General features: G+C 41.8%; 2 long non-coding RNA genes across 3 annotated transcripts; both read right to left on the bottom strand.

The window, feature by feature from the left end:
* Nucleotides 1-8,514: 8,514 nt before the first annotated feature.
* Nucleotides 8,515-14,760, bottom strand: LOC143387736 (uncharacterized). Of its 2 annotated transcripts, none has more exons than XR_013154904.1 (4): nucleotides 14,533-14,760; nucleotides 11,633-11,762; nucleotides 9,749-9,902; nucleotides 8,515-9,270 (listed from the first exon to the last, which is right to left on the bottom strand). It is a non-coding gene; the product is annotated as an uncharacterized LOC143387736 (long non-coding RNA). The 2 variants fall into 2 exon arrangements; XR_013154905.1 differs by having other exon boundaries at nucleotides 9,766-9,902.
* A 33,112-nt stretch (nucleotides 14,761-47,872) lies between these two features.
* LOC143640251 (uncharacterized) lies at nucleotides 47,873-70,507 on the bottom strand. The gene is made up of 3 exons (XR_013154903.1): nucleotides 70,423-70,507; nucleotides 48,277-48,358; nucleotides 47,873-48,135 (listed from the first exon to the last, which is right to left on the bottom strand). It is a non-coding gene; the product is annotated as an uncharacterized LOC143640251 (long non-coding RNA).
* Nucleotides 70,508-72,089: the final 1,582 nt, after the last annotated feature.

Genomic DNA, 72,089 nt, shown 5'->3' with positions numbered 1-72,089 from the left:
CAGCACTTAAGAAATGAATATACCACCAGGTGCAGTGGTGCACATAGAATCCCAGGGACTTGGGATTCTGAGGCTGAAGGATAGTAAGTTCAAGGCCAGTCTCAATAACTTAGCAAGGCCCTCAACAATTTAGTGACACCCTATCTCAAAAAAAAATATATAGCAAGGATTAGGGATGCAGCTTTGGTGGTAAAGCACACCTGGGTTCAATCCCTAGTACCAGAAGAAATAAATTAATGTCAGAGTATTAAAAAGTTGCCGAATTTTTAAATTTAGAGAAAGAATGTTTGATTAGATATACATCATGCATAGGAAATATTGACTGTATATAAGGTATACAAAATGCTTAAGGAATGATAATAAATTTCTAAGAACTGAGCAGTAAATTTGAATACCTTTCTCTCCCCACATGGAACCCTATCACACACAACTAGAATCCAACAGCTCTGAGGCACCCAGACCAGCCTCTCCCACTGGCTCCACACCTGGGGCTTCTGCTCCAATTGTGTGTGTCAAACACCCTCACACTCCACAGGACCAAAATCCAGTGGCATCTTCTTCTTGCCCCATCTTCTGACCAACTTCCTGCTGCCTCTCCTTCTTCCCCTTATCCTGGGGGATCAGGGCACCAGGCCTCTCTCTGTTCCTTTCTCTCTTTCCTTCTATCCCCAAATGTTGATTCTATGTTTGTGGCTTCACTCATTGATTCACATGTCTTCTCTTTGTGTGCTGGGGATTGAAGAATTCAGGGCCTTGCACATGCTAAGCACACACTCTACCACTGAGATGCACCCCCATCAGAAATATTTCAGGACATCAAAAATGCTTCTGTCCAACCAGGCATGGTGGCACACACCTGTAACACCAGTGACTTGGGACACTGAGGCAGGTTTGAGACCAGCCTCAGCAAATTAGTGAGACCCTGATTTACAATAAAAAGTAGCAGGGACTGGGGATGTAGCTCAGTGGTAAAGTGCCCCAGGGTTCATTACCGAGTAGCAAAAAAATAAAACCCAGTCACTGCACTGGGGATGGAAAGCACCCTGCAAACAGCATGGCCAGCCTACTTTCAGTGGTGAGGGCAGCTGCAACCCGAGGCCCTGTGCACATGGGGAGTGGCCAGGGTAGAGCAGTGAGAGGATATCATGGGAACCATGTAGGCAACCCAGCTCACAGCACCCAGGTACGTGAAGAGGAGAAGCCCAGAGAGTTAAGTGCTGAGACAGCTACTTCTGGTTTCAAAGGTTGTGTCCAGTCCTGAAAGAGTAGTCTGAAGATATCTTCTGGCTTTGGCCATTAATGAGAGCATCATCCTGACAGCAAGGGCTGGGCGAATCTGGGCAAGGAAGTGAAGGGTGAGCTAGTGAACAAGGTCTTTCAGGAAATAAGGCCCAGAAGGTACAACAGGTGGAGTGGAGGCCTGGGATGTTAAGGGGGGGATTTGTATGGCTTTTAAGAAGAGGCACAGACATGTGTAGATGACCACGGGAAGGAATGGCAGTAATAGTAACAGCAGCACATAGGGCCCTTCTTGGTACCAGCCACTGTTCTATGTGGTTTACATGAATTAACCCACAATTTTCTCTTTTACAGCTAGGGAAACTGAGTGACCAGGGGATAAGGAGCACACCCAAGGTCTCCCTGCTGGTCAGTTCTACAGCTGGGATTTGAACTTATGGGGTCTTTGCCACAGTCTTTGCCACCAACCACCAAATAAGTGACTCTAGTAGGAGTTGCAGTCAGGGAATGGAGTATGGTGGGAGTAAAAGTTGGAGCATGGGATCAGTGCCTGGAATGGGTGCTGCAGGCAATGGAAAGGAGCCCTGTCTGAAGAATCCCAGAGTGCAGACCACATTTAGGTTCCTTGAGACTTGGGGACCCTGGACTTGGAGGGCCTCACTCTGAGCAGATGAGGAAGGGCAATGGCGAATGGCCTAACCTGGGGCTAAGAGAACCACAGGATGGGGGAAGGGTAAAATCTGCCAGGCAAACTCAATGGTGATACTAGAAGCTGGAGAGAGGAGAAGACAGGCAGACCACAGGGCTGAGAAATAAGGTCCAAGCACAGGAGTCACAGGTGGGAGGGAACCACATATGGCACTGGTGGGTTGGTGACTAAACAGATGGGAGGTGATGAGAAGACAGGCCCCTCTGTTGTTCAGCTGTCTCCGGGTCTTCAGCTTCCCCTCCCCCACTGATGCTGCCCACCAGTCTTCCTGAAAGAGCCTTTAGTCAAGTGATTGCCATACTAAAGGGATCCCATGGCAGAGATGGCCACTCCTATCATTCCTAGTCAAAGCTCAAAGAAAACCAATAAAGACACACAGATGGGGAAGAAAGCAATGAAACTTTCCCTCACACAGGACATGAGGTTCCATTAAGAGTGAACAACAACGAATGCTGGGGAAGAAGTGCAGTGGTCCAGCACCCTGTCTCAATCCCCAGTGCTGGAAAAACAGCAACACTAAGGACTCCTGCTCTTTGGAAGATGCTATGAAGTAAATGAAATGATAAGGCATGAATTGCAAGAAAAGATTTGCAAAATGTAGATCTGAATCCAGTATACAGAACTCCTGAAACCCAATAAGAAAACAACACTTTGTTTTTAAATGGGCAAAAGATTGGAGCAAAGAGTTCACCAACAATATACCCATGGCTAAGAAGACATGAAAATATGCTGAACATCATTAGTTATTAGGAAAATACAGACTGGAGCCCTAGTAAGGTACCATTACTTATTTATTAGGCTACAATTTGAAAACAAAGAATAGTAACAAATGACAGTGTCAAAAGCTAGTGAGGTTGTGGAGCAACTGTAATTCTCATTCATTGCTGGTAGAAAGTAGAAATGGTGCAGTTGTTTCCTTAAAAGTCCCACATATGTTTACCTTATGACTCAGCAATGCCACCCTTAACAATTTATCCAACAGAAATGAAAACTTATGTCCACATGTCTGTGCACCAATGGTTATTGGAGCAGCTTTATTTGTAACTCCCCAAAACTGGCTGGGCACAGTGGCCCCTGCATATACTCTCAGTGCCTTGGGAGGCAAAGGCAAGAGGGTGGCAAGCTCAAAGCATCAGAAACTTAGTAACTTAGTAACTTAACAAGGTCTTAAGCAACTTAGTAAGACCCTTTCTCAAAATTTTAAAAATTTTTCAAAAAGAAAACATAAGGGTGCGGGGGGTGCGGGACTGAGGGGGTCTGGGAATGTTGCTCAGTGGTTAAGCACATCTGGGTTCAATCATTGTTACAAAAATAAAACAAAATAGACCAACAAAAACACTGCCAAAAACTAGATGCAAAGTAAAAATCCTTCAATTGGTGAATGCATAAATAATCTGTAGGGAAATACAATACTACACAGAAACAAAAGACAATAAACTACTGATATGAGCAACTACATAGATAAATATCAAATGTGTTGTGCTCAGTGAATGAAGCCACACTAGAAAGCCCACAACACCATTTATGCATGACTCTGGAAAGAGAAACACCACAAGGACTCAGGGACAGAACTTGACAAGAGATGAAAGGATTTTCTGGGGTAATGAAACTGGTTAACCTTGATCTTGGTGGAGAGTACACAATGTCATTTGTCAAAATTGATAACTAGAGACTAAAAAGTGTGAATTTTACTGTTTGTAATTACCCTCAATAAATCACATTTTTACAAAAATTTGACCATGGCTCCAAGGTTTCCACTACTTGAAAAACTACATTCCACACTTGACATTCTGGGTCTTTCTAATCTTGACCCCCCTTGGGGTCAATGTCATGCCATCTTTTGCTTGAACTAGATCCATTTCTTCATCATTCTGTTAACATTCTACTTTCAGGTTTCTGGGCCTTTCTGTAAAATTGTACCTCTCTAAAAGCACACAGGACACAGAGAGTGGAATGTTCTACTCTACAGCATGGGCTTCACCAAACTCCCAGTCTCTTCCAGTCTGTTACACCACTCAGGACTGATCCCTCTTTTCACAGTGTTCCTGGGTGTCTCCCGGTGTTATTCTGATTGCAGGTTTCTGATCAACACAAGTGCATGACACACTTACTCATCTCTACACCCAAATAACTGCCACCTAGCACACAGTAGGCTTTCAATGCAATGCACCCAGGAGGGAGAATGGCCACCAAGTTCCAGGGTATAGAGATATCTGAGTTGCATTCTCAGAGGTGGGTCAGGAAGGACTCATGAAACAACATCAGTGCCAAGGGCAGTGGAGAAAGCACACAAAGTGCCTAATTGCAGTGGTATAAGACACCTCCACACAGTCAAGGACACACACACGGCCACTCCCTTGATGAACAACTACAGGATGAGGGGGAGCAGGAGGGCTCCAGCAGGTACAGCCACTAGGATGCTGTGCACAGGCTAAGAAGTGAAGCCATGGAATAGCTCTTCCCTGGCCCCTTTTTCTACCCAACTCCTCTCTCCCTCCCTCCCACCCCAGCTATCACTACCCATACACTCTCCCTCCCTGGACTGGACAGTTAGTCCAGTGATAAAACCGGAAATTCATATGTAGCAAAATGAAATTAAACCTCTCTCACCCTGCACAAAATCAACTCAAAGTGGATCAAAGACTTAGGCACTAGTGCAGAGACCCTGTACCTAATAGAAGAAAAAATAGACCCAAATCTTCACCATGTCAGCCTACAATCTGACTTCCTTAATAAGACTCCTATGTGCAAGAAGTAAAATCAAGAATCAATAAATGGGATGAATTCAAATTAAAAACTTCTTCTCAGCAAAGAGACAATTAATAATGTAAGGAGAGAGCCTACAGATTAGGAGAAAATCTTTACCACATGCACCTCCGATAAATCATTAACCTCTAGGATATAAAAGAACTGAAAAAACTTACTACCAAAAAAAATAACCCAATCAATAAATGGGCTAAGGAGCTGAACAGACACTTCACAGAAGAAATATAATTGATCACCAAATTTATAAAAAAGTGTTCAACATCTCTAGCAATTAGAGAAATGCAAATCAAAACTACTCTATGGTTTCATCTTACTCCTGTCAGAATGGCAATCATCAAAAATACAGGCAACAATAAATGTTGGTGAGGATGTGGGGGGAAAGATACACTCATACATTGCTGGAAGGATGGCAAATTGGTGCAATCACTATGGAAAGCAGTATGGAGATTCCTAGGATAATTGGGAATGGAACCACCATTTGACCCAGCTCTCCCACTCCTTGGTTTATACCCAAAGGATTTAAAATCAACATACTATAGTGACACAGCCACATCAATGTTTATGGCAGCTCAATTCACAATAGCTAGACTATGGAACCAATATAGGTGTCCCTCAATAGGTGAATAGATATAGAAAATGTGGTATCTATACTCAATGCAATATTATTGAGGTTTAAAAAGGAGTGAAATTATGGCATTTGCCAGTAATTGGTTGGAGTTGGAGAATATCATGCTAAATGAAATAAGCCAATCCCACAAAACCAAAGGCCAAATTTTTTCTCTAATATGCAGATGCTGGTTCACAATAGGCCAAAGCTCTAGGAAAGAATAGCATTACCTTAGATTAGGTAGTGGAAAGTGATGGAAGGAAAGGGGAGGGGATGTGAAGATAGGAAATATAAAAGAATGAAACAGACATTATTACTGTATGTATATATATAACCAACATGATTCCGCAACCTATACACTCAGAAAGATGAGAAATTATATGTCATCTATGTATGATATATCAAAGTGCATAAGTACATTCTACTGTCATGTATAACTAATTTAAACAAAAAATATTAAAAATGCAATGGGAGTTATTCTTAAAGGGCAAGAGTGCTGATATTAATTAGAGAAAATAGAGTAAGGGAATTATGGCAACAGATTCATTGATTCTACTAAGTGTTAAGTGTTTAAAAAAAAAAAAAAAAAAAAGCCATGGTTCAGGGGCTGAGGTTGTAGCTCAGTGGTAGAGAACTTATCTACCACATGCGAGGCCCTGGGTTCAATACTGAGCAACACATAAAAATGAATAAATTAATTAATTAAAGATATTGTGTCCAGTTACAACTAAAAATAATTTAAAAAATAAAAGCAATGGTTCAAATTCTCTTTTAGATAATTAATACAGGCAACAATGAAGAAATGCTGTCCTATTAGAGAAATAATCTTGCAGGACCTTTCCTACGACTATCCCATGTTCAGACACTGATGTTCACAGCAGGTTGTGTGAAAACATAAAAATGTTTATGTCAGTTTCATAGATCAATGATATAACAATATATTAAAGTAATATTTTATATTTAATTTTTATTAATTTAGGTTTTAAAACTTATACCAGTAAAATACCATCAGAATATTATACATTAAAATATAAATTTTATATTAATTATTATATATAAATATACAATCATATTGTTATGAAAAATAAAATATTTATCATTTAACAATACCAAAATATGATGACATAAAGTGCTATAAAATAATTTTATATTATATTATTAAAAATTGTATGATAAAAATAATTTATACAGAATGATTTCTCCTTACTTTGAAAAAGTCTGGCAGTCAATTTTTCCCTATATTTAAAGACAGGGAAGGGAATGGGTTCTTGCTTTAATGGACTTCAGTCTATTGTGACGGGACAAAGACAAGGCTTAGAAGAGGAAAAAAAAAAAAAACTTCAGGAAAGTCTAGGAAAAAATCCAAGGCACCATCTTACTGGATCAGGGTGCTCCTCTAGTAGTAGGCCAAAGGCTTCTGGAGAATCGCTGGCACAGCCTGCTTTGGAAGACAGAAGAAGCAAGAGTCCAACATTCAATCACAGCAGCAATCAGGAAGGAACTGTTCAAGAGGAATCCGCTTGCATCTGCTGCTGCTTTGCTTGTTCTTCCAACTTTTATTCTATCCAAGCCATCATCTTATTGGATGGTGCTGCCCATGCTTAGGGAGGGTCTTTGTTTCCATTGGCTATCCCACAATCCAATCATGTCCAGACACACCCTCACTGACACACCCATGAGCCCCTTGATCCTCTGCATCTCTTCATCTCATCAAGTTGGCCATTGGAAAAGACCATTACACCCTGGTACAGTGAATAAATAAATAAAAAAAGTAATGAATTAATTACTATCCCAGGCTTCTGAAAACTCCCTGGGAAATCCCTGGCAGAGTCCACTTTGCAGGAGTGAAGAAGCAAGAGTCAGATATCCTCAAGTGATGGCAGCAGCCATCAAGAAGAGAAGCACTGGCATCTGCTGCTGCTTCCTTGCTCTTTCAACATTTATTCCAAGCAAGCCACCATCCTATTGGATGATGCTGCCCAACTTTAGGGAGGGTCTGCACTTCAGTTGCTATCCCACATGCCAATGATTACTAGACACACCCAGAAGGGTCTTAATCATTGGCATGTCCAAATCCCTTCAAGTTGAATGAATGCTAACAGTAAAGAGGGCTACCAACACTGAATCAACAAGAACACCTGAACATATCTACAACTTGATTGCCATTAAATCAGGAAGCAAACACACAAGGTGAGGCTGGGGATAGAGGTGAGTGGTTTAGAGCATTTGTCTGAGGCCCCGCCTGGGTTACATGTTTATCACTGAAGGGGGTGGGAAGGGCGGGTGGAAGAAACACTAATAAGTAAAAGTTCTGGGCATAGCAGTTTCATCAGTGAATTCTATGAAATATTAAAAGAAGCATGGCTGTCTCCTCTCAATCTTCTTTCAAAATGTTGAAGAGGAACGGGGAAAAACCTGCAGACCTCTACTCCTAATTGTATTAGTGACAGTTCAAAAGTTGGGTTTAGAGAACTGCCGGTGTGTGAATTCAAGGGATATTTCAATTGCAGCAAAATTTCATATTTCACCAAAATTTCAATATTGTACTTTGCAATTGATGCCGTTAAAGTTGTGCATGAAATAAAGTATTAAATTTGGGACTGTCCTTCACTTCTGGTTCTTCCTGGTTGTGTTTGTAGTGTTCAACTCTTAAAAAATAAATAAATAAAATTGTTTTAAAAACCCAAAGCTGAAAATTGAAGGACTTCCTGGAAGGCATATGCGAATGTCTACAACTGATCTGATCTGGGTCATCAGTTTCTCAGGGAACATACTTTGCTTAGCATGTTTTGCCTTTCCTGAAAATATTCCTTTTGAATCTGAGAAAGTAAAACGTCTGCCTGTGGTGAGTCAAAGGTGTAAAAGTAAGACTTCTGCAGTTCACTATAGGAAATGGAGGGAAGGGGTCCAAAAGTTCAGAAAACTCTGGGATTAAGTCCAGTGAATGTTTGGCCCCAGAACAATGACAGAAGTGAAACGAGCTGAAGAATTCTTGTAATGAACATTCACCATACATGATACTGGGCAGGATGAACAGGCAAGGGAGAACCCTGTGTGGACCTGTGCAAAGGGGACCCCAGCATCCATCCCTTTTCCCGCAAAGAAAAGACACCTGCACAGGGCCCATGCTGGCATCCAGCCAACCCACCTTTCATTTCCCAATCTCCAAATCAAGCATACTAGTGGAAAACGATTGTTTCCATGATTTTATTATACAAGGGACAGAAAATTTCATGAAAATCCAAGAAGGCATCAACTTCTCCCTCGACTGCTAATCTGAGAATTTTCTATTTGAACATGTTTCTTCTCAGAGGATCATCCATTGCAGCAAGTTCACGGAGACGCTGGTGCTCTCCAGCCAAAGGCATCAGCCAGAAGTCCAGAGCCTTAAAATGTAAAGCCTCTGCATGGGAGTGGAAACCTCAGGCAGAGGCTCCTGGCACCAGTACAGCAAGATGTTGGAAAGAGTATGGGCAATCTCGGGATCCCTTGCTCCAATGGGGCAGCCTGGGCACCGGTCTTCCTGGTTTCTTAGAGGTGTCCCACTCTCCTGGTGGGGCCGGTGGATCCTGCTGGGTCTGAGGCTTTGGGCCAGGGCAGGCAGGCAGGCAGCTCTGGGCCTCTTCTCAAAGTGCTGTGCAATCCGGATCCGTGGATGGGGCAGTCACAGCTGAGAAACCCACAGGGTCTTAAAAGTGTTTCACGGTTGAAGTCCTGGTGATCCCCAGAAAGGAAGCCCAGCCTGGGATACAAAGGCAGAGGCCAGGGCCCAGCATCTGCTTCCTGGATGGCTGGCAGTGCCTGGGGCCCTGGAGCATCTTCTCCACAATCCCAGGCCTCCCTCACACAGCAGGGAAAATGCTTCTCCATAGCTGCAGACTCTCAGAGAGGGAAAAGTCATCAGAGACTGCTTGCAAGACAATTTCTACACTCCAGGGCTCCTCTTGACCTGAAACACAGGGTGTGGAACTTATGGAGACAGGATCTCATGGGTACATTTCTGCTGAAGGGCAAATTCAATCATCTTAGATGTCCGTGTTGGATTGAATCGATGTTGTTGAGAGATAGGTTTCAAACCACTTTCTAAAATCCCAGGATCCCCATCACTGGTGGCCATGACCCACACCTGACTACCCTGGTCTCCAAGGAGGGAAAGTGAGAGAAGAGGGAGAAATAGAGAGGGAGAAATGGAGAGAGACTATGAGTTCGCCTTGGAGGAGGCTGAGGCTGGAGGATTGCAAGTTCAAAGCCAGCCTCAGCAATTGAGCTAGATCAGAAGGATTTGAGGAGACGTTGCCTGAAAAAAGGAAGAAAAAATGCTGAGGGTGTGGCTCAGTGGTTAAGCAGTTTGGGCTCAATCCCTCTGCATTAGGGTTCTGGAGAGGAACAGAATCAACAGGAAGTTTGATTATGAAAAGGAGACTCACTGGTTTGACTTATGCACCAGAAGCTGGATAGTCCAAAATGGCAGTCTGTAGGCTGGAGAGCTGGAAGAACAAGCAGATAAATGCCCAGAACAAGAGAGATCAGGGTGCTCCTCTAGTAGTAGGCCAAAGGCTTCTGGAGAATCGCTGGCACAGCCTGTTTTAGAAGAGAGAGGAAGCAAGCGTCAACATTCAATCACAGCAGCAATCAGGAACTGTTCAAGAGGATTCTGCTTGCATCTGCTGCTGCTTTGCTTGTTCTTCCAACTTTTATTCTATCCAAGCCATCATCTTATTGGATGGTGCTGCCCATGCTTAGGGAGGGTCTTTGTTTCCATTGGCTATCCCACATGCCCATCAATTCCAGACATACCCTCACTGACACACCCATGAGCCTCTTGATCCTCTGTATCTCTTAATCTCAGCAAGTTGGGCATTGGAAAGGACCATTACACCCTAGTACAGTGAATAAATAAATAAATAAGTAATGAATTAATTACTATCTCAGGCTTCTGGAAACTCCCTGGACGATCCCTGGCAGAGTCCACTTTGCAGGAGTGAAGAAGCAAGAGTCAGATATCCTGAAGTGAAGGCAGCAGCCATCAAGAAGAGAAGCACTGGCATCTGCTGTTGCTTCCTTTTCTTCCAACATTTATTCCATGCAAGCCACCATTCTATTGGATGATGCTACCCAACTTTAGGGATGGGCTGCACTTCAGTTTCCATCCCACATTCCAATGATTCCTAGACACACCCAGAAGGCTCTTAATCATTGACATGTCCAAATCCCATTAAGTTGAATGAAAGCTAACATTAACAAGGGTTACCCAGACTGAATCAACAAGAACACCAGAACAAATCTTCAGTTTGATTGGGAATAAATCCATAAGCAAACACAAGGTGAGTCTTGGGATAGAAGTAAACAGTAGTAACAATACTAAACCCACTCTATCCTCTTCATGATGACAATGTGTAGATTGCCCTACTAAATGAGGATAAATTATTAAAACAAAGAAGAATATATTCTAAATCTTTTCTTGGTTAATATTTTTTAGAAATCCAATTTTTTTAAACCATTGGTTTTTTAAAATATCTTTTTTGTAATGTTTTTGAGGATGGAAACCAGAGCCCCACACATGCTAGGTGAGTGCAGTACTGCTTGAGTCACATTCCCAACCCCTTGGTTTTATACTTTTAAATAGATTTCATGCGTACCTCTTTCAAACTATAAAATTATGTCCGAGGAAAGACCTATTTAGTTATAGAGAGAGTAAATCATGTACAGTTTTTCCTCAATATTTGTAAATCTGTTCTTTATCATGTGAGGTTTTTTTTTTTTTTTTTTTTTTTTTGGTAAGATTTCTTTTCTTTCCTTTTCCAAGCATTCTAAATTCTAAAGAAAGGTTGCACCTAATTGACCACTGTGTTCACTGCTAAGTAGACTTTCTTTAGATTGACAGAATTTAGATCATTTGGTGACCTTCAGATTATATCAGAATGTGGAATGCACGTCCTAAGTTTTCACTTCTGTGCATCAGTTAACACAAATCATGTAAATTGCTGTGAGATTTAACTTGCAGACAAGTAATCAGTCTGGCTAAAGAAATGTATGAACTATTCCTAGGAAGTTCAGGTTGGTTGGAATGTTCTGAGGAGGGAAAACTATAAAGCAGACAGATGCCCTGGATGAAGATCATCCCCATCACACTATCTTCCTGCCCATTGCTTGCTACACATCATTTTCCTCACTTTTCAAGCACATTCATGCACCTGATTTCCCTGAGGTGGCCTTTCTGGGAATGATGTCTGCACCCCAGCTTCTCAGAGTGCCAACCCTTGAGTAAACCTGATTGTTTTTGAACTCTTGATTCCCAAGTACTTACTTACAGGGGTGAGTACATGGACTTGGATCCAGTAATAGATTCAGCTTTTAACAATTTGAGTTCACTGGGTACCTGTATCTGCATCCTTCTCATGTTGTACACTCACTTCTGAATGGCCTGTCCCGTCCTTTGTCCTGAAATACCAAGCAGGAGAGTAAATCTATTTCCCTCAGTTTAAAGGGATTTTGTTTCATATCACCTTCTATGTATGCATTCCCCTTTCTAGGGGGAATGATGTCTGCATTCACTGTCCTCAGTACATGTTTCTCAGGCAAGTTCACTAAGACTCACTCCACAGCTTGCTGACAGAAGAAATTCTCACTAGGTTCTTAGTGGTTCACATTAATGCCTAACATTCATGGACTCAGGGTGCCTTGTGTAATCTGAACTCAACTCAGCCCAGGTTCATGCTGTCCCCATGCACTGGTGCTTTCCTTTCACAGGAGAGACACACAGTTTTATCCCAGAGTTGAGTGTGCTCCTGGATTCAGTAACTGAATACAGTCCTAGATTATTAGAAACAACTGTACCCAAAATAAAAGTAGCACCAGGAAGGGGACACTATGTGGAAGAATTAGGAAAAAAATCTTTCATAAATGTATTGTGAGTGCTACTCAGGAAGCTCCTGTTCACCCTGCAGGAACTAGAGAATCAGGGTACTTAAAATCCATCCATCTCTTCTAGAGAGCATCTCAAAGCAAAGTCCTTTGAGCTGCAATAAGGGTGAAAAATTGACACTAAATGGCCAGAGGGAAGGGTGAATTTTCAATCCAGGAGACCTATGGAAAATGCTCTCTTTTTGACTGGTGAATAAGATGCACATTGGAGTTCTCTGTTGAGACAAGAGGCAAAAAGGATCGTGAACTTTCTATCTCAATGTTACTGACCCTGGGGAATGTTCTCTTTTACTTGCTGCTCATTGGTCGCCATGGTCTTTTTCTTCACCTGAAATACCAGGCCCAGGGGTGATCACTGTTACCTCAGTATTGAGCCTCAAATTCACATTTGAAAGAAGGAGATGAAGATCCTTGCTATGGTTTGAATGTATCCCTGAAAGCTTATTCACAGGAATCTAAATCCCCCCATGCAACAGTATCGGAAGATGGGGCCTGAAAAATGTGATTAGGCCAGCAGGGCTCTGCCTCCATGAATGGCTTCAGTGCCCTTTACAAAAGGGCTTTCAGTAGTGGGCCCTTGCACACAAGTTCCTGTGCCTTTCCGTTATAGGAAAAGGTAGCACAAAGGCCCTTGTCAGTTGCCTGCACCATGTTTTTTGACCTCACTAACTCCAAAACCCATAGAAAATGTGTTTATTTTCTTAATAAATTGCCTGGTTCCTGAGATTCTGTTATAGTGACAGGGACCAAATTAATACAATTGTTACAATTAGGAGTTTTCCTAATGAAGGGGATTATGAAAGGTCAGGATATGCCAGCCTCAATATATGCCATTTTGGCCTAAGGATTATTTTGAACTAAAAGCATTTGAGTTACTGAAATCTCTCTTTATACCTAAAATAACTTGATCATCGTTAGTACTCACCCCAGGAACAATTACATCCCCCTCTGATAAGAGAATTTGCAACCACACTCAAACAGACATTCTCTACAAACTATCTTAATTCCCTATTAAGGGGATTGTAAATTCTCCAATTTTACCACTCCTTTGGAGGAATTAGATCTTTGTGTGATGCATCCATACACACAAAACTTAAAATTCATAAATCGGTTATGCCTTTGGTCCTGTTCAGCTGTTTCCAAATTATTTCAGTCCCAAACAAGGCCATTGAATCTACCAAGGCAGAGGAAAATCTTTTCTTTGTTTTCCTAGAAAACATAAACATGTATTATTACTATCTCTCTAAGACATTACTGCATAGCTTCTGAGCCGTGTCCACACTTCCCACAAGGCTCACCTGTGCACACTGCTGTGGTTCCAAACTTCCTTTCTGCATTTTTGCTTCAAATGTTAGAGAATGTCTGTTGTGTATCACCTTCTTTCAGTCAATGGGATCCTAACAAGTCTTGTTATTGTGCTGCATTTCTTGGTTTCGAAAAGCTTTACTTAATGACATTTTACAGACATATCTTTGTTTACACTTTGTTTCCTCTTTCCAATGACAAACAAGGGCAGACGCTGTGAAAGGCTCCAAATCACATGTTTTTCTGTGCCCCACAATTGGCCCTGGGGTGTTGAAACCATGGCCTGGCACTGATACACCTGACATTGCCAGCCTGCCCAGAATGTAGCCATTTCAGACTGCAAAAGACTTAGCGTCTCCTCGTGAGGAATATGCCCTTCCCATGACCAGTGTCTGGCCATTCTCACAGGTGCACACCACACTGGAATTAGACTGAATTTGAAGGCTGAAGTAGCTCTGATGCACACTCTTTCAAGGGAGTAACTCCTACCAAACTCCTCTTTAGATTCCTAAACTGGAGTTGGTCACCCTTACCACTAGGGGTGCTAATTCTAATATTTCTGCTAAGATGCAAGGCTAGGGTGGAGGGAAAGAGTTGGGGGTTTAGCTCAGTGATATAGCACTTGCCCAGCAAACCTCAAGTAACTGGGTTCAATCTGCAGTACTTCAAAGTGTGAAAGAAGGAAGGAAGGAAGGAAGGAAGGGGTGGATGAGTGGGAGATAGGACTGATGGGCCCCCAGTTTTTCTTTAAACAGTTCTCTTCCCTGGCCTCTTGATCCTGATAATGTGGCTGTAACTTTTCCTATGGGGACAAGGCACTTCTTCCTTCATTCTGCAGATCCACAGCAAAGGAGGCAATTGGAGATGCTTCAAGTACAAGATAGGGTTTTGGCTAGGGGAGGAAATGGTAAGATAGTGGGGGAAGACTGTAGTAGTCCGCTTGAGAGTAGGTGAGATAAGGGTCCAAATGGGGTCCACTTACCTCTCTGGGGCACCTGTCCCCTGATGCAAACAGCCGAGGTTCATCTGGGAAAAGGATGGAATTGATTTTTTTAATGAGAGCCAGAGGAGTGTGGGAGATCTTAAGGGCTGCTGGAGATGCACATGGTAGAGTCTGCAGTCTCTGTGGGGCATCCCTTCCAGTAGTGCAGATCTTTGGGGGAAGCATAAAAAGTCATGGGACAGAGCAATTTTCTCCTGTGCAGTGGCAACCCCATATTTTGTAGAAAAAAAGTAATTCAGAGGCTTCAGTCTTACTTGAAAAGTGAGTGGAAAGGGAGGATTCAAGTGCTTGAAACTTTGCCACCATTGCAACATCTCAAGACAGAGAAGCCTTAAATGACTCATTTAAAAAGTTAATTTACAGAAGAACCCCAGCAAAGTAATTAGGGAGGACTAGTTTGAAGGTTCGGGGCAGAGTTTCCTATCACAAAAGGACATGTTTCTCTGACTTGCCTTAAAAGCACTGAGGTATCTATAAAAGGAGAGGGGTCCCAGACCAAGACGGAGGGGTGGCATGCAAGGAGGACCTATCACTGCTTTTTGCTAGCAGAGCTGTTGGTGTTCCTGAGGCCTTACTTTTCCCTTAGACCAGCCTGATTGGTGCCCACCTTGGGTGCTACTCAGCCTGCTCTCACCACGTGCAGCCCTCTGGGTCAGTTGCTGGAGGCTTTGGTAATCCAGAACCCTGACTTTGCCAGGAAAAAGAAAGGTTTTGTTATGTCAAAATCGTGAGTTTGGGGACAGCCAGTGGGAGTGGAAATCTCACTAGCTTCATTGACTCACTGACATTGCCGCTGCCTTCTCAGAGCTGGCATAGATTTACCTGCTGCACTGCTGATGGAGCCAGTTGAGATGCCTTTGACCTTGGGAAAGCCATAAGCTGGGTTTGGCTTTTGCAGGGTCCAGTGATGCCAGCAACTGGAATAACAGTTCACTAGCGCCACACCCAAAAGGAAAAGAGTCTGCTTTTCTCCTTAGTACTGCCATTAGTTGTGGCATGGAGAGAATGTTTCTCTCCACCCTGGGCGGTCCCTTTCTCCCTCTATCCTAGGAGGATTAGTGCAGTCTTTCCCAGTTGCCTTTCCTGGAGTTCCCATTCGCTCTCTGACCAGCAGTGCGATCCCAACAGTTTCCAGTCATAGCACATATTTGTACCAAGCCTGGGTGGCAGTAAGGCTCCTTTCTTTGTATCACCAGATTCTAGGTAACAGCACCGTGGTTGGCGCCAAAGTGAAAGTTTGTCGCTGGCAGCAAGGCTAGCTGAGGTCCTTTGCAGAATCCCAGAGCACCATTCACTCCCGCCCACTTTCTCCTGGTCTGGGCTCAACTAGTTGTGCTGTGCGCGCGTTTTTCGGTGGCACCCCCGACTACACAGCTCTGATGGGTTCTAACGTGCAGTTTCTGCTGTTGCCTGGAACAGAATTCCTTAGTGGCAGCCCGGCTGGCAGGGCCATGGCGCCTATGCCACTGAGCCCTTCAGCTATCTTTCAGGCGCCCTCCTCTCCTTCACCACCAAAGATCCAAGTTTTTTGTTTTTTTTTTTGTGGCAGCGGCACCTCTGTCTCAGGATCCCTGGCCTCCCTGCGCCTTGCATTTATTGGCTTAGCAAGCTTCAATTTAGAGATGCTTGTGATTCCCCATTCCTTGTCCACCCAAGTACCAGAAGTGTCCTGATTGGAGGCAAAGCTAGAAGCCTAATCGTGTCCTGGGGTCTTGCCCTGGGTTTCCTGGTCCTTGGAGTCCCCGTTTGTCCATGGCCAGTTAGGACTTAACACCAGAGGGTGATCTATTCCTCCCAGCAAGTCCGGGATTGGCCATTTCTTAGCGTTTATTCCAGCCTCAGGTGTTTAGTCCTAAGAACTCGGGTTTAGCAGCAGCGCCTGCCATTTAAGTGGAAGCAAGTTCCCAATTCCTGAGAGCAAACTCCATTTCAGCTTTGTGGGTGATGGTTAAGTCGGGTACAAACGTGGGTACAGGAGAATACCATTTTTCTAAAAGGCCAGTTCAACAATTGCCACTTTAGCACTATCCGCAGTTTCTTTTTTCCTAACAAATTTGGTTTAGCAGTGGAGAGTTCCGCTTTGACTATGTTTGGGGGTTTGGACCTCCCAGGGAAATTCAATGTGGCCACCAAAGCCATTTCTGGGTGGCGCCAGTTCCCCTATCTCCATATCCATCCTCGACATGCAGCCACCTGTGATTTTTTTACTCACATAGAACTCAGGGAACCCTGGCAATTGGGACTTGTAGGTTTTGCCAATAACGGTGTCTTTTTAATCTTAGGAAATATAGGTTTAGGCAGAAAAGATCTCAGTTACATCCCACGGGGATATCACAGTCCAAGATCACACCTTGCAACAAACCATGGTTTGCAGTTTCCTTGTAGGGCTCTCTCTGTTTTGTTCATTTTGAAGAAATTTTTCTTTTGGTAATTTTGCTGTGCATTTTGTAGTGTTTTTGTTTTGGCTTTTAATAATTTTATTACTTGTTTGTACTTACATAAATATTATGCTTTCCCTAGGGATTCCCTTAGTGTGCCCCAGAGCTTTCTCCTCCTGACTTCCTCCAGGAGCCAGTATTATGGTTTAGGTGTGGTGTGCCTCAAAAGCTCAGGTGTGAGATAATGCAAGGTTTGGAGGAGAAAGAATTGAGTTTAATTAGCCTGGATTTAATGGGTGAATGGATCCCTGAAGGGACTGGGTGGTAACTGGAGGCCAGTGGGATGTGGCCTGAGGAAGCCATTCCCTGGGGACGTCGCTGTGGGTTACATATTCCTATCTGGAGGGTGGAGTACCCCCCCACACCAGACTACAAGGTGAGCTGCTTCTGTCTGCTACTGGGAAGTTCTGCCTCACCCAAAGCCCAGAGGAATGAGGCCAGCCTTCCATGGACCAAGACCTCTGAAACTGTGAGGCCTTAAATAAACTCTTCCTCTTCTATAATTTTGCTGGTTGACTTTTTTTAGTCACAGTAGCAAAACAGCAGGGAAATAGAGCTGGGTCTCTGCACACAGCAGGTGCCCACATAACTCCTAGCCCTACAGGGAAAGGTGCTTCTCACCAGCCCTTGGGGCAGAAGCACCCAGCGGATTTCCAGGTTGTAGCTTTGCTCTGCTCTAAGCACCCCCCAAACTGTGTCTCCCTCTTGAGACCTGGTGGTTCCCTGTGCAGGTGCTTTCTTGTTCCTAGAACTGCTATTTTCCCAGGTCTACTTTTCTTCCAGGAGGTGTTCACTGAGAGTGCTGAGCCTCGGTTTTTCTGTCACAGGTTGTGTTTTCACTGCCTGTGAGTTTTCAAGGCAGAAGGGTAACCGAACCCCAAGTGATCACCCCCTCGGTGACTGCAAAGCCAATCGGCACAGGCAGAAGGCCTAGGAAAAGTGTACTACTTGTAGTAAGCAAGGGGAACACTGGGGCCGGTGTCCGGTGTCCCCCAAACAAGGAAGGCAGGGGGAACACTTACTGGGAAGGTCCTCGTGCCTATTCTTGCTGGTAAGACTTGTGACAAGTAGCAGGTGGACAGCTTCCTGCGCATGCTCAGTTGAGACTCTTAGGAAAGTCTGTTCAAAGATCTGGGCTGTAAGATGCTAGGGCTCCTCCTAGCCTGAAACTTTGTGCAATTGAGTAAACCCCTGTGGGTGCTGAAACAAAGTAGATTTGGGGATCATCATGGACTCTAAGCTATAATGCCACAACTTGAGCTCCTTTTGCAACTGTTTTTTGATGCAGTTTGAAGTCCAATTCATTATGGCATAAATCACAGATCATATCAGTAAAATGGACATTCCTCATTTAAGTAGTCTAGAAAATAAAGGTAATGCCCTAGTGGAGCCAGGAGAATAATCTGGTGAATCAGTCATTTATTCCCAGGTGCTTCTGTGGATATTTGTTAAAGCCTAGATGCCTGTTTTGAATCTTTTCAAGGTGCTTTTGGATTTCACAAGTGTTAATATTAATGCAGTGAGAAGTATATTGGCAATAGAAAATATCCTTCTTGCTTGGCTGGAATATAACCAAAAGAAATTTTGTTATGGCACACTGATTTTCCTAAGAATTCTATACCTTTTTGCTGGGTGCAAAATGGCCCAGGAGATTTCATTAGTTGTACTTTTTCAGGGTGAAAGACTTGTCATCACATGTAAAAACACAGAAACAAGCTGGCACTTTCCTGAGCATGTTAAGTTCAGATCATGCTTCTTCATACCTATGTTCACAGGTGGCAGAGGGAACCCCTCCAGGGTGAAAAATTCTGCATTATAAAGAATTTGAAGCCAGTGGTTTCCAGATTCCTGATGAAGGGGTGTTTTCAGACAGCTTGGAGAATGGTAGCCAGCTAGGTGTAGCTGAGCCCTCTTCCTGCATTGCTTGGAACTGCTAATTCTAGTCTCAGGAGTCCCACTCATTCATCCCTGAGGACCAAAGCACCTGAGGTGCCAACTTGGGATGCTGGGTCTTGTGTGAACTAGGGTCAAATCATGTGTTGGTATGTGTCTTCCTCCTCTTTGGAGAGTCTCTTTTGCTTCCTAAAAACAAGAAAGGATCCAGCCAACAAGGATTTGTAGTAGACCAGTGGTATCCCAAGTTTCTGACTCAGGGATTCCAGGCTGAGAGAGTACAAAGCACACCTGCCCAGTTTCCATCCCACACAGTCTTCACCACCACTAAGCATCCACCTCTCACGTGAAGACTTCCAGTTTAACAAGGTCCCCTACCAGAACTCTAGCAAAACTTCTTTAAAGTCCCTGTGTTGAGAGTGATGAAGCAATAATGGATAGTTGCCCAGCTTTAAGTGGCCAATCCACTGCAGCTCCATGGGATGCAAATCTTGAAGACTCTATACTTGTATATGTGTACTTCTGCTGAATAAAACAAGACAGTGTCCTGTAACCAATCACTCCTATGCATATACATGTAAGCTGGGATTTTAAAAACAATAGCCTCAACTTATCCTCAACAGATTTGGCTACCAAATGAGCTTCACAGTCAAAAGTATACTCCAAACATTAGGTTTAAGTGTTTTTGGATTATTTTATTACTAATGAACAATCATTGAACTGTACTCCAAATTCTTCCTTGCATGAGAGCCTATCGGAAGGAACTGGGCGCCATGGTGCATGCCTGTAATCCCAGTGGCTCAGGAGGCTGAGGCAGGAGGATCAAGGGTTTAAAGCCAGCCTCAGCAACTTAGACAAGCACTAAGCAACTCAGTGAGGCCCTGTCTCTAAATAAAATATAAAAAAAATGGTGGAGGGGGCGTCACTGGGGATGTGGCTAAGTGCCCCCGAGTTCAATCCCCTGTACCAAACAAAAAGAGACTGCCTATGGGTGCCTGTCATTCTCTTGGTGAAAGCAAAGAATATTACATAAATTTTTCACCTTCCAATGAGAGGTCTTATTGATGTCAATACCAAAAATAGTTGAGGAGGAAAGGGAGAAATAATTTTGAGGAAATAATTCCTTTCCAATGCTTACTGATAATCTTTCCTATCAGTACCTTCTGAGAAATAAGGTGCAAAAAAGTAAATTAAAGTCTTTAAATAATGGCATTTCAGTGTCCCCAATATACAACTGTGTCATCACTTTCTAGCCTAGGTCTACTTTGGACAAACTCACTAAAATATTTCCTGGAATACTGAAAACATAAAGTTATTCTTCAATGAAGTGCAACACATGGAGAAAAGTAATACTTTGTAATTCACAACAGGGATGTGTACGGTTCTTCAGTAATGGAATCCACATCAACAGAGGCAACACAACTGCGAATGGAGAACAGGATGTGCTGGAGACTGGGGTCTATCTGATGCCCTGACATTTTGCAGCAGCCGCAAAGGAAGGATAATCATCTCTGTAATTTCCACTTCCTGATATCTTTGATATTGTGGTGATCATCCATTTTATGTCAGTATTCTCCTTGCTTCTCAGAATGCAGTGGGTGCTCTCAATTTCATTCCCTATTGACCCTATTGAGAGGAAATTCCAAGCAAGACCCTGTCTCAAAAAAATAATAAGGGCTGCGGACCGGTGGTAATTCAGTGTCATAGCACTCCTGATTTCAGTCCCCACTACCAGGAGGAGGTGGGGGAAATTGTACTCTTGTGATCTGATGGCAGGTTGCTCTCCTTTCAGGCTTTTTATGGTTTAGATAGTAGTTCCCCTCAACCAAGCTCATATGTGAAACAATGCAAGAAAGTTTGGAGGTGAAATTATTGGGTTATGCAGATCTTAACCTAATCAATGCATCAGTCCTCTGATAGGTATTAACTGGGGGGGGTGTAAATATAGGCAGCTAGTGTGTGGATGGAGGAGGTGGGTCCCTGGGAGCTGCCTTTGGTATATGTTTTGTCCTTGTTAAGTGGAGCTGGGATGTGGCTCAGTGGTCCAGTGCCCCTGAGTAAATCTCTGGTACCAAAAAAAAAAAAAAAAAAAATGGGGCCAGACTGCCACAACTGTCTACCTCAGCCCTTTTTCCACAGGTAAGCTGGATTGGTAAAGCAGGATTCCCAGACTGGGAACTCAGAATAGAAAGGACATTTTGTCGTGGAAATTTGCATCTCAGGGAGGCAGACACTATAGGTCTCCAGAAGCCAATGGTTGGAGGTGTGTTTGGAGAGGAGAGATGCTGGAGGTCTCAGAGCAACTTGAGGCTCACATGAGGCCCCCTGAGACAGATTCAGAGGGAAGACTAACTTCCCTGGGTAGACGCCTGTCTGCCAGATAGGACAAATGTGTGTAAATAACAGGATATCTATTGCCCCTGGCCATCCCCTTCTAAGGAGGCACAAGCCACCACCCGCCCCATGCCTAGTAGAGCAGAGCGAGAGAGGGTCCTGCACCCTCTCTCATTACAGTATAAGACATCAATTTTTAAGTACCATCAAATAGCATAAAATTAAATAAATACAAAGATCTAAGTACTGTGATCAGTCAGGCCTTATTAAGTCAACAGTGATGTATATGTAAATCCATTGATTCCTTTACAGTAGTAGGTTTGACTCAGATGAAGCTGTATTACACTTCCAACATGGAAATGATAAGAAAAGGAAAAGAAAGAAAGGAAGAAAGGAAGGAAAAAACCCCACAGACCGAACCTATAAAAGAAGGGTTCATTTTATTTTTGTTCCCATTAAGTTCTTCTTTCAATTCATGATAGAGTCAGTCAGTTATTACCATATTGGTGAAATTGGAACAAGTCACTTCCATCATGGGTCTGCTGCTCATCATTCACTTTTACCACCAAAGAGTATTCAAGAAACCTCCTTGACAAAGTGAGAGCTGACTTGGCCTCCATTTCAGAGAAGGTTGAAATAAAGACTGCAGAAGTTTGAGAACTCAGTGAGGGTCACTCATTTAGAAGCTATGCAACTGCTCTGTGACTCAGTTTGAGACTTTAGCTTCTTACAGTTGCACACTTGTACACCAATTCTGAAATCCTTTTAATTTAGCAATCTGGCACTAGAACACTAAACTGGGAAAGTGAAAGACCACAGCAAAACTGATTGAGTGCCCCTGCCCTGCTCTTCAACATCCTAAGTCAGGATTCACACATTTCCCTTCTAGACTTTCTCTGTTCAAAGAACAGGGTTCAAGACTGTGCTCCAAAACTACCAATGTGATTTGGTGCAATAGTGAACCAGCTGCCCCCAAACAGGTTCCCTCTCACAATCCGGTGGGGATTTTTCTTTCAAAACCTTATGAAAATCTCCTCTCAACACCCATAATATCATCCAGGAGGATAAAATTCTGTGTGAATATCATTAATTCTGTTTTATTAGGTAATTTGCTCCAAAGACTACACTCCCCACCCAGATTTACAGAATCAGATAGGACTGCCCAGGCGATCAGAAGCGAATACTCAGACAGGTGCTCGTGATTTCTGACATCCATTCCCTGCCACAATCTGTGTAACCTGGTGTGAAACGGACAGGTCAGAGAGCAGTATGGGGCTGCAGGCAGTGGTCCTGGGGGTTCAACAGACCAGGCAGAAGAACTTCTGGGCTCAATATACTGTAGAACCTGGCCACCTGCTTTCTCTCTGGACCTGGGTGATCTGCTCTGGGTCTGCCAGGAGTTTCACTGGAACCTGATTTCCAACACCACAGTCCCTGCCATCCCCTCAACTCCACACCCACAGCCCCTTGCCTAGAGCTTTTTCCCTGGGACCACTGTGGAAACCACTACTTTCCTCCCATCTACTTCATGGCTCTGTTGTTGCACAAATGTTACTAAGGAAACTTGAAGCCATGTGCCTGACACTCAAATCAGCAGAAAAAGAAGGCATTTAAATAAAAAGAAAGAAAATAAGTCGTGAAAAACATTTCTGCTGTGCAATTAGGAAACAATACAAACCAAACACATCCATCCAGGGCCAAAGTCTGCAAAAGAAAATTTAAAAAGCAAAACATCCTGGCAAGCATCTCCACAAAGTGAAGCTGCAAACTTGGGGCAAGGACTGTGGGTTGAACTCAGTGTAGCATGCTTCAAGCCCTGGATTCAATACTCCCACACCAAAACCAAAAACCAAAAACAACACCCAGTGCAGTCTGGGCTGTATTGATTTTCCATGTAGCATACTAAGCCTGTGTTGTTGCTAAGTGGGGCTGCTGGGTAGGCTAAATTAAAAGGATTTCAGAACTTGTGTACACTTGTGCAACTGTGACTGTTGCAAACTGAGGCTTCATGCTACCAAGAAATCCTTGGCAGGGGGTAAGAGGAAGCTGGCAATGCCTACAGTCATCCACCAATCGGATATTAGGTGCGATTAAGAAGTCTGAAGCATACTTGGCTAATACTGGTTTCCTTCCACTAAGTTCTGACCTGAAAACGCAACCTTGGGAGGCGCTTCAAATCTCAAGCATTGCTAGCTGGATTTGACTTCCTACTCTTAAAAAATAAAAAATAAAAAAAAAAAATTATTTCACCAGAACTTGCTCAGAAAAAGAAAATTTCAAAGCACGACTAAGAAATCACAGGCAAGGAATAAACATTCCGCTTAATTCATTCACATTGGAGGCTACACTATACCTGTTGGAGGTGGAAAATTCTGAGACAAGGCTGAATTGGACCTCAGGGGCCTACCTGCACTTCCCTGGGCAAAGAAATCTCAGATATGGCATAGGAGTCCTGATACACTTAAGTAATGGTAGCACTCACCTTCTTTGCTAAACCGTGCCTTCCACAGCAAACCTAAGTGGAAAGACTGCTAGACATGCAAATCAGTAAGAATCTTTTCAAACTGGTGATCTGTGCACTTGTCCAGTGTGCGCAATCACCTGCTCCTACCACCAGAAATAGTAAGATGGATAACTCTTGGTGGGACTTTTGACAGAATCAAATTTACTGAGTGTGAAACGCAATGAAAAGCCATCCTTAAAAAACAAAGGAAGGGGGCTGGGGATGTGGCTCAAGTGGTAGCACGCTCGCCTGGCATGCTGCAGCCTGGGTTCGATCCTCAGCACCACATACAAACAAAGATGTTGTGTCCGCCAAAAACTAAAAAATAAATATTAAAAAAAAAAAAAAGGAAGGCGTGAGAATAGAAATAAAATGAACTGGGGCTGAAACAAAATGACAAAAATATACACAATACATAAATATGTAAACCAACTCAGTATTTAAAAACGGGTTACAGCCTGGCATGGTGGTGCATGCCTACTGTAATCCCAGCGACTCGGAAGGCTGGGGCAAGAGGATCACAAGTTCGAAGCCAGCCTCAGCAACTTAGTGAGCCCTGTCTCCCAAGCAACTGAGGAGAGGATGTCTAAAAAAATAAATAAATAATATTTTAAAAACACCAAAGGGATATGAAATTAAATGAGAAAAGCCACAGCGTATTTATATTGCAAATCGCGCTAAGTAACAAAACTTAATGAGTATTAAATATTAAGTAGTAAAATCGAGAAACCAATTCCTTCTTTAAACCTACAAAATTGTGATAGTGATTGTAAAAATCGTACATGTCGTTTCTAAAAGTTGAAGTGGATAAAAGTCTAAAGTTATGGAAGGGAATGTGTAATAAGACCAATACAAATGTTTGAAACAGAAGAAAACCACAAGTAATAGGCGACCTGAAACGCTACAGAGAATCGTCAGGGGAAAGAGAATTTTCAAAAATTGACAAGAAACAACTAAAGGCAAATCTCAGTGCGTTTTAATTTCCCACGCGAAGCCATTTTGTAATCGAGGATCTTTTCACAGAGTAAGATCAGAGAGGCTCCTTCTCTGATCTAAGGCAGCCTTGCTGCCAGAGAAGGATGGGCAGCACCACCAAGGCATTGAGAACCCGGGCGAATCCACGACAGGAGGCCTGAGGAAACCAGGTGCGGATTCCACCAGTTGGAGGAGACAGGTCGGGGGCACTGGGAGAGACACTGGTTCGCAGAGGTCTTGGTGTCCAGCGGCTTGTCACCGGGGTAGGGGGCTGGGGGGCTGCGTCCTTGGCCATGAACTCTGCTACACCTTGGCTGCCTTGGGTTCTTCCGCAGGCTTCTCCCATCTGCCCGAGCCTCCAGTTTCTCGCGTCGCAGCTTCCCGGACTCGGTTAGATCCCAGGAGCTCTGCACTCCCGCGGAATCCGTTTTGCTGTGGACGCGGCGTCCCCGCCAACAGGACTGGAGAGCCGCTCCCAGTGGACGTGGCAGTTGTCAAGGGAGAACTCTCCTAGGACAGGGTAGCAAGGTCCAGGTCCACCGGCTTCTAAGCTCAGCACAAGAGGAGGCCGCGGCTCTGGCGCCACCTCCGCGGAATCCCAAGCCTGCTTCACAGGGCCCAGAAAATGCTACTCCATCTGGTGAGCCTCAGACAGCAGGACAGAAGCCTGTCCTGCGCTGATGGAGAGATGAGGCAGAGCCATCCCCATATTTATCCATCCATCGCCATCCCCAGTATTTATGGTCTTCCAGGCGGAGGGCGGAGACAAGCCAGAGAGGCTAAAACGCAGTGATAGCAAACTCAGGAGCTCAGTAGGCGAAAACAATACGATAAAAATTTAGATCTTACATAAAACCGAAACGATTAGACGTGATGGGAAAACGTGGCCGAATAACAAACCGAAATAAACGGAGCTGAAGGGGACCTGAACCTAAGAAATCCAGAGCCGGCTCTGCGGGCCTGCATTACTATGTAGTCTTTGCACAGATTGCCTCCTGCCCAATTTATGCGGTATCGCGCCGAGGTTTGCACCCGGCTGCTGTGCCTGCTCTGACTCTCTTAGTAACACAAGAGTGCCCTGTTACTGGCACCAGCTTCCTATCTAGCCATGGAATTTCTCCTAGCTGGGTCTATGGATGGAGCTGCTGCACCCTCTCCCCAAGCTCCTTGCTTCTCTGTGACCGCCCGACTAAATGACTAAAGGCAGCTCAAAGAGGCATTCTTTTGACAACAGCAATGTTCTTCTAAAGCCCTAGAGTCTCCTGTGCTCCTGCGATCTTGTTCCCAGGCCAATAGGTGCAGCGCCTTGGGGCTCAGTGTTTCATGGGGCAGCAAGGCTCATTGCCAGGAGACCTAGGGGCCAGGCAGCGATCACAGCCCTTTGTAGGTTCAGTACCCCTTCAGCTCTCTTTATTTCCTTTTGTTATTCAACTACGATTTCCTGTTGCCTTTAATCCTTTCGGTTTTATGTAGGAGAGTCCACCTGCCAGATAGAGATGTATATCCCACAGCCACGCCCCCAGAAAATCCTTCCTGAGACCACACCCCACTGGCTCCAGTTACCACTCAGTCAATCCCATCAGGGATCCATTCACTCATTAAATCAAGGCTAATTAAGCCCAATCATTTCTCCGCCAAACTTTGCATGGTCTCACACGTGAGCTTTTGGGGCACACCACGGTCAAAACCCTAACACGTGCTCCTGGAGGAACAAGTCAGGACACAGAAAGCTTTCCAGACTGCAGATGTCCATTGTGGACTATCCAGCTTTTGGTCAAGTAAGCCAATCTAATCAATCGCTTTTTTATAATCATACTTCCTGTTGATTCTGTTCCTCTGGAAAACCCTAATACACCTTCCTGGTCGCTGTTTCTGCTTCATCCCCCAAATTTTGGTGCAGTGTGTTTTTCATTGTTATTTGCATCTATGTATTTTTCTACTTAGCCTTGTGCTTTTTTCCTTGATCAGAAAATTGTTTGAAATGCTTTTTGATTTCTACAAATTTCTGAATTTTTACTTCCCCTTTTTTATTATTAATTTCTAGCTTCATCTCATTAGGTATTTAGAAGACACTGATTGTTAGAGTCTGTAAATAAGTCAGGATGGCGCCTGGCAAAATGCCAGAGGGAGTGGTTTGTGAAGTAACACCAGTCAGCCATTAAGTGTGGAGATTCCTTATTGGTTGACTGCTGTATCTAGTTTATGTTAATTAAGATAAGCTGTGTGGAATGTATAAATACCGCTCCTGTCCTACAATAAAGGGCTCCTACTCCTGCTGTATCAATCTACCAAGTTATTCATCACCCCCCCTACACCCCCGCCCCCCCCCCTTATTTTGCCCAGCCAGCCGGGCTGCGGCAACTGATGGCTATCTTTACAATGTTTTTTTTTTTTTAAATCTTCATTATGGACCATGAATACCTTTCATGAGGGATTATAATCAAACCTACTCCAAAGAGCCCCAAGACCTCCTCATATATTGGTGACTCATTTTTCAAGATATGATTTGGACAGAGTTGGGGTATGAGGTGAGGCAAGGTGATAGATCAACCAGATTACAGCACCAGATCTGAAACCCAAACTCATTTCCCATTTTTAAATTACTGTTTGGAAGTATTCCTACTCACAAGTATTGTACCATGCAGGCAGAGTTCAGGAAGGAAAAGAGTATCAACCAAACCATGTTGTGTGAATCTAGGTATTGTGCTGACAACTTTGCTAAAGCCAGAAGAAAAAATGTCTATTTTTCAGTGATTTGTATGGAGCAAGACTGCCTCCCAATTCCACAAACTAACAGATGCTAGATTTTTGTTGTTGTTGTTAATCTCATTAACTGAGCTTTGTGATGGGATTTTCTTTTAGGATTAAAGTGAGCACCACCCAGGTTCTCAGTTTGTGGTTTAGAACTCCCAAAAGGCCAGTGGATTATAGAAATGCAAAAGATGCTTCCTGCTAAGTCCCACATACTTGGTGTGAGGCCCAAAGTGCCATGGAGCAGCACTTTCCCTGTTATGTGCCACTGGCCTGGGATTCTGCAGATCAGATGCCTGGGCCCTGACTGCTGCCCTTCTATGCCCACCAGGAGAATAGTTCCTACGACAGCCAAGACTTTGAATGCAACCTGTTTTCCACACTGCAAGGTCATCTTCCCTGGGAACAGTCTGAACAAAGTGACTTTCCAAGTGCACAGGGTACCCTGTTCCAGGACACAGAGCCTCCTGTCCTAGACAGGAGGATCACAACCCAGTCCAAGCCCCAGGTGTCTCACCATTGACCACCCACTGGGGCTCCCTTGTCTTGTTCAGGAGCACCTGGGATGAAAGTCAGGAGCCCAAGATCTCTGGTGGTGGTGATCCTTGTAAGAGGCCTCTTCCTTCTGCCCCTGCAAGCCACCATGGGACTAGCCAAGGCTGCTGGGAGTGGATCTTGGCCCTTCTGCACAGGACTCCTTGAGGCTGCTTGAGGCTGCAACCTTTGGGGCCCAGCAGCACTGAGATTTCCTTTGTTTGGAGGAGCATTTTGGAACACATTCTGTAACAGTAATGCTTACCATGGAGGCTTCAGAGCTATCATGCATGTTTCTTTCTTTTTTTTTTTTTTTTTCTTAATAAAATTGTGCTAAAATGTGAAATTCTTGGGTGTAGTGTACTCCTGCTGGGGATTTGGGAAAGAGGAGGCTCAGAACTCTAGGTGGTGAGAGACCATATTCAGAGCTAAGAGGGCCCATCCTCTTTGCTGTCGCATTTCTTATTGGCATGATGGGTTGGTGGCATCTTCTGGGTACAGGTTGGGCAGACAGGGCACTTGTGTATTGGGTGTTCTACAAGCACTATATCTCCATACAGATACAGAACAGCCTTGAGAACCCATGTGAGAAATGATTTTATGTGCCCCCCTGTCATCTGTTTCCCCCAAGGGTATTTCAGAGGTGCCTCCCCATCTGGGTCACAGCTGCCACTATACATTTGACTGCACTCACTGTGAGGCCTCTCTACAGACCCCAGCAGCTAGACTTCCAAACTCTGGGCCTAGGTATTCACCCATTGGCATAGATCTTCCAGAAGACTTCACCCAGAATATTTTGCTGCCAGGGGCCTTCCAAGGAACTCTGCTAAAGCTGGCCTTCTTGGAACCTTCTTTCCCTTGGGGTTTTAAAAGTTTCAACTTGAAATTATACTCTGGATTTGAAAACCTTATCAGATACATCCTCAATACTTTTAGATAACAAGATACATCCTCAATAGTTTTTTGTTCTTATTTTGACACATGATGTGGTGCAGTTGCTGAAGCTTGTCTTGAATGTGTAGTCCTTTTGCCTCAGCCTCCTAGGTCACTGAGATTATAAGACTGTACTACCCTGACACATATTGCAAGGTTTATCTTTACAATTAATTTAATATTCAGGGAGCTAGAGTACTGTTTATCAGTGATATTTTACAAAATATCAAAATGGAGCCAAATTTTTGCTCCAATGAAATAACTGAAAAATAACAATCATGTAAAGTAATTTTAATGAATATATGGCAAACGATTCTGCTATGCTAAATGTGCTAAGGCCTTTAGTATCTAACTCTGGGAAGAAAGTGGATTCAATAAGTTGTATAATTATAACATCTATTTGATAAGACTCAAAGCAAGTGATGACATCAATTTGCATCAGAAACATTACACCCTGTAGTGTATAAGAGAATAGAACATCTTGGTTTTAAATCAACACATGAGATGGTATTTCATAGGTTTTTAAGTCCAGATATAAGAGTCTAATCCCTTGGATTGACATTTATGTTTGTATTTGCACTTGGTATTGGTCTCCTGGGTTGAATTTTCACCCTGAGCTCTTTTCATATAGTCATAGTTTCGCATTTTTATTTCATCTCAAAGGGCTCCCTCTCTCCCTCCCTTTCTCCCTTCCTTCATTCCTCCTTCCTTCTTTCCTTCTACCTTTCTTTCTTTCTTTCTTTCTTTTTTCTTTTCAGAAACTGCACACAAGTTTGATAAATCCCAAGCTCCAGGATTACTACTGTGACTTCTATTGCCAATGCAGTTCCAGACACTGACTTCTTCCTGGACTCAAGATAGTTTCTTCTTCTTGAATCTTTTCCTCTGCTACGTTTTCTTCTGGTATTCTAGAGTTCTGTTCAGTAATGTTCTCCGCGCCCCCCCCCACCAAGGTTTCACCCAATTCTGACTGCTGATATGTTCTTGCCTTAAAACTACATGAGTGTTTCTCCTAGAGCAGCAAAGTAATGATGTTTGGGGGCAGTGTGAACCTGGAAGTTGGAAAGGAGAGTTCAGATTACACAGGGTATCCAGAGTTCATGACTGTTATGGTGCTAAGTGGAGCCACAAAGAGATGTTATGAGGTCAATTTGAAATCATAATTGAAGATTCAGCAAAACAACAGATTGGGATGAGTAATAGTGAAGAAAAAATGGATGTTAATGACGCAAAGAAGAAACAAAGTACATAAGACTGGATAATGCTCATAATGCTTTTGAACACACTAATTATTGATAATTAGATAGAATCAATGACATTCACCCAAAATTAATTAGAAAAATGCTGAAAATTACAGAACTCTTTTCAAATTCCCTCAGACAAATATATAATATTACTATGCTTCTTTAGTAGGAAAGATAAGGCTAGTCTCACTAATGTTAGACACAAGAAAAGTAAAAGAAACACACATTTAAATGGCATATTAGAAAGTGTTAAGAATTTATTACAGGGTCCAGGAATGTATGTCAGAGTTGGAGCACTTGCCTAGCATGCATGAGTCCCTGGATTTGATTCTGAATTTATAAAAAAGAAGAAGGAATTGTCATTATAACCCATGTCATTAAAAAGTTGGCAAAAATACATTTCTCAATACTGGTTGTTTGAATGAGTTTGGCAGGATAGTTGAATATGCAACATAGCCATGTATACTATCAATTTTAAATATACTGTTTGACACAGGAATTCCACTTTAAAAATATTTTTCCATAGATTCATTCCCAGAAAACAAGAAACTCTATGAACAGCAACAAAAACAAAAATAGTGTTCTTTCATTATACAAGATAAAAAAGATCCACTTAGTTAGAAAAAAGGCAACCTTTAGAAATAAAAATGGAATTGATTGTATAGAGGTTCTAGGTCATATTAAATATCCTTATAAATCCAAGAGGTAGAGAGTATTAGGGATTTCTATATCTATGTACATGTTTATAGTAATGAAAACATGGCTTCCCATTGACATGGAATCATGCAGATTTTAAATCCCTAAACAAAAATAATGATGCTACACAATTTTACAGATTTTGTGTAGGAACTTTAATCTTTCACTTTCATTTCTTTCTGTGTCTTCCTGGAAATTATTCTAGTGAAATGAAATTTAAGTAATGGCTTTTTTAGCAAAATATTTGTAGAATCACAAAAACTACAAAAATATTGAGATTTTTAGTCTGCAAAATGGATGTAAATGATATCAAAAGGAACTCAATTAAGAAGCTTATTAAATTATGAAATAGATGCAAAAGATACTGAAGATTATTAAAAGACAAACTTTTAAACCATACAAAGATTAGTTAAGGTTAGTTAAAGATTAGTTAAGTAAAAGTGTCATAGTACAGTTAAATGGAGTTCTAGTCAGGACATACCTTCTTTTCTTCCTGGTACATTCCCTAACTCAGACTAAAGCACTTGGCCTCTCCCTGTGCTACTTGTCAAAGCTAAGCCTTCCTCAGGCTGAGGAATTGGAAAAGAACCTGTAGCCCTCTGCCCCTTGCAGGGACCCACCCTGAATCTTGGCCCCAGGCACACTTGTAACTTTAGGGATTCATTTCTGCACTGAAAAGGCTATCAATACATTAAATAAAAATCCTTTCCCTATGATTTTAAGTCAAGATGTTAATATTATATATAAGATGATATATTAGGTATGAGAGCTAATTGTTTTCTTTTAGTTTTACAAGAAATGTAAACAATTTTGTAGGCACCTAAAGTAGTATAAGGCCTTAGGTACTTTGCCTAGTGGGTGGGTGAGTCCTGCTTGGTATCCTAGGGATTTGTGTTAGCAGCAGCTGGGGCTCTGTCTCTAGAGAGTTCAAATTATAAACCTACTTCAAAGCAGAATTCACTTGGTCCTGCATGGGTAAGATGAAGCTTTGTAAAGGAGCCTATGCTTCTGTGTGTGTTCTTAGACTCCCAAGGATAAAAACTACTCCTCCTTGGATCTTTGTGACAAAAATTATGACAGTAACATCCACACTGGCTTTTTTCTCTCAAACATAGAGATTTCTTCATGTATCATATTTCTTCATGTATCATTTTCAATTCAAAATCATGAGACTCTTGATTGTATTTCAGAAAAACAATACCATAGAGAAAATAAATGTGAACATAATCTCCAAGGAGATTCTTGCCCTAAAATTAAAAAAAAAAAAAAGGTGTGGGGGGGGTGCTGGGGTTGTGACTCAGTGATAGAGCACTCACCTATCACATGTGAGGCTCTGGGTTAGATCCTCATCAGCACCTGAAAATAAATAAATAAAAATAAAGGTATTGGGGCTGGGGATGTGGCTCAAGTGGTAACACGCTTGCCTGGCATGCGTGGGGTGCTGGGTTCGATCCTCAGCACCACATAAAATAAAATAAAGATGTTGTGTCCTCCAAAAACTGAAAAATAAATACTAAAAAATTCTCTCTCTCTCTCTCTCTCTCTCTCTCTCTCTCTCTCTCTCTCTCTAAACAAATAAAAATAAAAATTAAATTAAATTAAAAATCCTTTCACTATGATTTTAAGACAAGATGTTAATATTGTATATCAGATGTTATATTAGGTATGAGAGTTGTTTTCTTTTAGTTTTACAAGAAATGAAAACAATTTTGTACGCCCCTAAAGTATTATAAGGCCTTAGGCACTTTGTCTAGTGGGTGGGTATGTCCAACTACAACTAAAATATAAATTTTAATTTTTTTAAAAAAGCATAATTCCTTTCAACGTAAGATTTTGAAATAGAGTTAGTGATTGTGAAAGTCAGTCAGCTTTGTGTACTACCTCTATGCAATTGACCATTATCAATCCCTAAAATGTCTGTAATTCCAGCTACCCAGGAGGTTGAGACAAGAGAAACACAAGTTCCAGTCTAGGCTCAGTAATTTAATGAGGCCACAAGCAACTCAGTGAGAGTCTCTTAAAAGATAAAAACAGCAGAGGATGTAACTCAGTGTTAAGGTACCCCAGGTTCATACCCAAGTACCAAGAAAAAAAACACAGTTTAATGTCAGTTTTTCTTTTCTTTTCTATTATTTTATTTTGCCAGCATTATTTTTTGTCATGTGCTATGCTATGTATTTCTTTTCATGATTTTCAATACTGAAAGTATAAGTTGTATAAAGACTTCTAAATAGTTCTGATTTTGTTTTCTGCAAATTTAACCAAAAGAAAGTACATTATGACAATGCTAATTATTTGGCTAGGCAGTGTGTGTGTGGGGGGGTGTAAAACAATGAAAACTTTCTCAAAAATGAAAAGATGTCCTTTTGTACAACTACTTTTGTAAAATATAAAATTTCTCAATGTCTGGAAATGTTGGGAAGTGGCATATGTGGTCACGTCTTATTGTGTTTCTTTTTTTTTCCTTCCCCTTGATGGTGCTGGTGATTGAATCAAGGGCTTCACATATGGTCAACAAGGCCTCTACCCCCCAGCTCTATCTCTAACTTTTTTTTTTTTTTTTTTTAGACAGGGACTTCCTTATTTACTGCAGCTGGCCTTGAACTTGTTTCACTCCTCCTTCAAACTCTAAGTTGTGGGAGGCCAACCTTACAGGTGACTGAGTTACACTCCCCAGCTGGGTGCTGAGGCTCTCAGTCACAGAAATGGGTGTGTTTTGCTACAGCCCCATGGTTGAAGCTATGCTCACCTGTTCCTTTGTAATATAAACCCCTTGCCCTGTTTAGGATAGAATCTTCCATGGAAGTGCCTTGTGTGTGTCCCTTCCTCTTACTGTGTGCCCTTGGGTGTGGCCTACCCAGGTGTCAGTCAACCTGCTGACAGTGGACATCATGAAGATAGACTCAGCCCCTGAAACCTGACCCCTTACCTCATTTAAATAGCTTCTCCTCAATAAAAGGGGAGAAGCTATTCAAGCCCTAAAATTAAAAAAAAAAAAAAAAAAGGTGGGGGGGGCTGGGGTTGTGACTCAGTGATAGAGCACTCACCTATCACATGTGAGGCTCTGGGTTAGATCCTCATCAGCACCTAAAAATAAATAAATGAAAATAAAGGTATTGGGGCTGGGGATGTGGCTCAAGTGGTAACACGCTTGCCTGGCATGCGTGCGGTGCTCTCGCTCTCTCTTTCTGTGGACCCTTAAGGTCAGAGGAGCCGTCACAGCAATGCCAAAAAAAAAAAGGTATTTGTGTCTCTTGTGTGGTTATTTCGTGCAGCCCAGTTAGCCCAGTTCAACTAGAGTGACCCCTGAGCCTTTTAGTCACGAGAACAGAAACCCGGCACTAAGTCCTTGGGACTACAGGACTGAGCCACTACACCTAGCCTCCTGCCTTTATTTATTGTGGAGCCTAATCCTCTCATTGTCCCCAAATTTCAAAAAAATCAACAAGGAGAGGGAGAGGAAGAAAAGCCGATTTAGACTTTAAGACTTTAGAAGTAAGGGTGATCACATGGAATGTTCTCTCTATATCTAACCACAAAAACACTCCAACTCCTCTTTGACCCTCTACTCCCATTCCCTGTCATGGACAATTTACACTCAATTAACCTGATGAGAAAAAAAGACAAACAGGACTGATCCCACTATTCAGGAAGACCTAGCACATAAGCCCCTCTAAATCCAAATCCCTTCATCTAAAACCTACTGGATTTCAGGAAACAGGAAAATTCAAAAGTCCATGTCCATGCTAATGAAGGCATTTACATCTCTTGAAGTTTAGCCCAGTGTATAGTAATTTATCTTTTTATTTTTTGAGACAGGATATTGCTCTGTTGCTCAGGGTGGCTTCAAGCAAAGCTCCTGTCTGAGCCTCCTGTGTAGCTTGGACTACTGGTACACATCATGGCACCCTGCTGATGATAGCTGGCTAAAGTAACCTGAGCCAACTGACCCTTGCCATGTGACTCCACTGTCATGATGGGCAAAAGGTGCAACTTATGCAGTCCAGGGGGAGAAATAAATAATGTCCATGTGCTTCTGCCATTTTCAATGCTTTATTCACTCAAATCATTCAATATAATTTTATTCTATAGGTTCTTAATTAAGGAACTGACAATCCTTAATGTTAGCACTTCAATAAACATAATCAACTCACAGCAAACAACTCTAGATTAATTCTAAGCACTAAAATCACACTTAGTCATGACAGGCTCATGATAGAAATTCCCTCTCCATGCTAAGCTTAAGTGTCAGATCAAAAGTCTCAAGCCTTGGGCTCTAAGTCCAGCAGATGCACACTTACTTTGACCATGGTGATCAGGTCAGAAACTAAGGCAGGCTTCTCCTGGGGTGGAGCTGATGGCTGCCTGAGGAGGTGGTCATAGGGAAAAGTCCTTTTCTCACTAGAGTGAAGAGGCTGCTGTAGAATTTGAGAGAGATGAGAACAAGGCAGGGGATCAGGCAGATGAGAAGAGTTGGGATGTCATTCTAGGTCCTCATCAGTCTCTCAGGCTTGTGTGCATCAGGGTCAGCTGGCTGAATGTCTGTTCATTTGCTCCATCATTTATACTAAATTTCCAGGTTTCTTACCACCCTTTCAATCCCTATCAGCTGCCACCAGATTTCTCAGTGACATCATTTGCTCTGGGGTTAAAGCATCTGGTCTGTTTTTCCTAACCCTGATTTTTTTGCTTCTTGATCTCATCAGAGTGAGTGCTACATGGGAGAGACTCAACTCTGAGCTTGTCAGGGTAGGGAGAAGTGACTAGTTTGTGTCTGAGGGCCATACTAGAGGGCTCTGTAGGTAGACATGCCTGGTGAGACTGCAGGTTTCAAGCTGGAGTTTTAAAATGGAGTTGCTTAGGCTAAGGCCTAAGGCCATCCTTACACCCACCACTGGACAGAGCCCACCAGGGCAGTATTCTGTAACTGCCTGGACATGTCTGATCTAAAGCTCATGTCTAGGATTCCTTGGTTGTCAACTCACAAGGCCCAAGACTAGAGATTTCATTTGGTTTTCTTTCCTAGGTAATGTAACTGGAGACATTTAAAGGACACTTATTGATACTGGTTCTCTCCAGAGTTCAAGAAGGTCATATTCAGTTTTGAAGAAACATCAGCAAGTGACCACCAAACTACACACTCTGTTAGCACCCTACCCTCAAATCTTCAGAGATGCCCTTGGGTTCAGCCCACAGCTCTGACCTGGGTAACTGTCTTCTTCTTGCCCCAGACCCACCTATAAAGCTACCCATCCTGATTCACCCCCTCAAAATCAATAGACAACCAGTGAATAAAGGAATGGGTTTAATTATCATGAAAAATTCAATCAGATTAGAAACCATGAGAATTCTCAGTCCATCTAAAAGAAGAGTTCCTTGTCAAAATAATTATACAATTTTTTTTTCTTATTGAAGAACGTTTAATTCATTCAGGAGAGAAAGAACAAAATAAGAATGATCAGCACAGCCAAAGCTCCTATGCATGCAGGGCACAGTCCCAGTGCATGAGTCCACAGAACAGTATGAGTTTCCCCACTGAGTCCTTCAGGCTCCTTTCAGGGCATTGGCTGATGGGTATTGTACTGCAAGGCATCCTCCAGGCTGGGGTTCCTTTCTATTCTGGGTTCCTCTGGGATGTAAGCCTCGGTTTTCAGCAGCTTCCAGGGATGAGCTGGGCTCGAAGAGGCAGCCTGAGTGTTTGTCTGTCCAATAGCCCAGGCACTGGCACCTCCTGGGAGGTTCAGGGCCCATTGGGCTGCACTGATGGCAGGGCTTGCCTCTTCTTGAGGTGATTGGAGCTCCTGAGTGGATTCAGCCATTGGCTCCTGGATGCTCAGGTCTAGACCTCGTTTTTGGCCCCTCTCAACTCTCTGCTCCTGTGTAACAACATATTCCGTTAGTACACTACTCTCAGATCTCCAAAGACAGCTCCCTGTTCTGTGTAGGCCCATTGAGATAGTTAGCTTACCAAAAAATTCACATCTCCACAGCTCTGGAGGCACTCGCAGGAGTGGCGGCTCAGAGCAGAAAAATTATCCATTGCCCAGGCCCACTCCTGTTCTGGGTTCTGGCCTGGTGGCATGTTGGTCTCTGGACATGTCCTCCTGGGAGTCAGGGATCCTGAGGTTGACAGAGGGACTGCCATAGTTTCAGCTTCCCTATCAGGCCAAAGTGTGTTCCTGGACTAGGAAAAGGAGCAAATGTTTCAGTCTGGTATGGACTGCACCTTTTTATAATGGTCTGTCTTGTAGCTGACCTCAGAAGACATATCCAATCACTTTCCTGGGACATTCATTTGCATCACAAATTGATTGAAGAACCTGACAGGATTAAGGTGCAAATGGCCTAATCCTGAAGGTATTGTTGAAATTCCTTGGTTTTGATTGAATTAGGTAGTGAAAAGGTGGGTGGGGGTGGGTGGCAAGGCAGGCTCCAGTCCTTGGCAGTTTCAAATCAGAATAAAAATTCTCTCCCTATTTCAGATAAACATAGACAAATTAGCTGGGCATAGTGATGCACCCCTGTAATCCCAGTGTCTTGGGACACTGAGGGAGGAGGATCTTGATTTCAAAGTCAGCCTCAGTAAGGGTGAAGTGCTAAGCAACTCAGTGAGACCCTGTCTCTAATAAAATACCAAAAAAAAAAAAAAATAGGCCTTTTGATGTGGATCCATTCTCAAGCGCCCCTGAGTTCAATTCCTGGTATCCAAAACAAAAACAAACCAACCACATAAAGTAATGACTGTGTTCAATCCTGCATCCCATTTTGTTTTTTCCAATCATGCTTGTGATTGAATCTTAGGCTTTAAACCACTGAGCTTCTTCTTAGCCCTTTTTATTTTCTGTTTTGAGACAAGATCTGGCCATGTTGCCTAGTATGGCCTCAAACATGTGTTTTTCTTCCCTCAGTCTTTTCATTTGCTGGGATTACCTGAATGGTTATTGAACCCAGCTAATTCTCCCCATATGTGCAAGGATTGCCTAGTTTTAGAGACCAGACTCAGTGGTGCTGGATCATAGTCTTAAGACCATGAGCTAATTAATTCATCCTGGAACTGGATGGAGAAGCTAAGTTTTAAAGCAGTCATGGCTAAGTAGGGAAATGAGTAAGGGGAGCAGGTTGTATTGAGAAAAGGAGTCCTATGGCTATTTTGAATTGTAATTTTTCTTTTTAAAAAAAAAAATGTAGATGGACACATTTTCTTTATTTCTTTATTTTTATGTAGTGGTGAGGATCAAATCCAGTGCCTCACACATGCTAGTGAGTGCTCTACCACTGAGACCCAACCCCAGCCCCTAGAATTGTAAATTTTCTAATCTGTGCCTAGATTTTCTGCATTAAAGTGCATCTAAATTTCCTAAAATTTTTCTGTAAAATCAATGGAGTTAATCCACAGTCAGCCCTCCCCCCCAGAATCCTAACCTTTTCTAATGTAAATAGGAGTATTTTATTCTAAGTTGTTCCTCTTTATCTACTTTCCTTTCTTTTTTTTTAAAGCAATTCATCCCATTTCTATTTTATTTATATGTATATTTAGCCAGCTCTGCTGCAGTTCAGATATAATCTGAGTGACTCTGGAGCCTGCTGCAGGAGGATTTAAAGTTCAAGGCCAGGCTCAGCAATTTAGAGACAACTTTTCCTTTTTCTTTTTGTTGTTGTTTGTTTGTTTATGTTTCTTTTTTGTGCAAGTGTGTTTTCATGAGTTTGTGTGCATTTTCTTCTTCTGGTTTAGGAAACAATTCTTTTTCAGTAGGGATCATCTCAATGAGGCAGGGGAATTCATGTATGGGTTAATCTGGCCATGAGCTCTGTAAATGTGACAGTATATCTAGGTTCTTTACTCATTAGATACATTAAATGACAAAAAAACTCATATCCAAATCCTCAAGTTTAGCATTACTCTTCCATATTTAAAGATGTCTGCCAAAATTGAGCACTCTTTTTGGTCTATGGACCCTATGGCAGCTCTCCTCTTTCATTTAGACACACCAATCAACTCTACCATTTTAACAGTGGAATGGCACACATTTTTTTTTGTTTGTTTGTTTTTGTTTTTTGTTTTTTGGTTACTGATGACTGAAACCAGGGCTACTTAATTCTTAGTTAATCCCCTGGTCTTTTTAAATTTTCTTTTTTAATACAGGGCCTCACTAAGTAGCATAAACCCTCAGGAGGTTGCTGAGGGTGGCCTTAACTCTGGAATCTCTTGTCTCAGTCTCTATTGCTCCTGGGAATACAGCATGCCAACCCACAGTGTATCTTTAAAGTGACATCTTTCAGACACTTGGTGGCCCCTTTGGATATGCATACCCTTGATGACCTTGGCAGTTTCCTTGTGTTTTAAAAGTGAACACAAAAATTTGAACCTCATTATTTTTAAGATTTTGTGGGGTTTTATGTATCAAGACAATAGTGAACCATTTTCACAGATCACCTTGGACAAGTTATAGGAAGAGAAATGATTCATTCTATAGGTGATTATATTTTCATTTGACGTAAAAAGTTTCAGGAAACATATCTAATTTTATTAAGTATGAATTTTTAACATTTTGTTTTTATTTATTTAGTTATTTTTTGTTGTAGCATTGGGAAGTATACCCAGGGCCTCATGCATGCCAGGCAAGAACTCTACTACTAATCTGCAATCAAAACCCTTCTTTGTGAGTTACTAAGATCTTTTTCTGTACATTTCACCTGCAGCTCTGAACTCTGACACAGTAGCCTCTGATGTGCCTTAGCACACTCTACCTCTCCATTGTCCTGCAGTGGACATTTGTATTTCTGCTGTCCCCTATCACCACACGTAATTGTCCCTATGCAACTGTGGGAGAATTTACCTAAGGCAGGTGCCCATAAACATAACTGTTTCCTCAAAAGAGTATTACCTGAACTTTTCTGAGAATTACCAGATTGTTTTTTAGGGTGAACGCAGCATTTACTTTCCAACAATAGCGTTGTGCAGTACTGCATGCACACATTTCCCACAAACACTTGAAGTGACCCAGTATTCTGACATTTGCTGGGGCCTTTGTGGCTCTGAAGAGGTTTGCTTTGGGCTTGATGGCCTCCTGATCCAGTTTTTTTTCTAATTTCTTAAAGTTTCTTTTTGTGAGTCTGTTGCTATGTGTTTTTGAGATATTCTCTGATGTTCAGTCTTTAATCTATCTTTGCTTTTTTATCAAATTATGAGTTATCCTCATCCCTCATGCTTAAACTAAGTGTGTTGAGTTTCTGTTCCTAAAAGCAAAAGGAACACAATTGTGCCTTAACATTCCTCTTCCTGCCTTTTAGCCTGTTACAATCCCTTTTATTTTTAACAAGCACAAAAAATGGACTTAGGTTTCATTCATAAAATATACATTTTCTCCATAAAAAAGAATTAAAATATTCTGTTTTCAGGATGCTCTTATCAAGTTAGTTTAACATTTTTATTTCAGCAAAAATAATGCCTTTCAAAATTTTATGGTTTTTTACAGTTTTCCTTTCATATAAGCTTTTCTATCAAGGAATAAATTTTCTAAAAAGACATTTTTATATTTTCTCTATATATTAACTGCATTAACACAGAGATCCAGAAACCAGAAGCAGAAGTTTTGCCCTCTAAAACCTCCTCTCCCTGGGGGGTATTAAACCATATCTAAGTGACATTAGTCTGAATGGAGCCAGTGTCTCAGAGAGGCTGTGCTGGGCAGGGGCAGCTGTGTGAAGGCATTTGAAACTGGAGACTTCCAGGCCCTTCCTTAAGTAGAGGCAGAACAAAAGTACTATCCAAGGAGACACACCTCCCACTTAAGGAACTCCTGCCACACATTCTTTTCTATACTTGGATAGATTTGTTTGAGGCCAACAGCTGCGGCTCTTTTGCATTGTTCACCTGGATACCTTCCATACCTCTGCCCACCAAAGCAAGAGGATCCCTTCCCTAAGGCTCTGATATCAAGTCCATAGCACAACTCAGAATCAGAGCTTTTCCCCCACCCCATGCAGAACTCCTCCATCTCTCTTCTCTCTTTATTCTGACTACTGTTGAACAAGAGAATCAAATATTTTATGAGGGCCTATAAAAACAATATCTCTTGCTTATTAGTAAGTAAACAAAGAGACATGTGTGAGAGAAAAATCTTACATTTGTCTGAAAGGGAGAATACATAGAATCTCTCAGACTGAATACTCAGTACTTGTAGGACTTAGTGATCATGGCCCAGGGTTAAAGATCAGCATGTTTCTGGGAAGCCTCTCTCCAGGAATACATGGATGTGACCAAGAGAAGCTGCCAGATCAGGTGACTTCATAGTTGCTTTGCAGCATGGCACTCTCCTGAAGCTGAATTTGAGTTCTTCTATGCCATGGGCATAGGGTTCCAGGTAGGCAGGCAGGAGGAATTAGGCATGTTTCTTAGTATCTGTGCTGTAGGCAACTGACTGTGTCAAGAACAAGCCCAATATAGCAGCCACCATGGCCTAGAGAGCAGTTCCCAGTAGAAATGTAGGGGAATAGCCATGGCCTAGAATCTTCTGAGCTCAGTATCAAAGCAATTGGGATCTCAGTGTCATCTCTGCAGAATTCAGAACCTGCTTCACACAGGAGTAAATGGTCCATGATTTTGGCCTCTAGATCAGGAGAAACAGTGTTAGGCCTGGGGGAAGTGGCAAAGGATTGAATGGCTGCTAAGCATTCAGATGCTTATATATGGTTCTCTTGCACAATCTTTTTTTTTAAATTTTTTTTTTGTGTGTGTAGTTGGGTACAATACCTACTTTTTATTAATTTATTTTTATGTGGTGCTGAGGATCGAAGCCAGGGCCTCACATTTGCTAGGCAAGCACACTACCACTGAGCTACAACCCTAGCCACTCTTGCACAATCCTAATGTAGAGTTCATTATGTTGGGTGATGATGGTACTCTTGGAGGAAAATTGCTTCAGAAGGCTGGGTCTGATGAACTTCAGTGGAAAAACAATCATCTTCACTTGACTATTCTGCATATCTAAGAAGAACAAATCAAAAAAGCAAAACAAAAAGAAAGGAAAGCAATCATCTTGAATGAAATTATAATAAATCAAAATGGTATCATTCATTACTTACATTAAGGTTAAAATATTTTACAAAGGGTTACTTATTATGAAATGCCAGTCTCTTTGTTTCCTTTACATACGTGATATCCTATGTCACATAGCATTTCTTCAGTGCATGTACCTTCTTCTTCTACAAAGGCTTAATTCACTATTCCAAATCAAACCACAGGCTATGCTCTAGCTGAGAATGAAATTTAGGACCTCTTGGGGAGAACTGTTTTGAGAGAAGATGGAGATCAATTCTTCAGTCTTCACTGGAATTCTCAACTTCCTGTTTTGTTTCTGTACAGATAAATTTCTACATGAAAAGGACTAAGGGGAAGAGTGAGGTGGTGGGAAGGAAGGAAAGGGAGGGAGGGCAAGCTATATATATACAACCAAATAACTAAATATGGTTCAGATTTAAATTCTTGTCTCAATTTATAATAGATTTAAGTGACATTTAAATTTTGTAAGCCACAGGTGGTGGTGATTGATTAACATGTGAGTGAGAACAAAATTGTTCATTTCAAAAAGTAGATTTTAGATATTAAGAAATCATATAGGTCATTCAGGCACAGTTGTCTCATACACCTGTAATCCTAGCTACTAGAGAAGCTAAGGCCGAAAGAGTAAAAGTTTGAGGCCTGACTGAGTAACTGAAAGAGATCCTGTCTCAGAATGATAAAAAAGGCTGGGGATGTATCTTTGTTCTAAAGTGATCCAGCTTTAATGCTCAGTACTGAAGAAGGTAAAAGGAAATGTAAATAAAGTGACAGTTCCTGAGACATAATACAACTAACAACCATTTTTAAGTTATATTTACTTTTATGTGTTGGTACTATTATGCTAAAAACATAACCCCAATGAAGAACAAATGCATAACTGTGGCCCTTTAAACATCTCCCTAGTGTAAGGGGATTTTTCACATTCTTGTACCAGATCCACTTGATATTTATTTTCTTTTTGAGATAGGGTCTTACTAAATTTCTCAGGTTGTCCTAGAACTTGAAATCCTTCCACCTCAATCTCCTGAGTAGATGGGATTACATACATGACTCACTGTTGCCTGGCTATCAGATTCACTTTGAAATTGTCAGAAGTACATATATTTAGCATCTTACAGGACCACAGTCTACTGTGTTTAATGATCCTTTTACTTTCAATGTCATAAACTCTGCATTAGTACTAACTTCAGCATATACAGAGTGCTTACCTTTTGCCACATGTTATGAAAATAGCTATAAGTATGGCATGTTCCCTCTCAAATTTGGAATCTTAAAAAAATTTACTTTAATGTAGAATAGGGATTGTTAGGGCTTGGGAAGGTGTGAAGAGAAGATGGAAGAAGAGTGAATGGATGCGATCAATACACTCCATATCTATATATGGAAAGATGACCAAAATTCCTCCTCAATATGTACAGTTTAATATGTGCCCATAAATAAATCAATTATAAAAGCACTACATAGGCAAAGATGAAAAAATCCATTTTTTTTCTCTCTCATAGGAGCAGGCACAGAATTGTGCAACTCTAGAGCTCCACATGGAAAGAGAATAGGGTTGGGGGAAATTCCCCAGCTTGGAAAGCCTTGAGGAGACCAGAACCCAATCTAGTTTACTAGGGCTGCTGAGCAGAATTCTTAAAGGCACAGACATGACTTCCACATAGATAGGATTGGAGATTCTGTCTAAGCACCTGCCTGGTCGTAGATTAATAGATGCAAAAGAAGAGAAAGAAAGAAGAACCTGTTGGAGGCCATAAGTGTCCCCAGAGGAATTCCCACAGCATGCTCCTTCTTCCTTGGTCTCTGAAACTCATTTCTGTTTCTGATCCACTGTCCCATGCTGCCATCCCCACACAGGAGCCCTGCAGATTCTCAACTTCCTCAGTTGGGTTGGAAAGGCACAGGGTGGAATGGTGCCCAGATCTTGAGCCTAGAATATGCCTTGGCACAGGAACACTTTTCTTTTGGTGTCTTTCCTTTTCTAGACATTTAAGAAGTTTTGCAAACTAAATCAACCTTATTTGGTCTATAATAACATAATGATATTTGTCTTAATTGACTTTATGGATTGTGAGGGAATATTTCTTGATGACATTTTATCCTCACTTCAAATAAAGAAAAAAATAAGTAGTCATTTCATGAGTTAATTCAGTTAGTTGTTAAATAGGAGAGTAAAACACTCAGTGAATGGGAAAACATAAGACCTTTTTTTGTCCATTTGCCTTTAGGTTAAGCCTTGACTTTTGCCTTCCCATTCTGAACTTATCTGTTACCAGCACTAGCTTCTGCCTTGGGCCCTGGCTTCAGTCCTATCCCTATCTTTCAGAATCCCTTAAGTGAGTTCATGCCACACCTATCATTGAAAGTACATAATTTGTTATGGAAAATTGAGATTTCCCATTTACCTTGTTTTATTTAGAGTGAGAAAACTAGAGGGCCATTATGAAAGGCAGAGGGTGGAACATGACAAAGAGCCCCTCTCAAGAATGAAGGAACTTACTTCCATGCAAGGATACAAGGTGGCTGCATCCCTGCTCTATGTATGCATGGTCCACTCCCCTGCCATTTGCCACAGTGGAGCTCTGGACTGTTCTGATGCTGAATGCCCTTAACTGTCCACACCCCATCAAATAGAGAACAAGGACTTTGGGTTACTTCCCCCTTTCAGCAGAAAGTAGCTTGGAGATGTCATCGCCCACTTTCCATAGAAATGGAGGCTAGAAATTGACAGTGGAAAAATGTAACAGGGGTTCATTTGATGCTTTGACTATATCCCTTGGAGCTTTGAAATTTACATGTTGTTTATTCTTTTTCCCAACCTTCTTCCCCCTGATTTTCTCCCTAGTCTTTTCCCTTACCTTCTTTTCCCTGATCTTCTCCTTGCTGATCTCTCCTCCCTAATCTCATTTTCTCTGAATCACCTCTTAAAAAGCTCCCTGTTCCTGCTGATGGGCAGGATTACAGTCTTTGGGATAGGAGTCCCCTGTGTTTCTCCTTTGCTAGCACAGCAATAAACCTTCTTTTCCCTTTTTCTAAAAAAAAAAAAAAAAAAAAAAAAAGGAGGAGAGACAATTTTGATCCTCAATTGAATCATTTGGATAAATGGACTCTACTCTTTCCCTGCCATTAGATGTGAAAAGACAAAGACTCTTGATCTCCCATTGCTAATTACTGTTCTAGATTTATGAAAAGGTGTTTTAGAAAATAGAGAAAAATATCTTAAGCCATGGATAAAGTAGGAGATAGTGAAAAATCATAAAGGGTATCTTTTAATCACTAAAGGCCACTGAAATTAAAATGATGTTACTGAGAGGGAAGTTTTCACTGCCTAAAATAATACTTTATTTCTCAAGTATATCCAAGCATTTGAAAGGGCAGATGTTGGAGCACCAGGATACTGACAACAAGCATTTCTGACTGATCCAAAGCAGAAATCAAGAACACAGAGTTTCCTTCATACTTCTCTTCCCTTTTTTATAGTGGGGGTTGGTGTGCTGCAGCAACCAACTGCAGGGTCTAGTTTGTGAAAAGAAAATAGAAAAAGCTTTGCCCTGTAGGCCCTGGTCGTGTTGGCTGTGGTTTTTAGTCTGCCAGTACTCTGTGCTGTGGTCCCTTTCTGTGGGCTTCACCAGAGGACTGGTTAGAACTGCACTCAGGTTCCACCTACTGATTCAGAATCTATTTTTAAAGTATGGGCTGGAGATTCCTTTTTGCATTATAGTTTGAGGAGCACTCTGAAAAAACGGGTCCTGGGAGTTCAGGAACTATTTTCCAAGGGTGCGAGGTGAGGGGAACCTGGCTCAGTACCTCCGAAGCAGAGGGCATCCTCACTGCTCCGCCCAGAAGGATTCTGTCAGCCAGAGTGCAGCCCCCTGCTCAATAGCTGCCCAACTGCCCTGAAGACTGGGGCCAACTGAAGCCAGTGTGGCCTCCTGGAGACACAGTAATCTCAGGAGACTGTGTGAAGTACAAAGAGGTGACCATGTTCGCAGTTCCTGAGGCTGCTGAAGTCCAGGACCGCATCTAAGATCTAGGAAAGCTGTGCTCCTCCTGCCACAGCCCAGTGGCAGTCGGGGAAATCTGTGGTCCCAGATCAACCACTACAACTATGTGGCTTGGGCAGAGCCCTAGGACCACCTCCTGCCACCCCACTGCCCAATGCCTGCCTGCGACCTGATGGCGGGCTTCCTCCAGCCACTAGGGCGCAGCCAACTGGAGGCACATAGATCCTTGTGTGAAAATTAAAAAAAAAATTAATATGAATGAATATCAGGTTGTTGTTTGCTTGTTTGTTTTTTGTGGTACTTGTCCTAATGGGGAATGTGGTTCTCTACCACAGAGCTACACATCTTGCCCCCTCTTCCTTTTAATATTGAGGCAAGGCCTATGTTTCCCAGGCTGACCTAGAACTGGCCATCCTCCTGCTTTACTCCTTCCAGCAGATGGGATTACAGGCCTCTGTGCCACTGTGTCCATCTATATGAATTTCTTTTACATAATTCACATCTGTTATCTTCACTTCAGACCAAGGAATTTCTCTAACTCACTTCTTTATTTATATCTGCAAGTTTATGGCACAAACAAACCAAAACCAAAGTGCTCAGCATGGATTGTCTACCATGTGCTTTTCAAATAGCTGAGGGGCAGAGATTAGACACTTAGCTCTCTTATCAGGATTGTCTGTATTCTGCCATTCATATACACTAACAAATCATTTAACAGCACTGTGATAATTACTAAGAAAAAATGGAACACTCCACACATAGAGTTCTGCCCTCAGGCAGTTTACTCTCTCACCTACCACCATCCCTTGAAATTTTTACTTCCTGTAAGGCATAAGGATCCCCTTTCCAAGTCCTTTTTTTTTCTGATGGCTGCATTGGCATCAGAGGATGATGTTATATCCACAGGCTCTTGTTCTATATTACCCTACCTGGCTCCCCATTTATTATCTCATTTCTAACATAAAAATCAAGGTGTGGGAGGAAGCTGGGAATGAGGTGAGGCACTGGAGTTAAATGAGGTCATTAGGGCTGTGGTCCTAGTGATGGAACTCAGATGCCGCAGCTTTTTTATCCTTTACCAAAGAGCAGGGGTAGGATTGAGCTGAGATGCAAGAGCAAGTTGGGAGCAGGGATCAGCACCATTCTCCCAGTCCTTGGCCATCCTAACAGTGTGTGTGTGTATTGGAGTTGGGAGAACTTAATTAAGCCTATTGAGGATGTGTGGGGCTGGGATGGGGGAGGCAGTCAGGGACTGCTGTTGTATTGGCTCCAGGCTTGTCTTCAATATAGATGGTTTGAGAACATAGGAAGAGAATCTAACCTTGTAGGAGAGTTGTAGGAGCTTCTAGGAAAAGGAACACAGAAAACAAAGGTAGAAAAATAGAAAGTTGGAAAACATGGGGGGAGTAAGGAGACTCAGAACTCACTACATTTTCCTGGAGCAGTATTTTCAGCCCTTCCTATCATCAGAATCATTTGGGGAGCTGAAGAAGAACAACAAACAACCCAAAACCCCAGAAAATTCAAAACTTAAGACATTGGTTGGGGTGAGAGTTGTAATATTTTGGGTAAATTTTAATGAACTCTTGTGAGCACATTTTCTCATTTGATACACTAGGATTACAGATTTCTTCCGAGTGAGGGTTAAATAACAGCATATGCAAGGAAGTTCTCACATTCAGTTATGATTCAGTGTAAAACTGAATGCTAGCACAGCAGCCTGAATCCAACACTTACTACAGGGTTGTGTTATTATATAGATTTACCACTGGCTCACATACCAGTGACTGGAGCTCTGCCATATGCCTGCATATGCTGGAGAGAAGCAGACCCTACACCCTGCATCTGCTTCTTGCCCCCAATGGTGATGATGCTGTCACCTTGTTTTTCAGGTGACACCTTCTCTCTGCTGGCTTCCAAAGGGTGAATCCAAAGGCTTCCACAGATTCCATGCATCCTAGGTGGGTTCAGCTGAGAGACTGCAATTGTTATCTGGGAACCCAGTGAAGTTCACTCCCTCTGGCCTGCTTACTGTGATCAGATGGGAGTGGCTCCTCCTGGATATGTGGCTGGCAGTACAGGTGTTGGGTAAGCAGGTGGGCAGCCTTAGTAAAGGAGCAGAAGGCCTTGGGTGAGTGGGGAGCCAGACCACATCCACAGGTGAACCATCCCAGAGAAGATGAAACCCGCCTTTCGCCTTTTGGATACAGTGGCCCTAGGGGAAGAAGAGACTGTGCTCAGGGTGGGTCTTCAGGTGTAAGCCTGGGCAACAGGGCAGGCTTTGCCCCTGCACCTGCCTCCTTCCTAAGAGCAGCTCTTTAAGCTGTGTTCTCCAGTTTCATTTGCCTCAGTTTACCTTTTGACCATTCTGATGCCTGATGCAACCGGTTTTTCTTTCCACAGGGGCCCACGGAGACTTCAGCAGCACCCTTCAGTAGCTAACGGAAAAGAGAAAGGACTCTTTTAGGTGTCTTAGCGCTTTCCCCTCCCAAAGCAGTCCGGGGTATACGACCTTCTGATGCCGCCTAGTGGACAGCTAACGTCAAAGCACCGGGAGGCCAGAGGCTCTGTGGAGCAGGTGAAAAGCACACCAGGAATGTGGATTTTCTAAGCGGGGATATTGTCGCTCAGCCTGATGACAGTTTCCAACTGAAACAAAGTTCTGAGGGATCTTAAAATACTTGCCTTCTTCCTCTCCATCATTTCCTTTATCCTTCCAATGCAATTGTGTAGGGCTCTGACCATGGATGGGAAATGAACATTCAGGTAGTTCAACAGTTAGAGAATGCAGTAGGAGGAAAGTTCCCTATAAAACTAATCAGTCTAATAAAGTTAATGAACCCTCAGAGCTTCAGAGAAAGCCCATAGCCATGTGTTTTTGTAACTTACATACTTAATGTTTTTCAGTCTTCCTTAAATAGATTCCTCTAACCCTCTCCCAATTGCAGAGCTTCCTCCTCCACAAAATCTGGATACACCTCTAGCTGGATTGGTGAGTATCACAAGTGGATCTGGGAACTTTGAAGGATATGGCTGTCAAAAAGGTGCTAGGGAGAGGGGAAAGAGAAAGAAGGAACTATAAAGACCTGATGGGGAAGGAGGAGGACTGGGTTGGCTTTGGGCTAAAACTCAGAGCTTATTAAGACCTGAGAAATTGCCCCTGTGCCTCAGGCTCTCCTTTCTGTCTCTTCCTGCTTCTGGATTTGCCCACTTGATCTTCTTGTGCCTACCCAGGGCCACTACAATGGTGCCCTCATGGGTAATGTTGAGTTGCAAGAGATTTGGCTGGTGGCCCAGAGTAAGTAATCTGGGACTAGGTTATTGTTTTCATTTCTTCTTTAATTATTTTTGATGCTAGGGATTGAACTCAGGGGCACTCCACCATTGAGCCACATCCTTAGCCCTATTTTGCAATTTAATTAGAGAGAAGATCTCACTGAATTGCTTAGCACCTCACTTTTCTGAGGCTGGCTTTGAGCTCATGGCCTCCTGCCTCAGCCTCCTGAGCTACTGGGATTATAGGCATGTGCCACTGTGCCTGGCTCATTTCCTCTCTTTTGACTTAAATTGTTTGTTATAAACATTTACTGACACTTAATAAATTAAGCTCAACAAAGTCAATTTTTTTTCTTTAATCTGCAAACTTTAGAACTTTAAAAATATACATATGCTTTATTATGTATTCTGTATATTTGTCTTTTGCTACTATGTTTTCTCCAAAAGTAATGCCAGTTTTAACTTACCTCTTGTATTTGATCAACAGATGTAGACAGTTCAATAAGGTTAAATGCCTCATTTTTTCCAATGACATCTACTTTATAATATCTGATTTCCAAAATTTGTTGAAGAAATTTTGTCTGGCTGGGCATGTTGGTAGACACCTGTAATCCCAGCAGCTCAGGAGGCTGAGGCATGAGGATAGAGAGTTCAAAGGTAGGCTCAGCAATTTAGCAAGGCCCTAATAAACTTAGTGAGACCCTGTCTCTAAATGAAATACAAAAAATGGCTGGGGATGTAGCTCAGTGGTTGAGTGTCCCTGGATTCACTCTCCAGTATAAACAAAGAAAAAAAAATTCTATGTGATTGCAATGTCATAGATATTCTGTGTTTTCTTATAGTGAAATTTAAATTTTCATATTTAGGTCCTTATTTTTTTGCTTATATTACTTTTGGGTATGAGGTAGAGATGTTCACAATTTCATCTCTATATGAAAATTAAAAATCCCAATATTATTTCACTTATTGATATGAAATGTCTCCATTTTACACAAAATATTTATATTTGTGTCTGCTTAAGCCCATATAATATTTCTCCTAATTAATTGTCTTGCCAAAAAGAATAGAAACACTGATTAAAGGGGATGGATTCCATATTTGCTACTCACTCTCTTGGAGTGGGCACATCATAGGTCAGGTGTCATTTCTGATGTCATCATTTGTCTCCACACCTGTCTCACTGATCTGACTAAAGGGCAGTGATGTCCTTCACCTCCACATTGCCAGCATCTGGCAAAATGCCTGGAGCTTCACCATGTGCACAGTTTGTTGAAGAGCAGAGAAGTTGGCATGGTAATAATGGAGATTATTCCTCAGCTGATGTCTACTGATCCCAATGGAGCTAGACACTGACTACCACTGCGCTCTCCTCTACTGCCCCTCTACTTTGTGATTTTTTTTTAAAGAGAGAGAGAGACAGAGAGAGAGAGAATTTTTTTTAATATTTATTTTTTTAGTTTTCGGTGAACACAACATCTTTATTTTATTTGTATGTGGTGCTGAGGCTCGAATCCAGTGCCCCGTGTATCCAGGCAAGTGCATTACCGCTTGAGTCACATCCCCAGCCCATGTGATTTTTAAGTCTGAATTCTAAGACCTTCCTTGAATCATCTCCAAGTGTAGAACCAAACCCATCTTGGAAGCCCTGAGGTCTTGACTATAGCTTAAAGATCCTGGTTCATTTTTTAGCCCTTCTTTGATGAATTGGCTCAATACCATTTTCTCACTATCAGTGTCCTGTTTCTTGTAAACAAAATTGGATTTGGCCATTTGCTCTGCATTGACTGCTGTGAGGATTTGTGGGTAACTATAACTACTATCTTGAGCTAGGGAAACAAGCATATTGGAAGAGCACTTACATGGGTGAGTACCTGAGTTCAACCCCATCACTGCAAGAAAGAAAAAAAGAGAGTGCATTCTCTGATTGGTTTATGGAAGATTGAAAAATTCACTTTCATTCAGAAAAGTGAAATGGATTCTAGAAGCATGAAAGACTAGTCAAAGTGAAGCCAGAATTAGACAGGTAGTCAATATAGATAGGTAAATTGAGTTAGGTCACACCAAGGAGACTAATTTTGAGTGAGTCTGAGCAGTTGGACACTGCCTCCTGAGGGATTGAAATGTTAATTCCTTCAGAGCCCTTCCTCCACCCTTATCAAGAACCTACCCCTGCTCCATCCTGTTGCCAAGGTAACCTGTCCCAGTAATTGCTCCTCCCTACAGGGAACTATAAGGTTGTTAATGTGTCCTTGGCTACTCTATCCTGCACTTCCCCCTTCAGTCCACCTGTTTCCCATCTTTGGGCCATCCCATCAAACATTCCTAGACCTAGTCACAAAGGCAGGAAGGAGAAAAATAGGGGGCGGGGGCGCAAGCAGGGGAACAGGGCTGGGGTTGTGGCTAGCATGTTCAGGATTCTGGGTTTGATCCTCAGCACCACATAAAAATAAATAAATAAATAAAATAAAGGTATTGTGTCGAGCTATAACTCAAAGATAAATTTTTTAAAAAAGGCAGGAGAACAAAGGAAGCCTAGGACATACAAAAATGGCAGAACACCTCACTTCTTTGAATACCAGGATACCAGCTATGGCCCCCTTCTCTCTTGAAGGAGAAATCTGTGTTACACAGATTTTTAAATAAACCCTTCTTTATATCCTTGCCTTGATGTGAAAGGCGAGTGACTCACTGGAGACAGAGATTCAACCAAGAGATTTTATTGGGAGGCTGCCTGAAGAAAAGGAGAGGCAGAGAGCAGAGAGAGGAGAAGAGGAGGGCCAAGAGAAAGAGAGCAGAGAGCAGAGGATGAAAGCAGAGACTGCAGCAGAAGAAGATAGTGAGAAACTGATGTGACTCCATTTTTTAAAACAGCTTCTACCTCAAGGCCTGTCCAGAGGGAGGGGGCTTGACCCTTGTCTTTGGAAAAACCCACAGAGTGCTCCTAGGCACATACCCACCCTGCTGCATTGTTTGTCTGCAAATAACAGGAGAGATCTGTGGTGCCAGGTGTCCCTGACTCAGGCTAGGTGAGGACCCATAGCAACCCCCTAGCAACCACCAATCAGCATGAGACAGGGAAAATACTTGGGATGCAAGATGACTCCCCAGTCATCTCAGTGGTTGATAACATGTTAGGAAAACATCGTTTAGCATATATAACCCTCACAGATTAAACAAATCAGTTCAAATGAATCCCCCTCTTGTACTAACCAATACCCTTCCCCAACTTGTTCCTGCCAGTGAATGTGCTAATCAATGTTAAAAGTTGTTGTTTGACTTTCCCGTGGTGTGGAATGATTTGCTATGTGATGTTGTGACACATAGAGTATCCCCCCAAAACCTATAAAATCTCACTGAACAAAGGACAGGGCTCACTCCTCAGGATTGCTGCATTGGAGAAATGGTTCTAAGTCCAGGCTCGAGCTTGCAATAAAGACTCTTGTGTGATTGCATCAGATTCAGCTTCTGGAGGTCTGTCAGGGTCCCATGAATCTGGCATCACAAGGCAGAGAGAAAGAAAGTAGAAGATAGGAGAGAAAGAAGAGGAAGAGGGCAGAGAGGAAGAGGAAGAGGGCAGAGAGTGTGAGCTTGCAAGCTTTGGCTTAAGAAGGGTTACGTACGTGATGTGGTGGGTGCTGATTGGAAGGGTGACTCAGGAAAAGAGAGTGGACACTGTGTCCAGTGTGGATTGGTCAAGAAAAACCTTTGAATTTGGTGCTCTTCAGCTTGGCACCCTTCAGAGAGGAGGGGAAGGGTTAAGTGATTCTGTAATGTTCTCTGGAGACTTAACTTCAGCAGGGAGTCTCCTACACACCCAAAATGATGTGCTTCTCTAATGTTCAAACTTCAACATGTGAGGAAGCAGAACTTGTCACTAGTAACTTGCAATATCACAAGGACAGGCTACAACTGGTAAAGAATTTTTTTAAAATATATTTTTAGTTGTCAATAGGCATTTATTGATTTATATATGGTGCCAAGAATCGAACTAGTGCCTCACACATACTATGCAAGTGCTCTGCCACTGAGGCACAACCCCAGCTCTGGTAAAGAATTTTTAAGAAGCAGCAGCAATCATTGGTAATAGCCAAAGTAGGGAATATTTGGTCATTTTTTTGTGGTTAGGACAATACTCAGGATTTTGTCTGTGTTCACAAGTGATTATAGAGTTGTCTTGTATTCATGTTGACTCACTATTGGCACAAAGGGTCTTGTCTGATGTTGATGTTCTGTGAAATTTTTCAGTAGGAGAGCACCAAGGGCTAGCTCCTTGCCATACATTTGAGCATAGTTGAGTAGCACCCAGCTAATGGATCTCAGGACTGCTTTTTTCCTTTTAATGTGGTCTGCCATTATGTTTCTTAAGGTAAGGCTGAGTGTACACATTGGAGAATGAACTCATTTTGTGTCTGAAGTAGCAAAAATAACATGCTGTGGTCATAATGTGAGTTAAAAGTACAAAGCTTTAGAGACTTTAAAGAGTCTTAGAAACTTTATGCTTGTGACAGAGGTCACTTAGTTTACAGTCTACACAGGTCATAGATGCTGCCCTGTAATAGATGCTACTCCAGTCATAAGATTTATTCAGGTCATAGGGGATACTCAGCTCATAGAGTCTACAAAGTTTATGGAATATATGGCTATTTGGGCCATTGAGGCTACACAGTTAGTAGAGGCTACTCAGGACACAGAAGATATGCAAAATATTTGGGAGATTCAGTTTATAGAGGGTATGAAAGATATGAAAGTAGTATTCAGGCCACAGATATGGGTACATCCTAAAAGCTACACAAGTCATAGAGGCCATTCAGGAAATTGAGATTACTTGGTCCCTTGAGAGAGCAGATCACAGGTTTTACTCAGTTGTGTTAGACCACTCAAGAGATAAATGATATACAGTTATACAGGGTACTCAGGACACAGAAACTATGCAGATCATCCAAACTATGCAAAAAATAGAGGAAACACAGGTGATCAGGGTTACTAAGATTCTTTAGGCTGCACAGGTAAAAGAGTGTTTTCTTGGTCATAGAAGCTACACATGTCAAAGTGGCTATCAGTAGAGGCTAAAGGGGTCATTTAGGCCACTGAAGCCATAAAGGCAACATAGGTCATAGAATTACACAGAACACAGATGCTATCCAGGTCATACAAAATAAGCAGGTCATAGATATTACTTGGTCATAGAGCCTATACTGGCCATGGTGGCTATGGACATCTTAGAGGCTACACAGGTGATAGGAGCTTCACAATAGGAGCTATGCTTGTCATTGAAGATTCATGGGTCATAGAAGTTACTCAGATCATAAAGGCTACATAGGCCATGGAGGCATCGTAAATATAGAAGATACTGACATCAAAGAGCAAGCCATGTAGGCCATAAAGTCTATGAAGGTCACAGAATAAACACAGGAAAAATAATCTACATGATAAAGACTACACAAGCCTTAGATGTCTCAGCTCATAGATCCTACACAGGTCTATTCAGGTCTTTAAGGCCATACAGGCATAAAACTTACACAAGTCTTAGAGGTCCACAATGGCATAGAGGTTATGCTTATCATAGAGGCTATGCAGATGTTAGAGGCTTTTTAGATTACAGAGTTGATGAAGGACATGCAAGGTACAAAGATCATAGGGGCTATTAAGTGAATGAAGTCTAATAAGGCCATACAGGCCAGGAAGGTCAAGTGGGCTACACACATTACAAAAGACACACAGATATTAGAGGATATGTAGGTCTTAGTGGGTACAAAGATCATAATTGTTACTGAGGTTATGTAGTCTATTCAGGTCATTTAGGCAATTCAGGTCATAGATACTACAGAGGTCATAAAAGCTATACAGGATGTAGAAGCTACTCAGGCATAGAGATGAAATTGATTAAAGGGGTTTCTCAGGTCATAGGGATTATGTATGTCCTAAAAGTTAGGCTAGCAATAGAAGAATTTCAGTTCCATAGAGCTATATCCAGAGCTATATTCAGAGGCAATAGAGACTACTCCAGTCAAACTCAGGCCATAGAGGCTTTGTAGATCACAGAAACTAAGCAAGTCATAGAGGTGATGCAGATCATAGATACAACACAGGCTATAGAATCTACTCAAGATATTGAGGCTACTTGGATAATAACTAAACAGGTCAAAGACTCTCAGAACATTAAGACTACTCAGGCCATAAAGGCTATGCAGGTCACGAAGGATTAACAGTTCATAGAGGCTACTCAGTCATCGAGGCAATGCAAGTCATAGTGGCTGTTAAGTCATAGAGGCTACTATATTGTTTAGGATCTCCAAATCATGAAGGTGGTTCTTGGAAGCAGAACAGACAATAGAGGCTACTCAGGGTCTAGAGCCTACAAAAACTTTATAAACTATTAGGTCATTTAGACTACCCAAGCCATAGAAATGTTTCAGGTAATAGAAGCTATGAAAATAACAGATGATTTGCCTGTCATAGAGGCTACACAGATCATAGGGCTAAGCAGGGCAGAGTCTTCTCAGACCATAAAGCCTATGCAAGTCATAGAGGCTATTCAGGTCATCATGGCTGCTAGGTCATACAGTTTACTCAGAACATTTAATCTATGCAAGAATATTCAGAGGTTAGATGATTAGATTATTAGAGCTTTAACACAATTATGGATTAATCCACTAATATGAAATAATTGGGTGATAACTGTAGGAACATAGGACATGGCTAGAAAATGTGGGTCATTGGGAAGTGTGTCTTAGGGTTTACATTTTGTCTCCTGCACAGACCTCTCTCTGTTTTCTGGTGATTATGGCCTGAGAAGATTTCCTCTGACAAGGGATTCCACCATGATATTCTGCCTCTCCTGGAGCCCCAGAATTATTGAGTCAGCTGTCTATGGACTGAGACCACTGAAATAATGAACCCCCAAATAAACTTGTCCTCTACATTGTTCTTGTCAAATCTTTTGGTTACAGCATTGAAAACACTGACTAAAGTGGAAATTTTTACTGAGAAATAAGATTATGTCTGTGAAAAACCTGATCATGTGTTCAAAAGCCTTTAGAGATGGTTTGTGTTGGGAAGAATTTTGAAAACGTTAGAGATATACGAGCTGGAAAAGTTTCAGAATGTTGTAAGTAGATCTTAATGCGTGATTGTGGTGTGAGCTCCAAAACTGGAATGCCAATAGAATGCTGAACAATAAAGACTGAGCTCAATTATGGTATTATGTAAAAATGTGGATGTGTAACCGATGTGATTCTGAAATCTTTGTAATGTTTTAAATAACCAATAAAAAAAAAAAAAAAGACTGAGCTCACAAGGTTTCAGGGGAAGAGGAGTCAATTGGAAATTGGACTAGGGGCCATTCATGTCATTTCTGGTTAAGAAGTTGGCTATATTTTGCTTCTTTGCTGAGTCTTTTTGCCAGGCTAAATTTAAAAGTGATATACTTATTAATCTCATGGAGGTAATTTCAAATCTGTACAGCATTTAGATGGTGGTATGGTTATTGCTGGACACTTTTAATCAAGTTTACTGTGTGTTAATCAGGAGCAGAAAGCAGAGAAGAAAGATTTGAAAAACTTGGAGTTTGGCCATGAAAGTTTGACTAAATTTGTGTTATTAAAGAAACACTTTAGTCTCTAAAGAAATATTAAGTATTTTACGCAGGAACAATGGAAGATGTGACTTGAGGGGTTCTCAGAAATTACTAAGACAATACCCATCTCAGGCTTAAGGTTGTAAAGGTAAACATTTCTTTAAGAATAGGTAATAGAGACCCTACTTGCATATGGAGGCAGGTTAAGAAGTTTTTTCACCATACTCTGTTGTCCAGGCACTCAGCAAGAGCTGCCACAGGGATCTCAGAAGGCTTGTCTATTGCTCAAAATGGTGGTAGAATTTGGTGTCAACCACAGAGTGATGGTTCTAAGGGAATGCATGGGGCTGTGGTTTGGGAGTCATAGAGGCAGGCAATGAAATTTCAAAAGAAGGCTTGGGAGGCGCCAAGCAAAATGAAAGAGAGTTCTGATTGGCTGCCCTGATATGGTGATGCCTGAAGATATGAAAAGGAAGATATACAAAGGAAGCCAAGATTCACTCAGAGAAACCTGAGATTAAAAGATGCCAGTAAAGAGGGACATCTGCCTAGGAAAGCTACTGTAATTGAGCAGAAACAAGACTAGACTGAGGTCATGTGGGTTGCTACCAGCAAGGCCATAGGAGTGGAGCTACACGAGCACTTTGAAGGAAACATCACAATGACATATGCCCCAGATGCTGGATATGGAGATACAGACTTGCTTGCCCAGCTGGGTTTTAGTGTTGTTCTGGTCCCATCCTTCTCTATAGAAAGAAGTCTCCTTTGTGACACTGAAATATTTATTCTGTGCCATTATATATTGGATATATGCAATTTGCCTTTTTTTAAGGAGCTGAGAGTTTGCCTTCTTTCAGTAGACTTTGGACTGTGCATTTTGGTAATTCTTGAGATGGTAAGCTCATGGAGACTCTTGGAAATGAACTAAATATATTTTGCATTGTGAGATGGGGATGAGGTATTGGGGACCAAGGGCAGCATGTTATACTTTAGATGTTGGGTGTCCCCCTAAAGCTCCTGTGTGAGACAACCTGGGAATGGTCAAATGTAACTAAATGAGTACTTAAATACACTTATGTATCAACTGGGTATTAACTGTAAGAATATAGACTGGCTAGAAAAGGTATGTCACTGGGGGTATGACTGTGGGATTTATATTTTGTTTCTGATGAGAAAATCTCTTTTTCTTCTTCCTGGTGGACATGTCCTGAGCTGCTTTCCTCCACCATTAGATGCTACCATAATATTATGCCTCACCTAGAGCCCAGAGCCTTGAAATCAACCATGACTAAGTCTGAATTCATTGGCTCCAAGTAAACTTTTTGTACTTTATGTTGTTCTTCTCAGGTCTTTTGATCACAGTGTTGAAAAAGATGAAAAAAAGGGTTTCTGACACTGGCACTTTTATTTTGTTAGCTTCCCCTATGATGGGTTAAAATTTTACTTTTGCTTACTCTGCCTACCCCAGAAATTCCCACAGACATAGTTTCATTAGGGCCCTACCAGCCAGCTCTGAACAATCCATCTATTCCTCAATCTGACCAGCCAAGAATAATCCTCATGACCCAATGTGGGGTCTCATGAACCCTAAGGAATGAAAAGGACAAAGACCATGGATGGGCATTGTGCAGGTATCCATGCATGTACTCTGGAAATCCTGAGAAATGACTATGGACAAGGCAAACTCACTGCCTGAGATATATAGTATTGGTTTTTCCACAAATTTCTCCCCTTTGTTCTTTTTGTTTCTTTCTTATTGTGATGCTTAGAATCAAACCCATAACCTCATGCATTCAGTCAAGCACTCTAACACTGATCTACATTCCCAGCCTTGTTCCCCCTTATCAGGAATGGTGTAAGGCTACCTATAATTGGAAAATTTACATTGTGATTGCCCTCTCCTTTATGGTTAAACTTTACCTCAGGCTTTTCTATGTCTTTCAACAGTTCCAGATGAGAATGTGAATTGTATATCCTAGCCCATCCTGGGGACAATTCTTGCCCCAAACCAGAAAGTATTTCCTTTTTACTGAAATGTCTTGCTCACTGTGATGCCAGGAAGACCCTTAGACTACATGGATTACACAAATTTTCATCCTGAGTGTCCTCTGCTTCATTGTAGAAATGTTTAATCTCGTTTCCCTTCAATTCTCCTTGCATCAAGACCAGGGCATGGCCTTTTGCATCCTCTCTGCCTCACTAACTGTGGTAAATCATTCTCATTACTCTAGCTAGAAGGAGATTCATAGAAGGCTTTTGTATAGCAACAAAGTGCCCAAGATATTTCTGACATTTTTCGAAATCTGGGGCAGGTATTCATGCATGCATAATTCTGCTATCAGACTCAACTCGGGTCCAGACATATTCATAACCTGAGAGAAAATTTTTTTCAGTAATACTATACTCCTTTTTTGTGTCACAAAGAGCCTCAGGTAGCATATACCAGGACCTTTGCCTCTGTATTTCCTACTGATGGGATAAACCATGAAGTATGGATTACCACTCTGCTTATAGCATTAGCCACATGGCAAGGAACTTGCCTCAGCATTCAGCTTCCATGATTTGCACATATGATCTCCTCCTAATTATTACAAGGGAGGTTAATTACAAGGGAGGTTAATTCCAGCCATCCAGAATTGTCCAAGAAGTAGTATTGTGTACATTTTGGACATTAAACATAGTATAGAGATTTGCAAATTTATACTACATATCATACCACAAACCTGGGATCAGGAAAGAGGATTTCCATTGTCTCATCATTGAGGCAGATGAACCCTAAGCATTGTAGAAGTCTAGGACTCTATCTACACATATTAACCCAAAATCCTGAAAATTTCCCATGACCAAGGAAACCAACTCCCTGGAATATAGTTATGTCCAGGAATTTATTTCTCCCTACTTCTGTTATGAATGGCCTCAGACTGCCTACAGATGACAAATTTTTATTTGGATTGTCCCCTGCTCCTTGGGTAAAACTTACTTGAGCTTTCCTTATTTATTCAGCATTTGAAGAAGAGACATTCTCTTATTGAGGACATTCATCCACAGTTTGACCAATTTATTTAGTCCCTCTTTAAGCTTAACTTGGGTGTCTTCAATACCCAAATAGTGGGCCAGAAAAGCCCTCAGAAATGTTGGATTCTGGATGGAAAGCCTGAAAGGGGAAAAGCTCCGAGCCTGTGCACTTTGAATCATATTTACCTGAGGGTCAGATCATCCATCCACTGAGAAAAGCAGCTCTCCCCCTGGAAAATTCTCCTCCCTGTTTCTGTCTGGAGTTTTTTCAGGCACTGTACAACTGATCATTTTGATACTGGTGTCTTTTTACTTCTTTGTGATACATTTATGTCATATTTATCAATTATACTCTGTTGTTGCTACAGGTGAAGGCTGTCATGTGGCTCTGGGTTCCCCAGAGAGATCATTAAATCTGAGTCTGTCCAAGAAAGGGTATTTTCAATGCAATTATGTTGAAGTAGGGGGAGCCAGAGCATGTGGTGACATGGGACCCTGTTACCAACATCTCAGTCTTTGTCCCTAATGCCAATCCAATAATGAGAACACAACTTGAGAAAAGGAAAAAGAACTATGATTGCTTTCCTTGAAAAGAAGAAAGGGGACTCATGTCTCAGAGGCTGGGATTCTGACTGACAAGGAGATCAGAGAAGTTTTCAAAAGATTATTGAAGTCTAAATTCCAAGTGTGCCTAGTCAGGGGTCATGATTTACTTGTAGTATTGAGAGAGCTGTTTCTTAGGGTTTCTGGTGCCATCCCTGACATCTTAATAACTTCATTCCTGTTCCATGTGTGCTTAACTCAGCCTATGATGGGAAAAAGAATAATCTTGCTTCACCCAAGATTAGAGATAGGGGAGGAAGAAGAGAAAGGGAAATAAACTATGTTAGTTTGAATATAAACTGCAGCCGCAGAGCACAGTGATTATCTTCAAAGTCTAAAATGGACACCTTCTACTTTCCCCACTGTCAACTTCTGCCTCCCATTTCTATGAAAATATAGGGGACTGCATCTCCAAATTTCTTCCTGCTAAATCTTAGTGAACTATATGTTCTTAAAATGGAAATTTTCAGGCTTCCAGGCTACTCTGCAACAGAATTTAAACTGGTGATTTTGTATGATTTGGGAAACTCACAGAAATCTGGGTAAGAAATGTTTAAATTGCCAAGACACTTATTAATTATCAAAATAGAAACTCCAGCTGGGTGTGTTATTACACGCCTGTAATCCTATCAGCGTAAGAGGCTAAGGCAGGAGGATCAAATTCAAAGCCAGCTCAGCAACTTAGCAAGGCTCTTAGTAACTCAGTGAGACCCTGTCACTAAATCAAATATTAAAAAAATGGCGGGGGGAGGGGGTCTGGGGATGTGGCTCAAAGTGGTAGCGCGTTCGCCTGGCAAGCGTGCGCCCCGGGTTCGATCCTCAGCACCACATACAAACATCTTGTGTCCGCCAATAAGTAAATATTAAAATTTAAAAAAAAAAATGGTTGGGAATGTGGCTTAGTTAAGTGCCTCTGGGTTCAACCCCTAAAATGAAAAAAAAAAATAGAAATTTTATTGTGGAGGGTCTGGGGCTGTAGCTCAGTGACAGAGTGCTTGCCTGGCATATGTTAGGGACTGGATTCGATCTTCAGCACCACATAAAAATAAACAAATAAAATAAAAGCTGTCCGTATACCACTACAAATATATATGTGTGTGTGTGTGTGTGTATACACACACACAAACACACATATATTTTAAGAAAAAGAAATTTTATTGTGGAAAGAAAAAGAGACAGTGTAGCTGAATGCAATGAACATATCTTTTGAATGTTGTATGCTGTGAAACACACAAGCCATCCACTGTCCTGGTGCAGAATGAGGACTTTAAGAAATACTACCATAAGTGGTTCTCTTTAAGAAAAGTTTATTATTTGTCACACCAGTTTCTTGAAGGAGCCTATGGTGAGGGAATAAATACTGGCAGTTCCAATTTACCTGAAAATATCTGTGAACTTAATACCATATATTATTCAGAATTTGCAATACAAGTTTGTCTAGTATGTCATAGAAAAAATTGAGATGTTATAGTGCATTTGTTATTTGTGGGAGCCCAGATCAGTGTGGAAGACAGACCAGCTCAGGGGATGAGATTTATGTTGCTGGGTGCTTATAGATCTTCAAGTGATCTCTGTTAATATTTTGGAGTGAAGCTGGGACCAGGCCAGAAAGAAAATAAATTTGAAAATGTAAAATTCACTTGAATTTCAGGCAGAGTGGCCCAAAACTATAAGTTTAAACTCTTTTGTCTGCTTCTGGCTAACTCTATGTAACTTGGAATCAGCCTCGCCTTGCAAGAATAAGAGGTTGATGGGAAACTTCTGGAAGGCAGGGGTCACCAGAAGTGCTTTGTCTGATTGGAAGAACAATGGAAAAGGGAGAAATCCTGAGGAAAAACATTCAATTCATGTGTTTATATAGTTTTTGTATGATTTTGTTGCATTGATTTCTAATTTCATTCCCTTGTAATCTAATAAATGCAAGGAATTATTCAGTTTTTGTATTTCCTAAGGGTTAGTTTGTGGTCTAAAATATGTTCTATTTTTTTGGAGAAGGTTCCAGGAGCCACTGAAAAGAAAGTACATTCAGGTCTTTTTGGAGGAAATATTCTATAGATGTCTGTTAAGACCATTTCATTTATAGTATTTTTCAGACCCAAAGAGTCTTTTCATAGTTTATGTCAAGATGACTTATCTAATGGTGAGAGAGGTGTGTTGAAATCTCAAATTTACTGTACTGGCATCTATCTGAGACTTCTATGTAGTTTCTCTTTTATGTAATTAGTTGAACCCACATTTGAAGTATAAACATTTCTAATTTTTAAATCTGCTTGTTGTATTGTTCCCTTTACCAATGTGAATTAACCTTTGTCTCTTATTATTTGGGGGTTGAAGTCTGCTTTGTCAGATATTAGAGTGGCTACTTCTATCTCTTTTGGGCCTCCATTCCAACAGTACATCAATTTCTATTATTTAATTTCAGCCTGTGACTGTCTGCCTATAGTGTGAATTTTTTGCAAACAACATATTGTTGGTTCATTTTAAATCCATTCTGCCATCCTTTCTCTTTTAATGGGAGAGGTTTATTATGTATTACATTTGAATATTTTTATTTATTTCTAATGTTTAACTTGGTTTTGCTTGTCATTTGCTTAACTAACCTTAAAATGGGATTTGTTTATTTGTAATCTCTGTTTTTTTTTTTTCTGTGCTGTATGAAGTTTCTCTTTAACTGTCTTCTGTATTGCCACTTTAGTAGTCATATATTCTTTTAGTTTCTGCTCATCTTGGAAGGATTTTATTTCTGCATTGATATCAAAGTATATCTTTGCTGGATACCTCAAATTTTGTAGACAGTTATTTTCTTTCAGTTCTTAGAATACATCATTCCAAGTATCCTGCTTTCTAGAGTTTTGTTGAGAAATTAAAAGTGATTGGCTTGGTGAAGTTAATTTTTTTCAAATTTATTTAATCCTTTAAGGCTTGCTTTTAAGCACTGTTGTGTGGGATCAGATGGATTTCAGACGAACAATATTTTATCTCCAAACCAAGGTGCTCCTTTCCTAAGAAATTTGTGGTATGTATCAATGGAACTCATGGTAGCATCCCTTTTGTGGCCTGGAAAGTATTTTTATATATTGAAAAAAATGCATGAAGAAGATGATAGGAGCAGGGGAACGCTTTGCAGTGTGTTAGTGCTAGACACACAGCACTATCTTGTCCTATCAAACCCTGGTAAGTGTTTCAGCACATTATGTACTGAAAACATGAAGATAAGCTTTACACATAGGGTGACTGCATCTGGGAGTAGAAACTCCAATTATGAAGAAGGGCAATGGCATGGGAGGCCAAGCCTAGGCCTTGATTTGTTTTTCATTTTTATTCTTCTATTCTGTTTCACTGGTCTCCATGTCTATTGTGGTACCAATACCATGCCATTTTTGTTACTATAGCTTTATAGTATAATTTAAGAAGAATGCCTCCTTCTTGACTTTTGTCACTTGCTTTGGCTCTTCAGAGCCTCTATTTTTTCCAAATAAGTTTCATGACTGATTTTTTATTTCTATAAAGAACATCATTGAAACTTTAATAGGAATTGCATTAAATCACTATAGTGCTTTTAGTTATATGGCCACTTTGAAAATACAAATCCCAAGGGGCTGAAAGGCACTTTGGCATGGTCTTACTTCAGAAGAGGTTCAAGTAATTGAAGAGGTGACCTCAATTTCTTGGCATTAGAACCTGACAGAACTAGAACTCTGGTAACCATTGTATACATTCTAGAGGTAGTACCTTCTTCTAGTTCATGTGAAGGGAGATACTTTAAAGAGCAAAATGTTTTCTTGATGATTCCAAATTTTCCAAGCTTGTAGCACAAAAATTTCCAGAGAATTTCCAAGAATGACTGGAACAGGTTATTCCATGTTGAAATTTTGACCCAGCTGTTACATTTGTACCACTGGACATGGCTGTCAGGGTGGACATGTAAATATTGGATAATACTTTTTCTACTCAGATATTTATTCAAAGACCTCATTCTATAATCTGGTGTCATCACTGGATGGAGGTCTATGAACACATTTATGTATATTTGATCTGGGACTAAAAGTTTTCAATGGGAGTCAGCTGGAATAGACAGCATTAAAGATTGTCCCCACATGTCAGACAATCTCTCTGAAGAGTTCCAAGTAGATCATCAGGGATTATTTATTAAATCTGCCTCAATGGGGAAAGATCAAGTACACAACACAACCAATAATGATATCTCTGTTTTTAAGTAAGAAGAGTCTCCAGAAGGAACTCTATAAGTAGAAAGTTGAGATATAATACAGAATGGGGCCAGGACAGATACCAAGTTTGGGAACTTCTCTAAACTCTGTCCTAACTCTTTACCTCTGAAGGACCTATATTCCTATTCCCAAAGGATTCTAGACTCTATTACTCCTCTGGAAATCTAACAGGTGAAAATCTCCAGTTCACATACTTGTAGAAAGATTAGAAAATATATTCTTGCATGGTTTTCAATTTAAATGGGTAAGGCATATTTCTTCACTGTTGCTATTATTTTTGTTTTGGATAACTGTCCCAGGTAGCCCATGTAGCAGTCAACTCCACTGTACTTTTAGTCCTTTTATAAGACTTCAATACCAGAAAAGTATTTACCAAAAAAAAAAAAAAAAAGAATGATGGTTTCACAAACTCTTGTACATATTGTTGAAAATGTACCATATCATAAAACAAATCACTATGGGCCCACCATGTAACATGCTGTGTTCTCACATGTTTTTATGCTATTCCAGTAACAAATGCCATTTCTTGCAGCAGTTGGGCATTATGCTGGTAGAATCATGTGATTCAATTGCACTTTCATTTAGCCATTCTTCAGAGATAGAAAATGTATGTCCTAGTAAGCTGCATCACTGTAATGGCCTGTCATAAGTCAAAGCCACAAAGGGGGTTAAAGGAGAAAAATTTGTTGGTCCTAATTCTAGAGGCTATATATCAAAGTGCTTGCTGGGATGATTTCCTTTGTGGCCCACTCTTTGTCATGTAGATTGCTTTCTTCTTTCTCTATGTTTGAGTGTCATTTTTCTGTGCTTCTCTTATCTTTATTGCAACTCTTATAAGAAGAAAAACTTAACTAGATTGAATCTCACATAAATTAATTAGGTTAACATTAATCCTGTTTTTAAGAAACCTATATTCAAATGGAGTCACAGTCTGAGGTACTGAGTATCTAGAACAACAACATATGAGATTAGGGAGAGGACACAAGTCAGCCCATACCATAAAATAGTCTTCTTCTTCCAAAGACAGGCTCCTGGGAAAAAGAATACTGAGCAAAGGGATATGCACATGTAATATTATAATATAGTCAGATTATATCACATAGTGCTGTTAAAGTTGCATTGCCACCAGAAATCTCTGATGGTAGCTGTTTCTCTGCAGCCACAATCCCCTGGGTGTTGGCATTAAAAACATAATTTTGTTTGGATTAATCTCTTGTCCATGTGGCAAATACAATCACCTTGTGCCATTTTTTTTTCAATTTCCCAACTGACAAGCTTGAGTTACCTTTCAGTTGATTATGAGCCATTTAGACTTCTTTCTTTCCTGAATTATACTCAGATTCTGGGTCCTGTGATACGCTCTCTTGCACCTTGTATTCTCCAAGCATTTGTTCCTATGAGGAACCTGGGTTGACACTGCTTAGGTTCTGAAGACTTTCTATAACATCAAAGGACAAACAATTTTGTCTCAATACAAAGGGACCTACTGGGGTATCTTATTTAGGCTCTTTCTTTAAAGTGGGGAATGAATAATATTTCTCCACACTGATAGTTCCTAGCAGGAGCAAACCAGACTTCTAGGAGCTTCTAGGAGGAATTTCATACAGTTATGTCTGTGGGCAATTCTCAGTTCTGACACATGCTGCTGAGAAGCCATTGATATCTAGAAGTCTCTCTTTTCTCATGTCTAAAATGTGGTGTTTTTTAGAGGATATAGGTGGGTAATGGCTTAATGGATGGTATTGATATAAGTAGATGCTTTGGCTTCACAGCTGAAATCTACACAGTAACTTCCACATCTTGGAAGTTACTGTGTAGATTCTGCTTAAACATTGTCTGACACCTATACCAATTGTCTTTCAGAAGCTTACAACTTTGTCATCATGGGCATTCCTGTCATTCACTTGCCCAAGTACATCACCTCTTCCTTGCCTAAACTCGAGATTCCAATTCTCCAATGATTCATGGTACCGCCAATATGTCCCTTTTTTACCTTCTTTTACTCCATGCCTCAAATAAAAAAGTTTTCTGCTACATGCCTCTATAGCCTGTGTTCATTTGTGTTTAAAAACATGGAACTTGGTGGTCCATTACATACCTCAAGAGAAGCTTGTTCTATAATTGATAAACTCTTTTGAAACTAAAGTATACCAGGATCAATCTATATTTTTTATGTTTAAAGGGGAGTTGAGATGAATTCTAGCTGGTGTTTGCCAATGATGTTAACTGAACTCTGATTCTCTGGATCTTGGAATGGGAGCCCTAAGATGACTCAGATGTATGAAAAGGTTATGTCTGTGTTTTAATATGTAATACATGGTTCTGAATTTTATGTACATGCATCATAAATCCTGATATTTAAAAATAATCATTATTTTTCAAGTATGAAGAGAATATAAGGAATGTTGCAAGAGTCTTATGGTCTGTTGGAGGTATTTTGGCTTTGAATTGAGACTGAGTTCATACTTCAGGATACCCAGCTGCTTGTTAGTTGTGGGGCTTTGATCACAGGAGGAAGCAGATATCATACCCTGGCCTAAGGTCTAAGGCCAAACTGCCAATGCAAAGTTCACTTTAAATGCAGTAGAGTTAAGGATGTGGAAATATTGAAGGATATGTGTCCCCCACATTTGGGACCCCATCTGCCTTTGTTTGTTCTCTGATATCTGCATGGAAAAGAACCATGACCAACATCTAGTGGGCTTATGCCTTCTATGGATTCTGCCCCTGTGTAGTCCTGGATGGGTGCCCAAGGAGCCTCCAATGCTTACCCAGAAGGATGTTGACCCCCTGAGCATAACCATCTTCTGGACTTGGTGATACTAGAGACTGGGGGATGCCCTACCTCTATCCTCACCTTCTACATCTCACCATGGGTGGCTCCTTATCCATTCCTTCTCATCCTCTAGGCTTCCTCCTGGCTTACTAGGTCTCTTTTCCTGGACCCAACCAACAAAAAACATATCCATTTGTGCAATAAGACCTGGTCTCAATATCCTTTGGATAACAACTATGAATGGCCATTTATTGGCACTCTAGATCCCACTATTATCAGGGATCTTTTCAACTATTGTGAGCATTAGGAAAATGGAAAGAGATATCATATGTTCAGATCTTCTCCTGTCTTCTAAGTCCTCTCTGCAACTCTTGCTCTCCCACAAAATTCCTCTTAGCTCTCACATCCCCTTTCTTCCTAATGAAGTTGCCACATCAACTGTCCCCTTGGCCCCTCTGCCCTTCTTTTCTCCTGCCCCATGTTCACAGGCTGCTTCTGCCCACCCGTATCTCTGTGTCCCTCTCAAGGTGCCTGGGATCAATGGTTTAATCTGGGTTTACGTACCTTTCTCTTCGTCAGATCTTCCACAGATAGAAAAGTGGCTTAGGTCCTATACTTCAAGTCCTACCACATTATATGCCCTTATGACCTTGTCTAACACCCTCCTGTCAGAGGAGTACAGGAAAGTTTTGGAGCAAGCTAGAAATTATGCTGATGAGGTACAAGAGATCTCTCTGAAGCCAAACCTGATTGAAACCCTAACTGGAATTATAATTTGGAATAGTAACTAGTAAAAATCCAATGCATTGGGGCTGAGGATGTGGCTCAAGCGGTAGCGCGCTCGCCTGGCATGCGTGCGGCCCGGGTTCGATCCTCAGCACCACATACAAAACAAAGATGTTGTATCTGCCGATAACTAAAAAATAAATATTAAAATTCTCTCTCTCTCTCTCTCTCTCTCTCTCTCTCTCTCTCTCTCTCTCCTCTCTCACTCTCTCTTAAAAAAAAAATGCATTACTTGCTTCAAGGCATGACTTAGAAAGACAGCCCATAAGGCTATCAATTATGAAAAGCTCCAGGAAGTCATCCAAGATAAAAATGAAAACATTCCAGCATTTTTAGGTCACCTGATGAAGACTTTATTTCAATATATTAATCAGGCCCCTGAGACTCCAGATGGAAGACAACTACTAATGACTTACTTTTTCTCCCAGAGTGTCCCCAATATTAAGGCCAAACTAAGGTGCCTCAAGAAGGGGTCTATAACTCCCAAAGCTGATGTTCTCAGAGTGGACTTTAATGTTTATAACAGGAGAGATGAGAAGGCCCAGAAGCAAAAATATCAGATGCTCGCTCAAGCCATCCAGCCAGCCTCAGCATCTGTCTCTGTATCCACTGGCCCATGGAAGAATCCCATGGGACTGCCTGGACCCTGTTCTAAATGTGGTCAGATGGGTCATTGGGCTCGTAAATGTCCTAAGCCTTGCAAGCCTCCAGGCCCTTGTCCTAAATGCCATCAAGAAGGGACACTGGGCCATTGACTGTCCCTAAGCCCATAGAGGCCCCCAGCCATCCAGCCCAAAGACAGCTTTGTTTGTGCCTTAGGCTCTCTAGTTTTCACCCATGCCTTTTGGTCATTCCACAGTGCCCTGTTCCCCTTGTGGGTAGGGACATCCTCACAAAGTTGAAAGATATGCTTTCCTTCTCTCCTCATATATACTTCCACCCAGACTTGCCTGCTGCTCCCCTGATCCTCACCCTTACCTTAGGACCATCCCCTATTCTGTCTGCCAGTGACTTCCCATTACCTTCTTCTAAGGTGGTCCCTACTTGTCTGGGATGTTTCAAGTTTTGTATTGTCTCACACCACAAGACCATTCACCTTCATCTCAAAACATTTTGCAGAGCAGCTTTTATCACATTCTCCCATCAGTCTTGCTCTCCCCTCTAGGAATATGAGCTGATTTGGGATCCTGACCTGAGGGCCCAGGACAATTACCTATCTTCCATTCACCTAGCACTGTTTTTCTTCACCCACACTCAGCCTCATTTGGGTACAAGACTTCTCTCTAGAACTTAGATCTTGGCCCAGCACCAAGGTTCTCGCCCATCTTTTCTGTTGGGTATGTGGGAGACTTCCCAGTGAAGTTAGTTTTCCATCTTGCGAGAACATCACAGAATCCCTTACTCCTCCCTCTCCTCTCCGAAGCACACACCAAGCTGAAGAGTGCCAAATTCAAAAGTTTTCTTGACCAATCTCCACAGAACACAGTGTCCACTTGCTGTTCCTGAGTCATGCTGCCAATTGGCACCTACCATGCCACCTACGCAATCCTTCTTAAGCTGAAGATTGCAAGCTCACACTCTGCCCTCACACTCTGCTCTCTTCCTCTTCTTTCTCTTCTCTCTCTACTCTATTTCTCTTTCTCTTCACTCTCTTCCTCTGCTCTCTTTCTATCTGCCATTGAAAGGAAAGTCACCACAACACTCGGATCAACCAAAAGATCTTTATTACAGCAGTGCAACAAAGAGAAAAGAAAGAAGGAAAGAGAGAGAGAGAAAGAAGAGAAGAGATGAGCAGAGAGAGAGCAAGAGCAAGAGAGAGAGACAGAGAGCACATGCAAGAAAGACAGAGAGCAAGAGATAGAGCGAGAGAGACAGAGAGAGAGCAAGAGAGAGAGAGCAAGAGAGAGGGGGGCCTGGCAGGAGGGAGTTTTTATAGCCCAAATCTAATGGGACCTCTGGGTCTGCAAGCTGCCTTGTTGGCCCAAGGGGGGTTGAGTGCTCAGCCTTGAGCGGGACTTGACACAAACAGGTGATAAAGGACCAGATAGAGGGGGGTTTGAGTGTGTGGGCTATCTTGCAGCCAAAATCTGTTCAGCCTGCCATGCAGACAACACAGTTCAGCCTGCTCTGCACCCAACAGCCATCCTTCTCTCCCCTCTCTGCTCTCTACCTCTCCTTTTCTTCCCCTTCAGGCAGCCCCCCAATAAAATCTCTTGGTTGAATCTCGGGTGAGTCACTCACCTTTCACCTTCTCCTTGGCTAGTTCACTCTTTGGTCTTGGTTCTCAACTGCTCACCAGAGCTCATGAAAGCCCTGGCCAGGCAACCAAGACTCTCTACAGGCAAAGCCCAGGACTAGGGAAGTAGCAAGGTGACTCCCTCTCTCAGTCCCAGACACTGGGTCTTGAGGGGATTGGTTGAAAAAACCATTGAATTTGGCACACTCTTTGGCTTGAAGTCCTTCAGAGAGGAGGGTGAGGGGTAAGGGATTCTGTGATATTTTCAATAGAAGGAACATTAACTTCAGTGAAGAGCCTCCCACACACACCCAACAATGGAGAACTCTCAAATCCTATCTGATTCATGGCTACTTTCTTGCCCACCTAGTCCCACTCCATTTGGCTCCTGATCTAAAGGTCCATTGACCAATTCAACCTTCCAATCTTCATAACTTTTGCTAGCTCTCAGAAAAATGAAAGAAAATCCCTTATGTGCAGGCTTTCTCCTTCCTCCATTCAAAGCCTTCCTTTGCTCCCCTTGCTTCCCTCCTCAACTTCTACCTGCCACTAAAACTCTGGATTCCTCCAGAGACCCTATTTCTAGACACACAAAGGACCTAGAATTCACCTACATTGTAAAACCCTAGGCACAATATTCCTGGCCAAGGCCACACTGAAGCTAACATTGAAATACAAAGGACAGACTCAGTAGGCTCAATAGGAGGCATAGGGGAAAAAAGCATTTAACTTTACCCTTGCCTAGCAAGGTAGACTACAGCCTCTTATTAACAAGTCAAAGAAACTCACCTTTGGGGCCTCACTCACCATCCTGTTTCCCCATTGCCTAAAGGGACTTCTCACCTACAAGGGTTTACATGTCTCACACCCTGTTGCATTTTATCTCTGCAGGTTTCCCTAGTGGAAGATCCCAGTATTACTTTCCACTTGTGTTCATCTTTAAAATCCGCTGCTCTCTACCCTCACTCCTCAGGACTCTTTCTACCTCTTCTCCTCTTACCCTTTCATGCATTGAAACTCTGGAGGAGTTTCTTACACATTTCTCCCACATACAGGGAGGTCTCTTGTTCCTGGCAACATACACATGGTTAACAGTTGGCTTCTCCTTTCTTCAGGAGGGAGTCCCTTGGGCAGGGTGTGCTATAGTCTCTCTAACCTTGGTTGGTTGTGGAAGCAGCTCCCCTCCCCAATAATACATCCAGTCAGCAGGCTGAACTCATTGCCCTCATCAGAACCTTCACTTTGGCAAAGGGAGTCTTCCTCATTGTCTACACTCAAAGTCCACTTTCCACATACTCCTCTCCAATGTTGCTATTTGAAAGTAGCACGGATTCCTTATCACCAAGGGAACTTCAATTACTAATGCCCCTTTTATTGCTGATCTCCTTCAGGCCTCCAACCTTCCCACTGCCATTGGAACTGAAGGATGGCAGTTAAGTAACCCCCTTCTCCAGTGGGCACTTCCTTCCTGACCTCTTTCCTTGTCATTTACCAATGCTTGCCCCCTGCATCATTAGATTTATTCAAGACCAGGTTCAAAGGATCTCTAACCAAACCATGAACCAGCTTCTGTTACAAGACTTTCAACCCCTCAAAAAAAATTGAGCTGTCCAGTGCAGCATTGCCCAGCACCACCTGACCAGCACCACCATTGCCTCAATGACACCCTGCA

This window comes from Callospermophilus lateralis, unplaced genomic scaffold, assembly GCF_048772815.1.
Source record: "Callospermophilus lateralis isolate mCalLat2 unplaced genomic scaffold, mCalLat2.hap1 Scaffold_1442, whole genome shotgun sequence".
Classification (NCBI taxonomy): domain Eukaryota; kingdom Metazoa; phylum Chordata; class Mammalia; order Rodentia; family Sciuridae; genus Callospermophilus; species Callospermophilus lateralis.
The sequence above is the reverse complement of the archived record's forward strand: the minus strand, read 5'-3'. Positions and strand labels throughout refer to the sequence as shown.